Genomic DNA, 72,089 nt, shown 5'->3' with positions numbered 1-72,089 from the left:
TGGTTTTTTTATCTCTTTTTTCTCCATTGCTCATTTATTTTCTTTCATAAATTCTACATGAGTGAAATCATATAGTGCTTGTCTTTCTCTGACTGACTTATTTCACTTAGCATTATAACCTCTAGATCCATCTGTGTTGTTTCAAGTGGCAAGATTTCATTCTTTTTTATGGCTGAATAATATTCCATTATATATACATTCCACTTCTTTATCCATTCATCAATCAATGGACAGTTCCATAATTTGGGTATTGTAAATAATGTTGCAAAAAACCTAAGGGTGCATTTATCTTTTCAAACTAGTTTTTTTGTTGGGTTGTCTGGGTGGCTCAGTCAAGTTACCCATCTAACTTTGGCTCAGGTCATGATGCCAGGGGCCTGGGACCTAGCCTTGGGTCAGGTTCCTTGGTCAGCTGGGAGCCTGCTTCTCTCTCTCTCCCAGCTCATGCTCTCTTGTTATCTCTCCCTCTCTCAAATAAGTAAATAAATAAATAAATAAATAAATAAATCTTTTAAAAATTGTGTTTTCATATTCTTTGGGTGAATCCTCAGGAGTGGGAGTACTAGATCATATGACAATTCTATTTTTAATTGTTTAAGGAGCCTCCATGCTATTTTCCACTGTGGCCACACCAGTTTGCATTCTCACCAACAGTTCCCTTTTCTTCACATCCTTGCCAACACTTGTTATTTCTTGTGTTTTGATGTTAGCCATTCTGACAGTTATGACTTGATATATCACTGTATTTTTGATTTGCATTTCCCTGATGGTGAATGACATTAAGCATCTTTCCATGTGTCTGTTGGCCATCTTTATGTCTTCTTTGGAGAAATATCTGTTCATGTCTTTTGCTTATTTTTTGTTGGATTATTTGTGGGTTTTTTGGCATTAAGTTGTATAAGTTCTTTACATATTTTTGATACTAACCCATTATTAGATATGTCATTTGCAAATATCTTTTCTCATTCCTAGGTTGTCTTTAGTTTTATTCATTATTTTCTTCACTGTGCAGATTTTTATTTCGATGTAGTACCAATAGTTTATTTATGCTTTTCTTTCTTATGCTTCAGCATGGTGGAGTTTCAGAATATAGCTGAAATTTGGTGGGGTGAGTTCTGGGGCTGTCAACCAAGAAAGAAATCTTGAGATGTCTCTCGTGCAAAAAGCTAGATTTATTAAAGCGTGTGGACAGAACCCATAGGGAGAAAAAGCTGCCCAGGATTTGTGAGGTGTGGCTGATTATTTACCTGGGAGTTAGGGGAGGTAAGGAAAAAGGTGGTTTCAAAGGATTTTTGTATGTTAAAGAAGACTCATAGGATACCAGAGACCTTGCCATTGTGAAATTAAAGTTGTTTTTCCTTCTAGTAAGTCATTAACAGTAAAAGAGTTGGGAGCTTCCTGGAGGAACAAAAATTTCACTTCACCTGCTTCAAGTATTTGTCAATGGGCTGCAGATTTTAAGGAACTTTAATTGTATTTACATTTCCTTCTTGAAGCTAGGCCATTGATAGAAATGTTTTGTTGTTGTAAATAGCTAAGATTTTTGTAAATTTAGGGAGACTCATGTCTTGTAGGATTGTAATCTCTATAAGTTAATTTGTTTTCCCTTTAGGGCAGCCAGGAATGCCTGAGGACTGTCACATATATCCCATGGAGGGGTGGGCTGTGGACTGTCAGCTTCTGCCTGTCCTCAGTGAGTCTTCTGCTCCCTCATCAAGGAGACATATCTAGAAAAATTAACTGTGGCTAATGCCAGAGACATTACTGCCATTACTCTGTTTTAAGGTTTTTATATTTTCAGGTTTCACATTTAGTTCTTTAATCTATTTTGAGTTTATTCTTGTGTATAGTGTAAGAAAGTGGTCCAGTTTCATTCTTTTGCATATAGCTGCTCTCCAGTTTTCCCAGCACCATTTGCTGAGGAGACTGATTTTTCCTCACAACATATTCTTACCTCCTTTCTTGAGGATTAACTTCCAATAATCATGAGTTTATTTCTGAGTTCTCTATTTTGTTCTATTGATCTATGTGTCTATTTTTGTGCCAGTAACATACTGTCCTCATTGCTACAGCTTTGTAGTGTATCTTCATAGCTGGGATTGTGATACCTCCAGTTTTGCTCCTCTTTTTCATCATTGCTTTTGTAATCTGGGTCTCTTGTGGTACCATGCGCATTTTAGGTTACTTGGTCTAGTTCTGTGAAAATGCTGTTAGTATTTTGATAGGGATTGCCTTAAATCTGTAGAGTTCTTTGGGTTAGAATGGACTTTTAAACAATATTTGTTCTTCCCTTCCACAAGCATCAAATATCTTTCCATCTTTTGAGTCATTTTGAATTTCTTTCATCAGTGTTTTACAGTGTTCAGAACTCTCACCTCCTTGGTTAAGTTTATTCCTAGGTTTTTTATTATTTTGGTGCAATTGTAAATGGGACTGTTACTTTCTCTTTCTGCTACTTCATTATTTGTGTAAAAAAATGCAACAGATTACTGCATATTGATTTTGTATCCTGCATCTTTAGTGAATTCATTTATTAGTTCTAGTAATTTTTTGGTAGAGTCTTTAGGGCGTTATATATATAGAATGATGGCATCTGGAAATAGTGAAACTTTTACTTTTTCCTTACCAATCTGAATGTTTTTATTTCTTTTTGAGGTTTGATTTCTGTAACTAGGACTTTCAGTACTCTGTTGAATAAGAATGGGGAGAGTGGACATCGTGGTCTTGTTCATGATCTTAGGGGAAAAGTTCTCAGTTTTTCACCATTGAGTATGATGTTTGCTTTGGGTTTTTCATATATGGCCTTTATTATGTAAAGGAATGTACCCTTTAAACCTACTTTGTTGAAGGTGTTTATCATGAATGGATGTTGCACTTTGTCAAATGCTTTGTCTATACCTACTGAAAGGATTATGTGGTTTTTATCTGTTCTCCTGTTGTTATTTATCATGTTGATAGATTTATGAATATTGAACCAGTCTTTCAACCCAGGGATTAATCCCATTTGATCGTGGTGAATTTTTTTAATAATTATTTAATTATTGTTGGATTAGGATTGCTAATACTTTGTTGAGGATTTTTTCATCTATGTTTATCAGAGATGTTGACCTGTGGATTGATTAATCTCTCTCTCTCTTTCTCTTGCTCTCTCTTTTGTAGTGTTTTTATCTGTTTTTGGTATCAGGATAATGCTGGCCTCATCAAATGAATTTGGAAGTTCTCCTTCCTCTTTTCTTTCTTTGTTTTTTGTTTGTTTTGTTTTGTTTTGTTTTTTGTTTGGAATAGTTTGAGAGGAATAAATATCAACTTTTCTTTAAATATTTGGTACAATTCACCTGTAAAGCCATCTGGACTTTGGTGTGTTGAGTTTTTTGATTACTGATTCAGTTTCATTGATGGATATTTGTTCAAATTTTGCTCAGAAAAGGTGCATAATATGATTTCAGTCTTTCTGAATTGGTTGACTTGTTTTGTTGCCTAATGAGCAATCTCTTCTGCAGAATGTTCCATGTGCACTTGAAAAGAATGTATATTCTGCTGTTTTAGGATGGAATGTTCTGAATATGTCTGTTAGATCCATCTGATCCAATGTATCATTTAAAGCCACTGTCTTCTTGTTGACTTTCTCTTTGGACGATCTGTCCATTGGTGTGATTGTGGTGTTAAAGTCCCAACTATAATTGTTGCATTATTTATTACTTCCTTTATGTTTGTTAATAGTTGCTTTATGCATTTGGACACTCCCATGTTTGGAGCATAAATATTTACAACTGTTATGTGTTCTTGTTGGACTGTATGTAGAGTTCTTTTTGTTTCTGTTAACAGTCTTTGTTTAAAAGTCAATTTTTTCTGATGTAAGTATTGCTACCTCACTTTCTTTTCACTTTCATTTGCATGGTTAATGTTTTTCTATCCCTTCACTTTCAATCTGCCTGTGTCTTTAGGTCTGAGATTAGTCTCATGTAGGCAGCATATAGATGGGTCTTACATTTTTTTTGTCTGTTCTTTCACTCTATGTCTTTTGATTGGAGCATTTAGTTCATTTATGTTCAAAGTGATTACTGATAGGATGTACTTACTGTTATTTTGTTACTTGTTTTATGGTTGCTTTTAGTAGTTCTTCTCTATTCGTTTCTTCTCTTGCTATCTTCTCTCATGGTTTGTTGGCTTTTTTTAGTAATATATGTGGATTCCCTTGTCTTTATTTTTTTCCATATTTATTACTGGTTTTAGTTTTGTGTTTACCATTAGGTTTATAGGTAATATCTTAAGCCTGTAGCAGCCTATATTAAGCCAATGGTTGCTTAAGCTAGAACCCCCTCTAGAATCATTACATTTTTCCTCTCCTCCAGCCATGTTTTAGGTATATGGTGTCAGACTTTATATCCTTTTATTTTGCGAATCCCTTGACTGATTTTTATAGATATTTAATTTACTGCTTATGGAAGTTATCTTAGTTTTCAAGTTTAGCTTTTAAATTGTGGTAAACTATATGTGGCAAATGTACAATTTTAGCCATTTGTAAGTTCGTAGTTCGGGGGCATTAAATTTCTTCGTTATGTTATAATAACATCACCACCATGTGTTTCTGGTACTTTATCATTTTCCCAAGCTGAAACCAGACACCCATTAAATACTAATTGCCATTCCTTCTCCCTGAGGCCTAAGCAACCACTCTTCTACGTACGATCTGTGAATTTGATATGCTAAGTACATCTTGTAAGTGGGAACAGACAGTGCTTGTCCTTTTGTGACTGCCTTTATTTCACTTAGCAGAATCTATTATAGGTTAGTATGTTTTGGCGTGTGTCAAAATTTCCTTTATATTTCAGGGTTGAATAGTATTCCACTGTGTGTATACACCTCATTTTGTTTATACAGTTACCTGCCAGTAAGTGCTTTGTTTGCTTCTTCTTACTGGCTATTGTGAATACTGCCATGAAAATGAGTGTAGAAATATTTGTTTGAATTCCTGATTTCCATTACCTTGGGTATATACCCAGAAGTGAAATTGCCAGGTCATGTAATAATTCTTTAAGTGTTTGAGAACTACCATAACATTTTCTGTAGAGCGATATCGTTTGACATTCCCAACAGTAATGCACAGTTATTCCAGGTTTTCCACATTCTCTCCTACATTTATGTGTGTGTGTGTATGTTCTTTAATAGTTATTTGTGTAGGTCTGAAGTGGTGTTTCATTATGGTTTTAAAATCCATTTTCTAATGATTAGTGATATTGAGATCTTTTCATGTGCCCACAGGCATTTTATTCTGAGAAATGTCTATGCAAGTCCTTTGTTTTAATCTGGCTGTTTATTTTATTGTATTTTTATTTTTATTTATTTATTTTTCTTTAAAGTCTTTTTATTTATTTGATTGAGGGAGAGAGAGTGTGCACACAAGCTAGGGGAAGAGGCAGAGCAAGAAGCAGACTCACAACTGAGCAGGGAGCCTGAGGTAGGGCTCAATCCCAGGAGCCTGGGACCAGGACCTGAGCCAAGCCTAAGGCAGATGTTCAAACAACTGAGTTACCTCCCAGATGCCCCTCATTATGTTTTAAGATACAGAAATTCTTTATGTATTCTGGCTATCAATACCTTATCAAATATATTATTTGCAAATATTTTCTCCACTTTTGTGTGTTGTTGTTTCACATTGTTGGTGGTGTTGCTTGATGCACAAAAGTTCTTAATATTGATAGAGTACAAGTTATCTATTTCTTTTTGCCTGTGTTTTTGGAATCATTGCCAAATCCAACTCATGGTTTTTCTTCTATGTGTTCTTGTAAAAGTTTTATACTTTTAGCTAGATTTTAGGTCTTGATCCATATTGAGTTAATTTTTGCATATGATATGCATTAAGGGTTCAATTTCATTCCTCCTATATGGATATCCAGTTTCACAGCACCATTTTTTGAACCACCCATCTCCTCCATGACTACTCTTGACATCTTTGTTGAAAATCATTGAATATATATGCAAAGCTTTATTTCTAGGCTTGAATTTTATTTCATTACTATGTCTGCTTTTTTGTCAATATCACACTCTTTTGATTACCATAACTTTGTAGTAAGTTTTAGAACCAGGAAGTTTTCCATTGTTGTTGTTGATGTTGTTGTTGTTGTTTTCCTGCCAATACTATTTTCTCTGTTTGGGTTCCTTGACATTCCATGTGAATTTTTGGATGGATTTTTCTATTTCTCAAAGAACTTATTTTTATTTTTTTGGATTTTTATAGGGTTTTCACTGAATCTATAGATGAGATTAGGTAGCATTAACATCTTAATGACATGAACTATATCAGTTCATGAAAGTCTTTCTATTTATTTGTGTCTTTCAGATTATCTTTCAGCAACATTTTATAGTTTTGCACTGTAGAAGACTTTTGCCTCCTTACTTATGTTTATTCTTAAATATTTATTTCTTTTAATATTGTTGTAAAAGGAATCATTTTCCTAATCCTCTCTGGGTTGTTCACTGGTAAGAGAGAAATTCAACGTATTTTCATGAAAAAAGTAACCTTTCAAAAATTGGGTAGAGAAGGAATGTACCTCAACACAAAGGGCCATATATGACAGATCCACATGTAACATCACACTCAACAGGCAAAGGTTGAAAGCTTTCCCATCACAATCAGGAATAAGATGAGAATGCCCACTCTCACCCCTCCTTCTCCTAAAAGCTTTGGAAAAAAAAATCCCCGTGATATTTTTAGCAATTTCTACATACAGATCAGGCCATCAGTGAAGTGAGATCATTTTACTTACTTACTTAAATTTTACTTAAAATTACTAGCTGTGACAGTGTTTCTGATGGTAGCAACTACCTCACTTTAATCATCATCTTTGAAGAAAGGCCTTCACTGGTCATCTTCTTCCTAGTAGAATTCTCCCTGAATACCTTGTTTGCCTTATTATTAGCACTGAAAAGATTATGATTCGTATGCTGAATTGTACCTTTATTTATTGTCTGATTCAATTATGAGAATATAAGGTCCTTGGAGGAAGGAACTTTTGCATAATGTTTGCCTATTTCATTAATTGCTGTGTCCTCACACATAGCAGGGTTCTTGGCAGTAAATAAGTGTTCCAAGCGTAAAATTTATAATTTTAAAATAAAAAAAGGGTAATTATTATGTGTAAATCAGTGAATAAGTATCCAGAACATCTAACCACACTGCAAGGTAACATAAATTGACTATTAAGTAGAAGGAAGGAAAAACTTGCTATGACAAGTGGGGAAACACATGATAAATTAATCTTCCTTAACACAACATGGCAGGGCTAAAATCTTATTCTTGACTGGTTGTAGTTTTACAATGGTTCTCATGGTATATTTCTTTTTATGTAACATCTTGCTGACCCTAACTATGTGATTTGACCTAATACCTTCTTCCTATAGATATTTTTAAAGTTTTTGTGGAAATTCCCAGCGAATTTAATTAAGCAAGAATTAGTCTTGGACACTTCCCAATTCTAGAACTTAATGAGGAGTTTGGTTAGAAGGCATAAAATGTTCAGTGATCTTTGCTTGTGTTGGGAAGAAGATACTATGCTCCTAAAACTGATATATATATATATATATATATATATATATATATATATATATATATATATATATTTAGGGGGCTTCTGTTAGGCTTACAGCATTTTCTAAAGAAAAGCACAAGAATGTCTCATAAAATATCAAGTCAGCTAATCTGAGCAAACTGACAGGACAGAATGAAGTTGGCTAATGAGTTGAATGGTATTTTTCTATTTAGACATTAGTAGGAAAGAAGTTACTTGAGAAAAGTCTTCTTCGGAAATGTCTGGTTGCTATTTCCTTATGTAAGGATAGGAATTCCTTGTCTTTTTGATGAATTCTCCTAATTTGCTAAATTTTTTATTTCTGTGTGGACCCTGGACATCCTAGGAAGTAATTTACAGTACAAATAAAAGTAATTTTATGAATAACCAGAAGACTCCACAGAGAGAACGGACAGGCAATTGAGTGAAATAAAATATGTCCTCAAGTAATAATGCAGCTTTTTATCCTCTCTTGTCAGACTGGATGATAGAAGAATTCCAGGTTCCTGTGAATGAGTAAAAAGTGTTCCTTCAGATTGTGGACTTTCCTTCCTAAGGTAAGAATAACAGTAAATAGTGGAAACCAGGCTTTGCAATTGTGTGAGTATCTTTATTATGTAAAAGATTACTTTAGATAAAGCAAACTTGGATTGCAATTCTAGCTTTATCACTTAAAAATGAATGACTTTGGAAAAATTAACTAGATGTTCTGAGCCTCCGTTTTTCAACTATGAAATGAGGATTATAGTTTCTGTTACTGTAATAAAAATGTGATTCCTTAAGTTGTGAGCCTGTGAATGGAATCCCCTGTAGTTGTTGTGAGCAGTGGGATGATCAGATCAGAATCAGATTTAAAAAGGATCACTTGGACTGCATCAGGGCCACAAATTGATGGAAACCAGAATGAAAGAGAAGGGATGTTGCGGGAGGCTAGTGCAGTGGACAGGAAGTGGTGCAGGGAGGGGAATGATCAAGTTAGTGATCTATATTAGAGGGAGTTAATAATATTTATTAAAGGTATCAGTAAGCTATAGAAGAGCAAGAATGGCATGAAGGACATGGTGATATTTCTTGTCTGAGCAATGATATGGAAGGTGGTACTATTTAATTAGATGGGAAACCTCTTTCTTGATGAAAATTAAAAATTTAGTTTCAAAAGTACTGAATTAATATCCAATTGGAAAAGTTCACAGTTGGAGATGATATATATATAAAGTTTAAAAAATAAGGGAGAGACACAACATGGGAGTGCTTTTCCATTTATTGGTCAGGAAAAGAGGGCATATCCAATCAAAGATCCTATGAAAGAAGTCTCAGGGAAGATGCAATCCAGGGACACAACCTTCCATTCCTTGTTTGATCCACTCACTTCAAGTATGTCAATTACCTTAAAGGGCCTCAAGTATTTAACTTTTATGATTTTATAAACTGTGCACCTTTGCATGGAAATCCCTTTCCTTCTTTTCTTGTCCTTTCAATTTCCTTTGCAACTCAGTTAAAGCTTTCCTCTGGGAGGAAGGCTTTCCTCTGGAAAGCTTTCTCTGACTGCTGTTTGCTTGTGACCTTCACACTGTGCAACTATTTTTATAGTATCACTTATTACATTGGTGATTATTACGTATGTTATCACTGAGTGTTGGAAACCATGGCTTATTCAACTTGGAAATCACAATGTCTGTGACACATGTGACATAAACAGGTACTCCTGCCACAAACTTTTCATTGAATGAGTCAATAAAAAAATAATCTTATAATGCATTTAAAAGTTTCCCCCCTTCTTTTGTAGATCACTTGCTTCTAAAATGAGAAGTCAGTTCCTAATGCAGAGTAGATGGCACCAAATAGCAGTGTAACTTACTTTGTCCTCTTGGGCCTCACCCAGGATCCAAAGGAACAGAAGATCCTTTTTGTTATTTTCTTGCTCTTCTACATTTTGACTGTGGTGGGAAACCTGCTCATTGTGGTGACTGTAACTGTCAGTAAGTCCCTGGACTCACCTATGTACTTTTTTCTTGCTAGCTTATCATTTATGGATGTCATTTATTCATCTTCTATTTCTCCCAGATTGATTTCAGACTTGTTGTTTGCAGAAAATACCATATCCTTCCAATCTTGTATGACTCAGCTATTAACAGGACACTTTTTTGGTGGCTCAGAGGTCTTTCTTCTGTTGGTGATGGCCTATGACCGCTATGTGGCCATCTGCAAGCCCTTGCATTACTTGGTGATCATGAGGCAGTGGGTGTGTGTTGTGCTGCTGGTAGTGTCCTGGGTGGGAGGTTTTTTGCATTCAATAACTCAAGTTATCACTATTTATAGGCTCCCATTTTGTGGTCCCAATGTCATGGATCATTTTTTGTGTGACATGTACCCCTTATTGAAACTGGTCTGTACTGACACGTATGTCATTGGCCTTTTAGTGTTAGCCAATGGAGGACTGATCTGCAGTATTGTGTTTGTGCTCTTGCTCATATCTTATGGTGTCATCTTGAACTCTCTAAAACACCTTAGCCCAGAAAGGAGATGGAAAGCCCTCCAGACCTGTGGTTCCCACATCACTGTGGTGGTCTTCTTCTTTGTTCCATGTATTTTCATGTATGTAAGACCTGCTAAGACCTTCCCCATTGACAAATCATTGAGTGTGTTTTATACAGTCATAACCCCCATGCTGAACCCACTGATTTACACTCTGAGAAATTCTGAGATGACAAATGCTATGAAAAAGCTCTGGAGAAGAAATATCGTGTCTTTTAGTCGATAAGTGTATTATCCAACATGAAGAGAATTATTTTACATTGGATCCCATTTTCTAAATATGCAGAAGTTTTCTTAAAATGATCCAGAGTCTCTTTGTTTCAAATTAATTAAGTTAATTAAAGAATGAACAGGATGATTGTGCTATAATAACATTTCCCTTCTTGCTAGAATGAAAGGTCTACAGTATCTTGTTGATCACTTTATTTAGAAAGGTGTAATGCTTTTATCTCAAGAAGTTAATAATGGGTATCGAATTAGTGGGGAAATTTTTATATGATTACAATAATTTTTAATTAAGTTATGTTTTAAATTTTGTTTTCTGAGATGTGTATTATTTTTCATTAGATTCTTGTCATTTAAGGTAATCTTTTTATTATACCCTTTATATTATTTAATGATGTATAGACTGTCTTGTATATTAAATTTCTGCTGCCTTAGATATAAAATAAGTGTTTTCATAGGAAAAATTGAAGTGTAATGGATAACAATAAGGAGTACAAGAGCAGATCTTACACAATTGGAAACAATGTTGAATAAATTACCTATTTCTCTCTCAGTGTGGTCTCTACTCCTCTTCCCCAGAGTTAGTCTTGATCTGTTAAAGACTCATGAGGTAAAATCTTTGCAAATGCACTTTGATTTAAATATATGTATGTATTTTTTTTCTCTGTGTATTTAAATGTTTGTCTTTATCATGCAACTTCTTTTTAAAAAATAAACCTTTAAGTTGGCATGGTTTTCCTTATTTCTAATTTTTTAACTGAAGTATAGTTATCACACATTACAGTAGTTTCAGGAATAGAACATTGTGAGTCAACAATCATGTACATTAAGAGATGCTTTTTGTGATAAGTGTAGTTTTGATGTGTTACCATAGAAAGATGCTACATTGTTTTTGACTGTGTTTCCTATGCTATCCTTTTCCTTCTTGTGACATATTTATTTTATCACTGAAACTTTGTGCCTTTAATCCCCTTCACCTATTTTTGCTATCCCTTCATCCCCCTCTGTTCTGGCAATGACCAGTTTGTTCTCTGTATGTATGAGTACATTTCTGGGTTTTGTTTGTTTCACTGGTTTTTTTCTTTTTTGAATTCCACATATAAGTGAAATCTCTTGCAACATTTTGAAGATACTCCATACTCGTCCATAAGATCTCTTAGTTTTTCTTGTACTCCATATTACTCATTTATAAACATTTACTAAAATAAATAAATGTATTCATTTCTGTTCATGTTTTTACTAACCTTTTCCTACAAAAATTTTTTTGCAATAAGTATATGTTTGTGAACATGTGCAAGGATGAGTTCCTAGGAGTGGGATTGTTGATATATGTATTTGAAACAATGGTCAGATAGTTAAATGTGAGTATTCATAGTTATTGTCAAACTGTCATGCTTGAGATTGTAGTAGTAGCTAAACTGCTTCTCACAGTCTGTGAGAGTATTTGTGTCCACATTCTCAACAAACGGTACCTGATAAATATTCATGGCAGAAAATAATCTCATTAATATGTAATCTTTTTCATGTTATAGAGTTTATCTTTAATATGATTTATATTCCCTTTTCTGTGATTCACCTATTAATGCTCTTTTACATATTTCATTCAATCATTGATCTTTTCCATAGTGATTTTTGTGATTGGTTAAATTCTGAGGAAAGGATCCCTTTATTGTTGTGTATGCAGCAATTATTTTCTGGCTTGTGATGTGTTTTTAACTTTTGTATAGTTTGTAGAATCCTTTTGGCATGCAAAAAATGTTCTTAAGATTTAATATTCAATGTTGTTTAGGGTTGTTATCTTTAAAAGATTTTCCCACTTCACTTATACCAAAATATTCTTAAACTGTTTTTCAGGAGTTAATTTTTTTAATTTTCTTTTTTAAAAATTTCTTTTCAGTGTTCCAGAATTCAGCAGTTAATTTTTAAAGCATTTTTGAGGTTGTATATCTTACATTGAAACTTCAGACCCATCTGATATTTTTTGATATAGGAGTTGAAGAAGTATGGAGGAATAGTCAGTTTTCTTAATTTCAGGGTTTTTTTTTTTTCTTAACATTTGCATACTTTTCTTTTTGCCATTGACCTGAATCCTGAGTATTATATTCTAAAGTCTTATTTTTATTTGGATCCAGATCAGGACTCCTGTTTCATTCATCTCTTCATGTACCCACTGATACACAATATTATTGCTTTCATATATAACATATTTGTGTTACACATAGGTTTGCAGATGACCACATGGATGCTCAGCAAAGACTTAAGTCATGCACTTCCTAAAAGAGATGTTTTTTCTTACAGAAAAATGCCAAGCAGCATTTCAGGGGTCATAGATGAAGAACAGCAGAGATCTAGAAGGCATAACTCACACAGGCAGAAAATGGAAGCAGTACTGAAGGTCATGAAGGATGATTTGTTGAATGAAAAGACCTGCTCATGGATAACACTTCTCAGTACTGGAAAACTTTAACTCTTCCTAAATTAATCTTCTTTAATTGAATCCTGTTAAAAATAATAACTGACTTTTGTTTTATATCTGAACAATTTTAACTTATATATAACACATTTGTTTTATATATGTTATCACATACATCATGAGATGAGCAGTCTCTCATTACTATTCCTTTTCAGATTAATGCCTGTTCTTCCATATTACCTTTTGAAAACAAGTATAAAATAAAATAATAAGTTTATATTGAAATATGATAAATAAGTTTAACATTAAAATAACTTGATAAGTTAAAAGAAGTTTAGAATAGTTTAGTCACAAAACAAGTCATGTATTATTCTTAGGAGATTCACTTTAGGGTTAATTTAGGAAGTTTTTTTTAAAGGTTTATTGATTTTGAGAGAGAGAGAGTTGAGCTAGCACAAATCGGGGGAGGGGCAGACAGAAAGGGAGAAGCCGGCTCTCCACTGAGCAGGGAACCTGATGTGGGGCTCAGTTCCAGGACCCTGGAATCATGACCTGAGCTGAAGGCAGATGCCTAACTGACTGAGCTACCCAGACACCCCTAATTTAGGAAGCTTTCTAGTAATAAGAACTGTTATCCATGAGTGGGTCTTTTCATTCAACAAGTCATCTTTCATGACCTTGGGTATTGCTTCCATTTTCTGCCTGTGTAACTCATCCCATCTAGATATCTGCTGTTCTTCATCCATGACCCTTAAAATGCTGTTTGGCACCTTTGTTGTAAGAAAAACCATCTCTTTCAGGAAGTGTGTGACTGAAGTCTTTGCTGAGCATCTGTGTAGCCATCTGTAAAGCTCTGTACTATGAAATCATCACAAGTGACAGGGATATGGCTTCCTCTTTCAGTTGGCATGTGCTAGAGGCTTTGTCCTTGCAACCGTTCAGGTCCTCTTCACGGTGTGGCTGTCTGTGTGTGGCTCCACTGTCATAGACCACTCGTGCATGACATAAACCTTTGGCTGAAACTCATCTGCATGGGCACTCTTACCCTTTGTGTCTCTGTTGCTGTTAAAAGTGGGTTCATCTGCCTGTGAAAATGTTCCTCTTGTTGGTCTCCTAGTTGGTTATCATATGCTCATGGAGGACATGTAGCTTGGAGGGGAGACACAGAGCTGCACCCACCTGTGTCTCTCACATCAGTGTGGTGGTCGTAATATTGCATCCTGAATATTTGTATATTTACACCCAATCACCACCTTTTCCACTGATCAAGTAGTGACTGTGTTGTATAGCATGGTAATTCCCTCATTAAACTTAAACCTGCACACTCAGAAATCTGGAGGTGAAAAATACCATGAGGAAGTTCTGGGGTAGAAAAGGTAACTTTGAGAGATATCCACCACTTTATAAAATAAATTTGTATATTAAATAGAATAGAGAAAAGAAGGTAATTGGTACAGAGGCACATGATCATTATTTGTCCAAAGTATGTTTATTTTGACATATAGGTACTTTGAGGAAAGGCCCAGGGAGGAAATCATTGACCATTATAAAAATATCCTATTTACGTTTATGTATTAACCAGTTGATGGTCAAAATTCAGTGTGCTGGGAGTATTAGTTAGAATTCTTATGCAAAGCAGATCGTCAGGACAAAGATTTGGAGATCTTGATTTACCAGTTTTGTTGTTAGATGGCATACCTACTTTTTATACAGGTGTATGTTTAAAGCCAATGATATGTGCATATATTCTAGCCATTGTGCTGTAGTTTATGCTGACAGCTTGCACCTATTAATGCAGTCAACTTAGTTTTTATTTTTATTTTTTTATTTCTTATTTTTTTAAAGATTTTATTTGTTTATTTATTTATTTGACAGACAGAGATCACAAGTAGGCAGAGAGGCAGGAAGAGAGAGAGGGAGAAGCAGACTCCCTGCCAAGGAGAGAGCCCGATGTGGGGCTTGAGCCCAGGACCCTGGGATCATGACCTGAGCTGAAGGCAGAGGCTTTAAGCCACTGAGCCACCCAGGCTCCCCTCAACTTAGGTTTTAGGTGTAGTTTCTAACTTGTAGTAGTGTCCAAATAACAAAAAATTAAAGTTTTAATCATTTGTATGTGCATAGTTTCAGTGGCATTGAGTCAATTCACATTGTTATGATGATTAAGTAAATTAATTGACATTTGTAATGCAGGCACCAGCACCTTCCACCACCAGAGCTTTTTCATCTTCCCAAAGTGAAATTCCACACTCATTAAACACTAATTTCACATTCCTTCTCTTTGGGCCTTAGTCAAGCACAGTTCTAGTTTTTTGTTTGTTTGTTTGTTTCTTTTTTTTTAAATTTCTGTATCATTGATTTCTACTCTAATCTTTATTTTTATTCTTCTCCTGCTGTATTTAAGCTTTATTTGCTGTTGTTTCTAGCTCTTTTAGTTGTAAGGTTATGTTGTGTATTTGAGACTTCTCTTGCTCCTTGTAGAAGGCCTGTATTGCTACATACTTCCCTGTTAGGACCACCTTTGCTGCATCCCAAAGATTTTGAACTGCTGTGTTTTCAGTTTCATTTGCTTCCATGTATTTGTTGAATTATTCTTTAATTTCCTGGTTATCCTATTTGTTCTCCAGTAGGATGTTCTTTAACTTCCATGTATTTGTGGTCTTTCCAAATTTCTTCTTGTGGTTGACTTCTGTTTTCCCAGCATTGTGGTCTGAAAATATGCACGGTATGACCTCCGTCCTATTGTTATCAGTTGAGGCCTGATTTGTGACCCAGTATGTGATTTATTCTGGAGAATGATCCTTATGCACTTGAGAAGAATGTGTATTCTTCTGCTTTAAGATGGAATGCTCTGAATATATCTGTGATATCCATCTGGTCCTGTGTGTCATTCAAGGCCTCTTTGTTTCCTGGTTGATCTGCTTAGATGATCCTTCTGTTGCTGTGAATAGGGTGTTAATGTCCCCTGCTACTACTGTATAATCATCAATGAGTTTCTTTAATTTTGTTATTAATTGGCTTACATATTTGGCTGTTTCTAAGTTGGAGGCATAAATATTTAGAATCATTACATCTTCTTATTGGATACACCCCTTTAGTATGATGTACTGTCATTGTTCTCTTGTTACAGATTTTGGTTTAAAAATCTATTTGTCTGATATAAGGATGGCTACTTCAGCTTTCTTTTGATGTCCATTAGCATGTAAATAGTTCTCTGCCTCTTCACTTTGAATTTGGAGGTGTCTTTAGGTCTAAGATGAGTCTCTTGTAAACAGTATATATATGGGTCTTGTTTTTTGTTTGTTTGTTTTGTTTTGTTTTTAATCCATCTGACACCTTATGTCTTTTGTTTAGAGCATTTACTCCATTTACATTCAGAGTAATTATTGATAGGTATGTATTATGCCATTTTATTTCTTATTTTGTCATTGTTTATGGAAATTTCTTCTGTTTCTTTAGCTTTGTTTAGTTTTTGTCTCTTTTGGTCTTTCTTTCCCAGTGTCTCCTTTAATATTTCTGACATGCTGGTTTAGTGGTCATTAACTGCTTTGGTGTTTGTCTGGGAAACTCTTTATCTCTTCTTCTATTTTGAATGATTACCTTGCTGGATAGGGTATTCGTGGCTGCAGATTTTCCCCATTCAGCATGTTGAATATATCATTTCCTTCTCTTCTGTCTTGCCAACATTCTGTGGAGAGCACTGCTGTTAACTTATCGCCCCTCCAATTGTCAGTTAGGGACTTCTTTAGTCTCATTGCTTTTAGGATTATTCTTTATCTCAATATTTTGCAAATATAACTGCAATATCTTGGTGTTGGCCTGCTTTTGTTTAGATGGAGGTTCTCTGTGTCTTCTGACTTTGGCTGTCTGTTTCTGTCCCTAGATTAGGGAACTTTTCAGCTATAATCTTCTCAAATAAACCTTCTGTTACCTTTCTTTCTCTTCTTCTTGGACTCATATGAGTCCCAGTCATCCAAACATTTTTCTTTTTCTTTCTTTTATTGTTTCATTACCTTCCATAATTCTGTCTTCTATATCATTTATTCATGTCTCAGCTTCTTCCATTCTTGTGGCCATTACATGCAGTTGTGAATCTCAGTTACTGCATTTTCCATTTCAGCCTGATGGTTAATTAGCTCTTTTATCTCTGTGGTAAGGGTCTCCCTGATGTCTTCTATGCTTTTCTCCAAGCCCAGCTAATATCCTTATGATTATTGCTTTAATGTCTGCATCAGGCCTGTTACTTATATCTGTTTTGATTAGATCCCTGGCTGTGACCTTTTCCTATTCTTTCTTTTGGGATGAATTTTCCCATCTTGGCATTTTGACTAGGTCTCTGCTTCTTCTGTGTCTTAGGAAAGTCTATTATGTTTCCTGTTCCTGAGAGTAATGGATTTAAGTAGAAGAGGTCAAATAACAGGCAGGGTCTAGTGCTTCAGGAAGTGTTTTTGATGTGTGCTGCATGTACTCTGCTACTGTGTTTTGGCTGCTCTGTTTCTCAGGTCAGTTGTATGTAAAGGTTCTATTTGCCTGCAGAGGGGACTGTTTGGTCCTTGGTCAGAGTGTGGTGAGTTTTAACTAGATAAAATCTGGTCTGCTTGTTAAAGGAGACCTGATGATATTTCCACTATAAGTGAAACATTGAAGAACTCTGTGGTCAGTAGACATGGTGAATGCAGGGGTTTCTGGTGGTCTTCTGGGGAAGGGACCTGCTGCACTAGTCCTTAGTTACACTTACCCAGGAAAAGTATTACCGGCAGAGTACAGAGGAGAGAGACTAGGTGTAAGCAGTTTAGGCAGCCAGTGCTGGCAATGTGCTGTTTACTGAAGCTGGTCAATGCTGAGGGGTGGGGGAGGGAAATGGCACTAGCAAGCTCTTTTCCCCAGGAAGGGGAGTCCATGCTTGCTGCTCTCACAAAAGCACATTAAGAGGAGCAAATAGGGGTGCCTGGGTGGCTCTTTGGGTTAAGCCTCTGCCTTTGGCTCAGGTCATGATCTCAGGGTCCTGGGATCAAGCTCCGCGTTGGGCTCTCTGCTTAGCAGGGAGCCTGCTCCCCCCCCCCGCCCCCGCCTCTCTACCTACTTGTGGTCTCTATCTGTCAAATAAATAAATAAAATCTTTTTTTTTTTAAAAAGAGGAGCAAATAATTTTCCCTCACGTATCCCAGTGTTTTCTAGCTCTCTCATTTCACACCATCTCTGTGTTGCTTGCCTGCCTTGAGCAGCACAGTTCACCTTTGCTCTAGCCCAGCCAAGCTTTCTGTCTTTTAAAACTCTACACTTTTAGGACCTGAGTGGTGGGAACCTTCATTTGTCTTCTGGAGGATGGTCTCACTGTGCTGGATTCTTGCAGGTTTAATTCAGAAGGGCAACTGTGACAGAATGCACGGGCAAGGGATTTGGAGAAATGCAGGCTAAAGGGCCAGTGTCCAGGTTAGCCACATCTAGCAGGTGTCTCTGTGCCTTTGCTTATGGGTGGAGAAAGGAAATGGAGCCTGCGGAGTGTAAGAGACTGTTAAGCCAGAGCGGCTCCATCTCAGTTGAACAGCTAATTTGTTGTTTGTGTAGTAAAATGTGGTCGACCAGTCCCACATAACAGAGCCCAAATACAAGGGTGGGTCAGGTCAGGTAGAGAAAACAGAGCCCAAATACAATGGCGGGTCAGGTCAGGTGGAGATAACAAGAGCCCAAATTCAGGGATGTGTTGGGCCAGGTGGGACATCCAATCAGTGGAGCATGCACACTGTCTCCCTAACTACCAAGGAGTGTGGGCTCCACCTTTTGGGCGCCTTTTGGGCATCAATTCTGACCAATGTGATAGGCTAGTTCGAATAGCTACTATGGAGTGAATTGTAATTCAATTGGCTACCCATGTGTGACCTAACATGACTGTGCAGCTTTCTCTGTGTGTTGCAATCTCATTGACCACCTGTGTATGGCCAGGCTCAACCACATGGCCTTTGCTCTATAAAAGTTAGTCTGTGAGGCTGGGGGTGGTCCTCCTCTCTGTAAGAGGCGGTCCCGACCGGTCGGTTTGATTCTCGATGCTTGGTGCAAAATAAAGCTTTGCTTGACCTTTGCTTTGTTTCAGTCTCGCTCCTTTGATCACAGACCCATCACGGAGTCTTTTGTCCCCAGAGAGGCAATTCAACCTCTCAGAGATATGTACTAAAATGTAAAAATAATCTCTCTCCATGCCCTGTAGATGATCCTCAGAGTGTGCTGTCTGGCTGGGTTACCTGCCTGCCTCTTCTACAGGAGTAGGGCAACATCCTCAGATCTCTGTCCTAGCCAAGCCCAGGGACCTCTGAAACTCCAGTGTTGGAGGCCCATTGGTTGCAAAAACTTACCAAAAGCAGCCACTCTAATTTTCCGTTCCAATGGCTTTGAGGAAGTGTACTTCTTGTGTGTATTCCTGTGTGCTCCACTCTTTCTCACCATTCTCTGCAATCATCAATCCCTCCCCTCTGCAGCACTGCATGAATATGGGTATAGAAATACCTATATGAGACTGTGGTATCCATTATTTTGTGTATATACCCCAAAGTGGAATTGTGGTTCATATAATATTTTTTTTGCTAATTTTTTAGGGAGTATCATAGCAATTTCCATAGCAGCTATATCATTGTGCATTCCCAGAAACAATGGAGGGTTGTTTTGATCTCTCTGCTGTCTTACACGTGTTACGATTTTTACACTCTGTGGTCATAGCTCTCCTGTTGGGTGTGAAGTAGTGTTTTGAACACCATACTTTTGTAGTTAATTTTAGAACCAGGAAGTCCTCCAGTTGTTTGTTTGTTACACCAGGGTTATTTTGGCTGCTGGGCATGCCTTGAGTTTCCACTGAATTTTAGGATGGATTTTTCTATTTCTGGAAAAAACGTTTTTTCTTTTTTTTAAATTTTAGTAGGAATTGCTTTGAATCTATAGATCACTTTAGCTAACACTGAAAACCTAGTAGGATGAACATGTAAATTCATGAATGTCTTTCCTCCCTTTTATATAATTGTGTCTCCTAGAATATCTTTCAACAACACTGTGCAGTTTTTCAGTGTAGAAAAATTTTGGGTCCTTGTTTAAGCTTATTCTTAAGTATTTTGTTCTTTTTGATGTTCTAGTAAGAGAAATTGTTTTCTTAATTCTCTATGGATTATTAAATGGTAGCACAGAAATTTAATATGTTTTCATGTTAAAAAAATCAATACAAAACTTCTCAACAAATTTGGTATAGAAGGAATGTACTTCAATATAATAATGGCCATATATGAACAAGCCACAATTAACATCAAACTCGGCATGGAAAGGTTGAGAACTTTCCCACCATAGTCAGAAAAAAGATCAGAGTGTCCATGCTTACCACTCCATTTCACAATAGCACTGGAATAAAAATCCTTGTGAAATTTTTAACCTTTCTACATATAGGTCATGCCATCAATGAAGTGAGAACACATTACTTAGAATGTTTACTTAATTTTGCTACCTAAAATAGTGTTTCTGATGGTAGCTACTAGCTTCATATCTCAGCTTAAATATTACCTTTGAAGAAAGACCCTCCTTGGTCACCTTTTTCTGCTTTTCCTGTTACCTTGTTTGCTGTATTATTAGCCATCGTGAAGATTATATTTAGTTTAGCAAATTGTCCCCATATTTGCTGTCTAACTCTATTATAAGAATATAAGGTCCATGCAGGAAGGAACTTTTGCATAATTTTCCCCACTATTTCTTTAATTACTGTGTCCCCATTCATAGCATGGTTTCTGGCAGTAGATCAGAGCTCCGAATTAAAGAAATTAATAGTTTAATAGTTATTTTATATATAAACATATATCTAAAACATCTAACCACACTTTAAGACAGATAAATTTACTATTAAATGAAAGGAAAGAAAAGCTTGCTATGACAAGTGGGGAAATACATGAATTTTTTTTTCCCTAATGCAGCATGACTGGGCTAAAATTTTATTCTTGACTAGCGATGGTCTTACAATGGTTCTAAAGCTATTTTTTTTTTTTTATGTTACGTCTTTCTGACCTTAATTATGTGATTTGGCCTCCGAGTATCTTTATAGAGATATTTTTTTAAAGTTTTTTTGTGGAAATTCCCAGTGAATTTAATTAAGGAAGGATCAGTCTTGGACACTTTCCAATTCTAGGACTTAATGAGGAATGTGGCTAGAAGGGATAATATGTCCAGTGTTCCTTGCTCATGTTGGGAAGAATATGCTATGCTCCTAAAAACAGATACACAGTTTTGAGGAGGTTTCTGTTAGGTTTAAAGCATTATCTAATGAAAAACACAAGAATGTTTCTTAAAAATACCAGGTCAGCCAATCTGAGCAAGCAAAGGACATAATGAAGTTGAATAAAGAGTGGAATGATATTTTCCTATTCAGAAATTAGCAGGAAAGAAATTACTTGAGATAAATCACTGTTGGAAATGTCTGGTTGCTCTCGTTTTCTGTAAAGATAGGATTTCCTTGTCTTTAAGATAATTATCCTAATGTGCTAAATTTTTGTTTTTCTCTGTGGAACCTGGAATTCTTAGGAAGTGATCTACAATATAAATAAAAACAACCTTCTGAATAACCAGAGGACTCCACGGAGAGAATGGACAGAGAATTGAATGAAATAAAATATGTCCTCAAATAACAATCCAGCTTTCTGTCCACTCTTGTCAAACTGGATGACAGAAGAATTCTAGGTTCCTGTGAATGAATAAAAAGTGTTCCTTGAGCATGGACTTGTCTTCCTAAGGTAAGACTAACAATAAATAGTGGAAACTAGGCTTTACAATTGTGCGAGTATCTCTATTATGTAAAAGTTAGATCACTTTGAGATAAAGCAAAGTTGAGTTCCATTTCTAGTTTTGTCACTTCAAAATGGGTGAACTTGGGAAAAATAGATGTTCAGAGTCTCAGTTTGTTCAAGTGTGGAATGGGGATTATAGTTTCTATTACTGTAAATATGAAATGTGATTCATTAAAATGTGAGTGAATGAGTAGAATCCACTGTAGATGTTGTGAGCAGTGGACTGATCAAATCAGTATCAGATTTAAAAAGGGTCACTTGGGCTGTGTTAGGAAAAAGAAATGGTGGAGGCCAGAATGAAAGGGAAGAGACAGTGCAGATGTCTAGTGGGGTGGGGAGGGAAGGGAAATAACCAACTTTGTGATTTATTTCAAATGGGGCTAATAAGATTCGCTAAAGGTCTCAATATGGGATATGAGAGCAAGAAAGGCATGAAAGGCACAGGGATATTTCTTGTCTGGGAAGTGATTTGGAAGGTGGAACCATTTAGTCAGATGGCAAACACCTACATTTGTGGCTAAAATTAAAAATTTAGTTTTATAATTTCTGAATTAATATCCAACTGGAGATGTTCAGAGTTGGAGATGCTGCATATATGAAGTTTAAAAATTTAAGGAGAGACGCAACATTGGAAAGGTTCCATGTTTATTGTTCAAGGAAAGAGGGCATATCCAACCAAAGACCCTAAGAAAGAAGTCTCAGTGAGGGAAGAAACAATCCAGAGCAGTGACTTTCCATTCTTAATTTGCTCCACTCAATTGAAGTGTATCAGTTACTTTAAAGGGATCTTGAGTATTTCACTTTTGTGACTTTATAAACTGTGCACTCTTGCATGGAATCCCTTGCCCTCTTGTCCTTCCACTTCTCCTTTAGATCTCAGGAAGGGGTGCTTCCTCTGGGAAGCCTTCTTTGTTTGCTGTTTGATTAATATATTCCTACCACTGACCTTTGCATTGTGTGACTACCTTTATATTGGCACTTATTTCATTGAATACTATTATGTATGTTATCACAGAGTGTAGAAAACCGTGACTTGTTCAACTTGGAAATCACAATGTCTGTGACACAAATAGGTACTCCTGCCACAATCTTTCACACAATCTTTTAATTGAATGAATCAATAAAAGGTTAACCTTATAATGCATTTAAAGGCTTTCTCTCCTGTTTTGTAGATCACCTGGTTTTAATAGAAGTCACTCCCATCCAGACTAGATGGACCCAAGAAACAATGTAACTTACTTTGTCCTCTTGGGCCTCACCCGAGATCCAAAGGAACAGAAGGTCCTTTTTGTTATGTTCTTGCTCTTCTATATTTTGACTGTGGTGGGCAATGTGCTCATTGTGGTGACTATAGCTGTCAGTAAGACCCTGGGCTCGCCTATGTACTTGTTTCTTGCTAACTTGTCTTTTATGGATGTCACTTATTCCTCTTGCATTTGCCCCAGATTGATTTCAGATTTGTTGTTTGCAGAAAATACCATATCCTTCCAATCTTGTATGACTCAGCTATTTACAGAGCACTTTTTTGGTGGCTCAGAGGTCTTTCTTCTGCTAGTGATGGCTTATGACCGTTATGTGGCCATCTGTAAGCCCTTGCATTATTTGGTGATCATGAGGCAGTGGGTGTGTGTTGTGCTGCTGGTAGTGTCCTGGGTGGGAGGTTTTCTGCATTCAATTATTCAAGTCAGCACTATTTATGGGCTCCCATTCTGTGGTCCCAATATCATTGACCACTTTTCCTGTGACATGTACCCCTTAATGAAATTGGTTTGTACTGACACGTATGTCATTGGCCTGTTAGTGGTGGCCAATGGGGGGATGATGTGCACTATTGTGTTTGTGTTTTTGCTCATCTCTTATGGTGTTATTTTGTACTCTCTAAAGAACTTTGGTTCAGAAGGGAGGCGGAAAGCCCTCCAGACCTGTGGTTCCCACATCCTTGTGGTGGTCTTATTCTTTGTTCCATGTATTTTCATGTATGTAAGACCTGTTAAAACCTTCCCCAGTGACAAGTCATTGGGAGTGTTTTTTACAGTCATAACGCCCATGCTGAACCCACTGATCTACACTCTGAGAAATTCTGAGATGACAAATGCTATGAAGAAGCTCTGGAGTAGAAATGTTATATCTTTTAGTTGATAAGTGTATTATCTACCACAAGGAGAATTCCTTTACATTGGATCCATTTTCTGAGAACGCAGAAGTATTCTTAAAATGATTCCGAGTTCCATTTTTTTTCCAAAGAAATTGTCAATTATAATTAAAGATGAACTAGATGATTGTGTTATAAGAACAGTTTCCCTTCCTACTAGAATGTAAGGTTCATAATACCTGTAAGACTTCATTTAAAGGTGTGATGCCTTTATAGCAGGGATTCAACAATAGATAAAAATTAGTGAGGAAATTTTTATATGGTTTTACTAAGCTTTGATAAGTCTGTATTTTCAAGTTTTTTCTGATAGCTAGCATTATTTTCATTATATTCGTGTCATTTATGGTAATTCTTTTTGGGGCACCAAGGTGGCTCAGTTGGTTAAATCTTCTGCTTCTTGGTTTGGATTCAGGTTATGATCTCAGAGTCATGATCCCTGGGTAAGGCTCCCTGCTCAGTGTGGAGTCTGCTTGTCCCTTCCCTCTGCTCCTTACACTGCTTTCTCTCTGATTTTCTCAAATAAAGAATTAAAGAAGATCTTAAAATAATAAAGTAATTCTTTTTATTATATTATTTGTGATATTTAATGATGCATGGAATGTTTTGTTCATTAAATTTCTGTTGCCTTAGGTATAATATAAAAAGTGTAACACTTCTGTTTTTATAAGGAAGATTGAAGTGTAATAGATAAAAATTAATAAAAAAGCAAACCTTACACAATGGGATAAAATGCTTAAAAAAGTTTTGGTAGTTTATATGTCTCTAGAAATGCATCCATTTCTTCCATATTACCTAGTTTTTTGGCATCTAATTTCTCATAATATGATCTTATAATTGTTTGGATTTCTTTGTTATGGTGTGATCTCTCCTCTTTCATTCATGATTTTATTTATTTCAGTCCTTTCTCTTTTCTTTTTGATAAATCTGGCCAAGGATTTATCAATCTTATCAATTCTTTCAGAGAACCATCTTCTAGTTTTGTTGATTTGTTCTACTGTTCTTTTGGTTTCTATTTCATTGAATCCTGCTCTAATCTTTCTTGTTTCTCTTTTCCTGCTGGGTTTAGGCTTTCTTTTCTGTTCTTTCTCCAGCTCCTTAGGTGTTAAGGTTAGGTTGCGTATTTGAGACTGTTCTTGTTTCTTGAGAAAGGTATGTATTCTTATATACTTCCCTCTTAGGGCTGTCTTTGTGGCATCCCAAGGTTTTGAACAGTTGTGTTTTCATTTTCATTTGTTTCCATGACTTTTCTTTTATGATTCTTTAGTTTCCTGGTTAACCCATTCATTTTTTAGTAGGATGCTCTTTAGTTTTCATGTATTTGAGTTCTTTCTACATTTCCTCTTGTGATTGAGTTCTAGTTTCAAAGCATTGTGGTCTGAAAATAATGCAGGGAACGTTCACGGACTTGTGGTACTGGTTGAGACCTGATTTGTGACCCAGGATGTGATGTATTCTGGAGAATGTTCCATGTGCACTTGAGGAGTATGTGGATTTTTTTGATTTAGGGTGGAATGTTCTGAATATATCTTTGAAGTCCATCTGGTCCATTGTGTTATTCAAAATCTTGTTTCCTTGTCGATTTTCTGTTTAGATGATCTGTCCATTTCAATGAAGGAGATGTTAAAGTCCCCCACTATTATTGTAGTATCAATTTGTTTCTTTACTTTTGTTATTAACTTATTTCTATAATTGGCTGCTCCTTTGTTAGGGGCATAAATATTTACAGATGTTAGACTATCTTGTTGGATAGACCCTTTAATTATGATAGTGTTCTCCCTCATCTCTTATTACAGTCTTTGGTTTAAAATGTAATTTTTCTGATGTTAGGATTATCACCTCAGCTTTCTTTTGATGTCCATTAGCATGGTAAATGGTTCTCCACCCCCTCACCTTAAATCCAAAGGTATCTTTTGGGTCAAAAATGAGTCTCTTGCAGACAACATATCTGTGGGTATTGCTTTTTTATCCAATCTGATATCATACCCTATATCCTTTGATTGCGGCATTTAGCCCATTTACATTCAGAGTAACGGTTGAATGATATGAATTTAGTGCCATTGTATTACCTGTAACATGACCATTTCTGTATATTGTCTCTGTTCCTTTCTGGCTACTTTTGGGCCCTCCCTTTACTCAGAGGGTCCCTTTTAATATTTCCTGTAGGGCTGGTTTGGTAATCACAAATTCTTTCAGTTTTTGTTTGTCCTGGAAGCTTTTTATCACTCCTCTTTTGAATGACATCCTAGCTGGATAAAGTATTCTTGGTTACATATATTTCTTGTTTAGCACCCTGGATATATCATGCCCGTCCTTTGTGACCTGTAAGGATTCTGGAGAGTTATGCTTCCAGTCTAATATTTCTACCCTTGTATGTTACAGACCTCTTGTCCTGAGCTACTTGCAGGATTTTCTCCTTGTCTCTGAGATTTGCAAGTTTCACTATTATATGTCAGGTGTTGACCTGTTTTTATTGATTTTGAGTGGGTTCCTCCATGCCTCCTGGACTTGGATGCCTGTTTCTGTCCCCAGATTAGGGCAGTTCTCCACTATAATTTGCTGCAATGTACCTTCTGCCCCCCTCCCTCTTATCTCTTTTTCTCAGACCCCAATTATTCTAAAATTGTTTCTTTTGTGGTGTCCCTTTTCCCTAGGATTCTCCCTTCATGATCTAGTAGTTATTTATCTCTCTTTTTTCTGAACTTCTTTATTCTCCATCATTTTGTCTTCTGTATCACTAATTCTCTCTTCTGCCTCATTCATCCTAGCAATTAGAGCCTTCATTTTTTTTAAAATTACATCTCATTAATAGCCTTTTTGATTTCAACTTGGTTAGGTTTTAGTTCTTCAATTTCTCCAGAAGGGGATGCTCTAGTGTCTTCCTTTTTTTTTTTTTTCCCCAATCCTAGCTAGTATCTTTATAATTGTTTTTCTGAATTCTAGTTCTGATATCTTACTTAGGTACATAGTGATATGGACCCTGGCAGTCAGTTCTTCCTCTCGTTCTTTTTTGAGGTGAAATTTTCTATCTTGTCATTCTGTCCAGAGAAGAATAGATAAATGAGAGAACAAAGTATTAAAATGGAAACAACCCCAGAGAAATATGCATTAAACAAATCTGAAGAGACCCAAAATCGAACCAAAATAAAAAAAAAAGAAAGAAAGATGAACACAATAGAACAATACACCGAATCCTGTGTGTACTTTGGTCTGTTAGAAAACTCCCAAAATTATAAAGAAAGAAAAATGTATATATATATGTATAAAAATAAGATTAAATATAAAAAAATAGAATATAACTGTAGAAAAGAAAATTAAAAGACAAGAAAAGAAAAGAACAAAGGAAAGGATATAAACAGACAGGTAAACACAACAGAGCAATACTATATCCTGAGTGCATTTCAGTTAATTTGTTAGAAGAAAGTACATATCGAAATTGTAAAGAAAGAAGAACAGGGGTGCCTGGGTGGCTCAGTGGGTTAAAGTCTCTGCCTTCGGCTCAGGTCATGATCTCAGGGTCCTGGGATCGAGCCCCACATTGGTCTCTCTGCTCGGCAGGGAGCCTGCTTCCTCCTCTCTCTCTGCCTGCCTCTCTGCCTACTTGTGATCTCTGTCTGTCAAATAAATAACTAAAATCTTAAAAAAAAAAGAGGAACATATAAACAAAAATAAAATTAAATACAATGAAGGGATAGACTATATGTGTAAAAATTAAAATTAAAAAAGATAAATGAGTTGATAAAATAGGAAAGTAGTTGAAAAAGGAAAGAGAATACAATAAAAAAAAATAAAGTTGAAAGGGTGAAGAATTAGTGTGAAAAAGCCATTAATTCTAGGTGCTATTTCCCCCTGCCCTGGAGTTTTGCAGTTATCATTGATCAGTAAACTGGGTATTGGCTGGATGTTCTTGAGGATCTTTTGTGGGAGGGGTCTGTTGCTTTGATTGTCAAGTGTATTTGCCCCTGGAGGAATTGTACTGCCCTTGCCAGGGGGCCAGGATAAGTAACCTGTTCCAGTTTGCTCTATGTGGCTTTTGTTCCTTGAAGCCTTTCCATGCTGCTTTGGAAGATGAGCATGAAAATGGGTCTCCCTAGGGTATCTCTGGAGCTGAGAGCTTGGGACCCCACTCCTCAGTGCACCCTCAGAGAAAAGCAGTCAATCACTCCTGTCTTTCTGGTCTCTGGCCACCCTCTGAACTCTCCAGCCTGTGACCAGGGTTTTATCACAGGCACATGGCCCTGTTTTGAGTCTCAAACTCTCCAGACTCCTGCAGTGGCTCTTGCACCACTCCTCCTGGGAAGGGGAGTCTTGCCGGTTCTGCTCTTTGTTGGTCCCCTGTTTGGAGAGAAGTTGCCTGACTGTGCCATGGTTCATGGGTTATGGCAACTCTGAGCTGAGAGCCCACTCCTATTCCTTGGAACTCTGCCATACTCAGGCACCCCTGGTCTTCCTGTGACCCTGAGGGTCTTGAGACCACATTGTCCCAGCTAGGGTTTCACCCCAGGTTAGCCACCCGGTCAACATCCCTCATTGGAGCAGACTTCTAGAAGTTCTGATTTTGCACTCTGCTGCTATATCACCTGCTGATAGCTGGCTGACAGAGGCTCCCTCCCCTTGCAGCCTATCTCCCCTTACATCACCTTGGGGTCACTTCTCTGCATCTCCTAAACCTTGCAGAAAGTGGTCACTCTTCTATTTGTAGAGTTGGAGCTATTGTTTTCTTAGATCTCTGGTTGAGTTCACACGTTTTCAGGATGATTTCATAGCTATCTAGTTGAATTCCTGCTACCGGATGAAACTAAGGTCTCCTATTCCTTTGCCATAAATTGCATACTTCTCTCTCAGCATGGTCTCTAGTCCCTTTCCTGAATTAGCCACTTAATCTGTTTAAGACTCCTAAGGTAACAACTTTACAAATGCACTTGTATTTAAATATATGTATGTGAATTTTTCTGTGGGTATATAAATGTTTGCCTTTATTATGCTACTTCTTTTTTTAAAATAAACTTTTAAGTTAAGATAGTTTTGTTTATTTTTAAGTTTTTAATTAAAGTGACTGTCATACAGCATGAGAGTAGTTTCAGGTATACAATATAGAGAGTCAACAATCACGTACAATAAGAGATGTTCATTGTGATAGGTCTAAGATGAGTCTCCTGCAGACAACATATCTATGGGTCTTGCATTTTTATCCAGTGTGATGTGGATAAATCTAGTTTTGATGTGTTACTCTACAGTGTTGATAAATTGCTTTTGACTGTTTCATTCTTTTTTTAAATATTAAATTAAAGTTCATTTTTTTCAGTGTTCCTCAATTCATTGTTTATGCACCACACCAAGTGCTCCATGCAATACGTGCCCTCCATAATATCCACCACCAGGCTTACCCATCCCTCCACCCCATCCCCTCTAATACCCTCAGTTTGTTTCTCAGAGTCCATAGTCTCTCATGGTTTGTCTCCCCTATTTATTTATTTATTTATTTGAGAGAGAGAGAGCAAGCAGGGGGAAGGGGCAGAGGCAGGGGGGAAGCAGGCTCCCTGCTGAGCAGGGACCCCAATGCAGGGCTTGATCCCAGTACCCTGGGATCATGATCTGAGCTGAGGGCAGATGCTAAACTGACTGAGCCACCCAGGTGTCCCTGTCCTTTTGCATTCTTGTGACATATTATTTTGTCATTGAAACTGAATCTTTCATTCCCTTCACCTATTTTGTGTATCTCTCCATCCACCTCCACTCTAGCAACCATCTGGTTGTTCTCTGTATGTATGAGCCCATTTCTGGTTTCTGTTTGCTTGCTTTTTTAAAATTTCACATATAAGTGAAATCTTTTGCAGCATTTTGAAGATCTTCCATACCAGTCCATATAGATCTCTTAGTTTTTCTTTTACTCCATATTACTCACTTATAAACTTTTAATAAATTAAATGTATTCATTTCTGTTCATGGTATTACTAACCTTTTTCCACAAAAAAAAAATTTGCAGTAATTATATGTTTGTGAACATGTGCAAGTATGAGTTCCTAGGAGTTGAATTGTTGATATATGTATTTGAAACACTGGTCAGATAGTTAAATGTCAGTATTTATAGTTACTGTCAAACTGTCATCCTTGGATTGTAGTAGTAGCTAAACTGCTTCTTGAAGTCTGTCAGAGTATTTGTTCCACATTCTTAACAAACCATACCTGATAAGTATTCATAGCTTAAGACAATGGTTAAATTGTAATCTTTTTCATATTATTGAGCTTATCTATGATTTTTATTTCTTTTTCTCTGAATCATCTATTAATACTTCTATATTTTTCATTCAATCATTGATCTTTTCTGGATAGTGGTATGTTTTTAATTTTTGTATAGTATGTAGAATGCTTTTGGCATAGAAAATATTTCTCATTCATTTAACTTTTTTCTTTTTTCTTTTAAGGGCTTTTCATTCATACCAAAATATTCTTCAACTGTATTTTAGTACTTAATTTTTAAAACATTTTTGAGGGGTGCCTGGGTGGCTCAGTGGGTCAAAGCTTCTGTCTTTGGCTCAGGTCATGATCGTAGGGTCCTGGGGTAGAGCCTGCATTGGGCTCTCTGCTCAGCAAGGGAGTCTGCTTCCCTTCCTCTCTCTCTGCCTGCCTCTCTGCCTACTTCTGAACTCTCTCTCTGTCAAATAAACACAATCTTAAAAAAAAAAAAAAAAACCAAAACAACACATTTTTGAGGTTAGGACATCTGGCTGGCTCAGTCATTAATCATCTGCCTTTGGCTCAGGTCATGATCTCCAGGGTCCTGGGATTGAGCCCTGCATGGGGCTCCTTGCCCAGCGGGGAGCCTGCTTCTTCCTCTCCCACTCCCCCTGCTGTGTTCCCTCTCTCTCTGTCTCTTTCTCTGTCAAGTAAATAAATAAACTCTTTAAAAAATAAAACATTTTTGAGGTTGTCTATCATACATTAAAACTTTTGCTTCCTAAGCATTTTATTTGATATAGGAGCTAAAGAGGGATATAATTTTAATTACTGTTCTAAAATTTAGGTTTTTTTAATAGTTGTATAATTTTCTTTGTACCATTAACTTAAAATCCTGACTATTATATTTTAACTACCCATATATATTTGGATCTGATTCAGGACTCAATTCTGTTTCATTGGTCTCTTTATTCATGTTCCAATTGATATGTAATATAATTGCTTTGATATATAACATATTTTGATATGTGATAAGAATAATAGTCCCTCATTACTCTCATTTTTCAGAATTATGCATGGTCTTTCATATTTACATTTCCAAATCAAGTGTAAAATGAAATAGTTAGTTTACATTTAAATAAGATAAATAAATTTAACATTTAAAATAAGCTTGCAGGGGCTCCTTGGTTGCTCAGTGGGTTAAAGCCTCTGCCTTCGTCTCAGGTCATGATCTCAGGGTCCTGGGATGGAGCCTGGCATCAGGCTCTCTGCTCAGCAGGGAGCTTGCTTAACCCCTCTCTCTCTCTGTCTGCTTGTCTGCCTACTTGTGATCTCTGTCTGTCAAATAAATAAAACAGATAAATAAATATCTTTAAAAAATAAATAAAAAAATAATATAAGCTTACAATTAAGTTTAATAAGTTTATCAGGGTTTAGTTGTTAAAAGAAAAACCAATTACTATTTTTAAGGAGATTCAATTTAGGAAGATTAATTTAGGAAGAGCTTATACCTTTTGCCTACTAAGAACTCTTATCTAAGAAAGGTGTTTTCATTCAATAGTACATTTTTCATGACCTTGGGCATTGCTTCCATTTTCTGCCTGTTTGACACATCCCTTCTATATATCTGCTGTTATTAGTCCATGACGCTGCCCCCACCCCACCCACGACGAAATGCTACTTGGCACTTTGCTGTAAGAAAAACCATCTCTTTCAGGAAGTGTGTGACTTATGGTTTTGCTGAGCATCTGTGTAGCCATCTGTAAAGCTCTTTACGATGAAACCATCACAAGTGGCAAGGATATGGCTTCCTCTTTCAGTTGGCATGTACTAGAGGCTTTCTCCTTGCAACCATTTAGGTCCTCTTCACAGTGTGGCTGCCTGTGTGTGGCTCCATTGTCATAGACCATTTGTGCATGACGTAAACCTTTGGCTGAAACTCATCTGCATGGGCACTCATACCTGTGGTATTTCTGTTGCTGTCAAAAGTGGGTTCATCTGCCTGTGAAAATATTCCTCTTGATGGTCTCCTAGTTGGTCACCATATGCTCACGGAGGACCTGTAGCTTGGAGGGGAGACACAAATCCATGCCTGTGTCTCTCATGTCACTATTGTGGTCTTAGTATTGTGTCCTGCATATTTATGTATTTGCACCCATTCACCACCTTCTCCATTGATCAAGCTGTGACTGTGTTGTATAGCATGGTGATTCCCTTGTGAAACTTAAACCTGCACTGAGAAATTTGGAGGTGAAAAATGCCATGAGGAAGTTCTGAGGTAGAAGATGTAACTTTGAGAGATATCCACCAGTTCCTAAAATAAATTTGTCTATTAAATGGAATGAGAAAAGAAGATAATTTGTACAGAAGCACATGAATAGTATTTATCCAAAGTATGTTTATTTTGACATATAGGCACTGGGAAGACAGATCCAGAGGGGGATTATTTGTCATTATAAAAATATCCTTTTTAGATTTACCTCTTGTCCAGTTGATGGTCAAAGTTCAATGTCCTGTGAGGATTAGTTAGAGTTCTTGCACAAAGCAGATTGTCAGGACACATAGCTCTGGAGATTTGAATTTACTTGTTTAGTTGTTGGGTTTTATATGTACTATCTAAACAGGTGAATGTAAAGCCAATGATGTGTGCATATACTCTAGCCATTGTGCTATAGATTATGTTGACATCATTCTCCTGTTAATGAAGGCAACTTATTTTTTAAATGTAGTTTTTAACTTGTAGTAAAATACAAATAACAAAAATCACATTTTTAACCATTTGTAAATGTACAGTCCAGTGGCATTGAGTCAATTCAATGATGATGTCAATTCAGTGATGGCATGATGGTTAATTAAGTTAGTTGACGTTTGTAGTGTGGGCACCAGCACCATCCATCTCCAGAGCTTTTTCATTTTCCCAAACTGAAATTCCACACTCATTAAACATTAATTCCCCATTCCCTCTCTCTGGGCCTTAGGTAGCCACCATTCTGTTTTCTTATTGCTTATGAATTTGGCTACTTTAAGTACCTGTGTGTATGGAATCATATAATATCTGTCTTTTTGTGACTGTCTCATTTCAGTTGGCAGAGTGAATTGTGGGATATGTATGCTTTAACACATGTCAGAATTTCCTTTATTTTTAAGAGTGAATAATAATCCATTCTGTGAATATACCTCATTCTGTTCATACATTTACCACACTTTGAACACACTTCAGCTGCTTCTACTTTCTGGCTATTGTGAAAAATACTGCCATGAAAATGTGTATAGAAATACCTATTTGAGACTGTGATGTCCATTATTTTGTGTATATATCACAAAGTGGAATTGTGGCTCATATAATATTTTTCTGCTTATTTTTTTAGGAAGTACCATAGCGTTTTCCATAGCAGCTACATCATTGTGCATTCCCACCAGCAATGGAGAGTTGTTCTGATCTCTCCACTATCTTACATGTGTTACAATTTTAACGTTTTGTGGTCATAGCTCTCCTGTTGGGTGTGAAGTAGTATTGTCTTATGGTTTTGAAATGTGTTTCCCTAATGATTAGTGACATTGAGCATCTTTTCATGTGCTTATATGACATCTCATATCTTTGGAGAAATGCCCGTTGAAGTCCTTTGCTCATTTTTAATGAGGATATTTTTTCCTTTCTTTCTTTGTTTCTTTGTTTCTTTCTTTCTTTATTATTATTAGTATTATTTTTTTGGCATGTGTGATTTTGAGATGTGTGCATTTGTTATGTATTCTGGATACCAGCAGATTATCAAATAAATCAATTTCAAATATCTTCTCTCATTTGTGGGATGCCTTTTCTCTCTGTTGATAGTGTGTTTTGATGTAGAAAGTTTCTTAAATTTGGTAAAGTGTAATTCATGTTGTTTTTTCTTTTCTTGTCCGTGGTTTTGGTGTCCTACCCAAGAAATCATTACCAAATCCAAAATTATGAAGTTTTCTTCTAAGAGTTTCATAGTTCTATGTGGCAGTTTAGGTCTCTGATCCATTTTGATTCAATTTTTGTGTATGGTGTATGTGATTAAGGGTTGAACTTCATTGTTTTGCATGTGGATATCCAGTTTCACCGTTCTATTATTTGAATCATCTGTCCTTTCCCAATGAATGCTCTGTCATTGTTGAAAATCATTTGAACCTGCAGGCAAAGGTTTATCTCTAGGATCTTTATTTTATTCCATTGTTGTGTCTGCCTTTATGCTGATATCACAAAGTTTTGATTACCGTACTTTATAGTTAGTTTTAGAACCAGGAAGTCCTCTAATTGTTTGTTTGTTACCTCAGGGTTATTTGGCTGCTGGGCATGCCTTGATTTTCCATCTGAATTTTAGGATGGATTTTTCTATTTCTGGAAGAAAACTTTTTTTTTTTTTTAGTAGGAATTGCTTTGAATCTGTAGATCACTTTAGCTAACACTGACAACTTAGTAGCATGAACCATATAAATTCATGAATGTCTTTCCTCCCTTTTATCTGTGTCTTCCAGAGTATCTGTCAACTACACTGTACAGTTTTTCAGCATAGAAGAATTTTGGGTCCTTGTTTAAGCTTATTCTTAGGTATTTTGTTCTTTTCAATGTTCTAGTAAAATAAATTGTTTTCTTTTTTTTAAAGATTTTATTTATTTATTTGACAGACAGAGATCACAAGTAGGCAGAGAGGCAGGCAGAGAGAGGAGAAAGCAGGCTCCCCGCTGAGCAGAGAGTGCCATGAGGGGCTCGATCCCAGGACCCTAAGATCTTGACCTGAGATGAAGGCAGAGGCTTTAACACACTAAGCCACACAGGCGCCCCAAGAAATTGTTTTCTTAATCCTGTATGGATTATTAATTGGTAGCACAGAAATTCAATATGTTTTCATGATTTATAAACTCTTTCATAGAAGGAATGTAACTCAATATAATAATGGTCATATATGATAGATGCACAACTAACACCATACTCAGCAGGAAACATTGAAAGCTTTTCCACTATAATCAAGAAAAAGATCAGAGTGTCCATGCTCACCACTGTATTTCACAATACCAGTGGAATAAAAATACCTGTGAAATTTTTAGCCTTTTCTACATATAGGTCATGCCATCAGTGAAATGAGAACAAATTAATTAGAATGTTTACCTAATTTTACTACCTATAACAGTGTTTCTGTGGTAGCCTCTCTCTATCCTTTACAACTCAGCTTTAACATGATCTTTGAAGAAAGGCCTTCTCTGATCACCTTCTCCATAGAAGAATTCTCCCTGAGTACTTTCTTTGCTCTCTTATTAGCAGTGGTGATGATTGTAATTAGTTTATCAAATTGTTACTTTATTTATTGACTTTATTATGAGAATATAGGGTTCCTTCAGGAAAGACCTTGTTCATGATTTTTTCCCCCTTTCATTAATTGCTGCATCCTCATTCATAACACATTTCTTGTTAACATAGGTACTCCAGAAAAAAATACTAAAAAAATTAGAAAAAACCTGAAAAACAAGAACAAAAACAAAACCTTGCATAGACATTACATTTAAATTTGTGAATATTTCATATATGTAACCACCCTTCTCGGCAGAATAGATTCAGTATTAAGTAAAATGAAAGAAAACTAACTATGGGGTCACCTGGGTGGCTCAGTGGGTTAAAGCCTCTGCCTTTGGCTCAGGACATGGTCCCAGAATCCTGAGATTGAGACCCACATTGGGATCTCTGCTCAGCAGGGAGACTGCTCTCTCCCCCGCTCCCCCTGCCTGCCTCTCTGCCTATGCTTCCTCTGTGAAACCTTCTTTGATTGCTGTTTGGTTGATATATTCTTCCCCTTGACCTTTGCATTGTGTGATTACCTTTATATTGGCGCTTATTTCATTGAATATTATTTTGTATGCTATCACTGAGTGTGGGAAACCATCACTTGTTCAACTTGGAAATCACAATGTGACACAAATAGGTACTCCTGACACAATCTTTTACACAATCTTTTAACTGAATGAATCAACAAAAGACTAATCTTACATCGCATTTAAAGGCTTTCTCCGCTGTTTTGTAGATCACCTGGTTCTACTACGAGAAGTCACTCCTATCCAGACTAGATGGACCTAAGAAACAGTGTAACTTTCTTTGTCCTCTTGGGATTCACCTGAGATCCAAAGGAACAGAAGGTCCTTTTTTTTATGCTCTTGCTCTTCTGTATTTTGACTGTGGTGGGCAACGTGCTCATTGTGGTGACTATAGCTGTCAGTAAGACTCTTGGGTCACCTATGTGCTTGTTTCTTGCTAAGCTGTCTTTTATGGATGTCACTTACTGCTCTTGCATTTGTCCCAGATTGATTTCAGGTTTGTTGTTTGCAGAAAATACCATATCCTTCCAATCTTGTATGACTCAGCTATTTACAGAGCACTTTTTTGGTGGCTCAGAGGTCTTCTGCTAGTGATGGCCTTGACGTTATGTGGCCATCCGTAAGCCCTTGCATTATTTGGTGATCATGAAGCAGTGGGTGTGTGTTGTGCTGCTGCTAGTGTCCTGGGTGGGAGGTTTTCTGCATTCAGTTATTCAAGTTAGCACTATTTGTGGGAGCCCATTTTGTGGTCCTAATATCATTGACCATTTTTCCTGTGACATGTACCCCTTAATGAAATTGGTTTGTACTGACACATATGTCACTGACCTGTTAGTGATGGCCAATGGAGGGATGATCTGCACTATTGTGTTTGCGTTCTTGCTCATCTCTTATGGTGTCATCTTGCACTCTCTAAAGAACTTTAGCTCAGAAGGGATGCAGAAAGCCCTCCAGACCTATGGTTCCCACATTCTTGTGGTGGTTTTTTCCCTTGTTCCATGTATTTTCATGTATGTAAGACCTACTAAGACGTTCCCCATTGACAAATCATTGAGTGTGTTTTACACAGTCATAACCCCCATGCTGAACCCACTGATCTACACTCTGAGAAATTCTGAGATGATACATGCTGTGAAGTAAGTGCATCATTGCTCATGAATGAAGCAATTTAACATTCGTGTCAATCTCCTCAAATGGTAAAGTCCATTTTACTATAAACGCATTTGCTGTCATAGTCAACAAATAATGTGCAGTGAAAGAGTCAAATACTTATAGAGTTATACTAATTCATAATTAATTGCTATGTTTAATTTTGTTACTTTTCGTCTCATTCATAATTCTATTTCTGGTCAGTATCTTGTCTTTTATCTTCATTTTTTTCATTGTTAAAATCTTTCTGTTATATAAGCTATCTTCTCTATTTAATTTCTCTTCATATGAAGTTTTTTGTGTAACATTTTACTTTTTAAGATATACCTGAGCAAAAAATAGATAAAATAAATATTAAAAAATAGAATCCTTACAAAGAGGAAATGGTTTGGAATAAACATCCTATCTGTCCCTCAGCAGAGTCTCCCTGTTCTTCCATATGCATCATTGTACTAAGATTGCTATTGTTCCTAAGATTGTTCAATTAATAATCTCTGCTTATAAAAATCATATTTTCATGTATGTGTTTGTCTTTGTGTCTAACTTTTGTATTTACTACTTGGCCTGCTGAAGATCCTTCCATACCAGTATACAGATGGAACTCATTCTTAGGTTCCTCCTATTGCCTAAAACTTCTTAATAAAGATATAGCTAATTAGTGCTTCTGGTACTTGTCATTTTTTCCTGACTCTTTTTCTATGGCAAATAGCTTTGCAATGAAATCTTTTAGAAATTTTCTAATTACGAGTTTTTAGCAGTGCAATTGTTTGATCAATTAGTAGATATATTTAAAATTGTTGATGTTCATAGTTATTGCCCACGTGCCATCCATAAGCTTGTACCAAACCATGCTACTTCCCTCAGTTTAGAGTGTGTGCACATTCTCAACAACAAGTTCTTGATGAATATTTGTAGTATTTGAGATTCTGATTGTTAAAAACATTGTATTTCACTTGTTTACTGCAATTGAAATTCAGTAAATATAATTGAATTTGATTCACATGTTTAAAATTATTTGTATTCATCTTTTATGAATGATCTATTATTGACTTTTACATGTTTTGTTTGATTGCTGCTCTTTTCCATATGAAGTTTTATGACTTAATCATGCACTAAAGACATTATCCCGTTCACCATTCTATAAGCATTTTTCTAGTCTATGATTTAATTTGGATGTTCTTATTTTGTGCAGAATATCTTTAGCCATGTAGAAATATTTTTACATATACATAATCAGATCTATTTTTTTTTAAGATTTTATTTATTTATTTGACAGACAGCACAGGTAGGCATAAAGGAAGGCAGAGAGTGGGGGGAAAGCAGGCTCCCTGCCCGAGCAGAGAGCCCGATGCGGGACTTGATCCCAGGACCCCGGGATCACGACCTGAGCCAAAGGCAGCAGCTTAACCCACTGAGCCACCCAGATGCCCATAATCAGATCTATTAATACTTTCTTTGACCTTGGTATCTTTCTCAGAAAGACTTCCCTATTTCAATATTAAACATATTCTTCCACATGATTTTCAACATTTGTTTGTTTTGTGGTTTTACATTTTATGCTAAATTTTTGATCCATCTACACTTTGATGTAAGTACTCAATTCGGGATTAAATTTTATTTATTTTTCTAGGTGGGCATTTGTAGAGATATATACTTATTTTTTCCTGCCATTTAAGACATTATGGAATTACACTTAATTTGTAAGACACTTAGATATCTGATAAGCTTAGTACTCCTTCTTACAATTCCTTATCAGAGCCACATTTATTCTTTAAACATATTTATGTTTGAAAATAAAATTTTAATAGGCCACTCTAGTGAAAGTTATGTTTAGTTTGTGTTTTCAGTATGAGTTGATTTAGGAATAGTTACTAGCTTTAGAGAATTAAGAATTCTCATCCAAAAACTGCATAGTTCTTTTCACCTAACAAGCTTTCTTTGGTGTTCATATAGACCCAGTATGTTTCTTTGTAAATTTAGTCTTTTTGAGTAAATGTATTTTATGTTGTTTTGCAATAGAATCTTATCTTCTACTTTCCAAGTGTCTGTTGTTTCAATGTAGAAAATCTGCCTTTTCCCACTCTTATATAAGATGTAATCTTCACAGTACACCATTCATCCTTTTTAGTCTAAGTTCTGTACATTTTGACACATACAGCTATGTAATGACATCACAACCAATGTAAAAATGTTTCATCACCCAAAATAATTCCCCATGCATCATTGTACTCCCCTTCTACCCTAGCCTCTAACCCTATGCTGACAAATGCTGATCCCTTTCTATTCCTATTATTCTATCTTTTCCAGAATGTTGCATAAATTGAATCATACAGTATAAAATTCTTTTTTATTCTAGCTTTTTGAGGTATAATTGACTAATTGAAATTGTATATATTTAAGATGCAATATGTGAAGGAGGAGTCAAGATGGTGGAGAAGTAGCAGGCTGAGACGACATCGGGTAGCAGGAGATCAGCTAGATAGCTTATCTAACCATTGTGAACACCTACAAATCCAACGGGAAATCGAAGAGAAGAAGAGCAACAATTCTAGAAACAGAAAATCGATCACTTTCTGAAAGGTAGGACCTGTGGAGAAATGAATCCAAAGCGACGGGAAGATAGAGCCCGGGGGGAGGGGCCGGCTCCCGGCAAGCGGTGGAGCAACGGAGCACAAAATCGGGACTTTTAAAAGTCTGCCCCACTGGGAGACATCGCTCCAGAGACTAAACCAGGGGAAACCCAGGCGGGGTCAGCATAACCCCAGGTCCCGCGGGGTCACAGAATGACCGGGGGTGTCTGAGTGCCGCAGAGCTCGCAGGTAGTAGAGCGGGGAAGCCCCCTACAGCAACAAAGATGAGGAAGTGAGCTCTCAGCCTGGGGTTACCTTGTGCCAGTCCCAGGTTGGGTGGGCTTGGAGTGCGGCTGGAGGCCACGGAGATGGAAGCGACAGGGCACTTTTCTCCAGGTTCCAGCAATTGACTGCTTTCCTCAAGGTGCGACCGCAGGCCAGGGAGGTGGGGCGGTTGGGCGCTTTTCTCTAAGGGCACACTGAGGGGCGGAACCCCAAGCTCTCGGCTCCTCCGGGCCAGAGATTGGGGGGCCACCATCTTCATTCCCGGCCTCCGGAACTCTATGGAATGAGCTCAGGGAACAAAAGCTCCCTAAAGCAAACCCTAGCGGATTACTTAGTCTGGCCCCTGGCAAAGGTGGTGCAATTGCGACTGCTGCAAAGACACTTGAGAATCACTACAACAGGCCCCTCCCCCAGAATATCAACAAGAAACCCAGCCAAGACCAACTTCGCTCACCAAGAACAGCGGAAATCCACAGCAGGAGAAAGCAAATCTTATCTGGACAAAATGACAAGGCAGAAAAACTCACCTCAAAAAAAAAAAAAGAACGAGAGGCTGTACCGAAGGCTGGAGACCTAATCAATATGGACATTGGTAACATGACAGATCTAGAGTTCAGAATGACAATTCTCAAGGTTCTATCCGGGCTTGAAAAAGGCATAGAAGATATTAGAGAGACCCTCTCCGGAGAGATAAAAGCCCTTTCTGGAGAAATAAAAGAAATAAAATCTAACCAAGATGAAATCAAAAAAGCTGTTAATGAGGTACAATCAAAAATGGAAGCTCTCACTGCTAGGATGAAAGAGGCAGAAGAAAGAATTAGTGACATAGAAGACCAAATGACAGAGAATAAAGAAGCTGAGCAAAAGAGAGACAAAGAAATACTGGACCATGAGGAGAGAATTCGAGAGATAAGCGACACCATAAGACGACACAACATTAGAATAATTGGGATTCCAGAAGAAGAAGAAAGAGAGAGGGGAGCAGAAGGTATATTGGAGACAATTATTGGAGAGAATTTCCCCAATATGGCAAAGGGAACAAACATCAAAGTCCAGGAGATGCTAAGAACGCCCCTCAAAATCAAGAAAAATAGGTCCACACCTCGTCACCTGTTAGTAAAATTTACAAGTCTTAGTGACAAAGAGAAAATCCTGAAAGCAGTCCAGGAAAAGAAGTCTGTTACATACAAGGGTAAAAACATTAGATAGGCAGCAGACCTATTCACAGAGTCCTGGCAGACCAGAAAGAAGTGGCATGATATATCCAGAGCACTAAGTGAGAAACACATGCAGCCAAGAATACTATATCCAGCTAGGCTATCATTGAAAATAGAAGGAGACATAAAGAGCTTCCAGGACAAACAAAAGCTGAAAGAATTTGCAAACACCAAACCAGCTCTACAGGAAATATTGAAAGGGGTCCTCTAAGCAAAGAGAGACCCTAAAAGTAGTAGATCAGAAAGAAACAGAGACAATATACAGTAACAGTCACCTTACAGGCAATACAATGGCACTAAATTCATATCTCTCAATAGTTACCCTGAATGTTAATGGGCTAAATGCCCCCATCAAAAGACACAGGGTATCAGAATGGATAAAAAACCAAAACCCATCCATATGTTGCCTACAAGAAACTCATTTTAGACCCGAAGACACCTCCAGATTTAAAGTGAGGGGTGGAAAACCATGTACCATGCTAATGGACATCAGAAGAAAGCTGGGGTGGCACTCCTTATATCAGATCAATTAGATTTTAAGCCAAAGACTATAATAAGAGATGAGGAAGGTCAATATATCATACTCAAAGGGTCTGTCCAACAAGAAGATCTAACAATCTTAAATATCTATGCTTCTAACAAGGGAGCAGCCAACTATATAAACCAATTAATAACAAAATCAAAGAAATACATCAACAGTAATACAATAATAGCAGGGGACTTTAACACTCCCCTCACTGAAATGGACAGATCATCTAAGCAAAAGATCAACAAGGAAATAAGGCCTTAAATGACACACTGGACCAGATGGACATCACAGATCTATTCAGAACATTCCATCACAAAGCAACAGAATATACATTCTTCTCTAGTACACATGGAACATTCTCCAGAATAGACCACATCCTGGGTCATAAATCAGGTCTCAACTGGTATCAAAAGATCGGGATCATTCCCTGCATATTTTCAGACCACAATGCTCTGAAGCTAGAACTCAATCACAAGAGGAAATTTGGAAAGAACCCAAATACATGGAGACTAAACAGCATCCTTCTAAAAAATGAATAGGTCAACCAGGAAATTAGAGAAGAATTGAAAAAATTCATGGAAACAAATGATAATGAAAACATAATGGTTCAAAATCTGTGGGACACAACAAAGGCAGTCCTGAGAGGAAAATATATAGCGGTACAAGCCTTTCTCAAGAAACAAGAAAGGTCTCAAATACACAACCTAACCCTACACCTGAAGGAGCTGGAGAAAGAACACCAAAGAAAGCCTAAACCCAGCAGGAGAAGAGAAATCATAAAGATCAGAGCAGAAATCAATGAAATAGAATCTAAGAAAATAATAGAACAAATCAACGAAACGAGGAGCTGGTTCTTTGAAAGAATTAATAAGATTGACAAACCCCTGGCCAGACTTATCAAAAAGAAAAGAGAAAGGATCCAAATAAATAAAGTCATGAATGAAAGAGGAGAGATCACAACCAACACCAAAGAAATACAAACAATTATAAGAACGTACTACGAGCAACTCTACACCAACAAATTTGACAATCTGGAAGAAATGGATACATTTCTAGAGACATATAAACTACCACAACTGAACCAGGAAGAAATAGATAACCTGAACAGACCTATAACCAGTAAGGAGATTGAAACAGTCATCAAAAATCTCCAAACAAACAAAATTCCAGGACCAGACAACTTCCCAGGGGAATTCTACCAACATTTAAAGAAGAATTAATTCCTATTCTCCTGAAACTGTTCCAAAAAATAGAAATGGAAGGAAAACTTCAAAACTCATTCTATGAGGCCAGCATCACCTTGATCCCAAAACCAGACAAGGATCCCACCAAAAAAAGAGAATTACAGACCCATATCCTTGATGAACACAGATGCGAAAATTCTCACTAAAATACTGGCCAATAGGATCCAACAGTACATTAAAAGGATTATTCACCACGACCAAGTGGGATTTATTCCAGGGCTGCATGGTTGGTTCAACATCCACAAATCCATCAATGTGATACAATACATTAATAAAAGAAAGAATAAGAACCATATGATACTCTCAATAGATGCTGAAAAAACGTTTGACAATGTGCAGCATCCCTTCCTGATTGAAACTCTTCAAAGTGTAGGGATAGAAGGCACATACCTCAATATTATCAAAGCCATCTATGAAAAACCCACCGCAAATATCATTCTCAATGAAGAAAAATTGAAAGCTTTTCCGCTAAGGTCAGGAACACGGCAGGGATGTCTGTTATCACCACTGCTTATCAACATAGTACTAGAAGTCCTAGCCTCAGCAATCAGACAACAAAAAGAAATTAAAGGCATCCAAATTGGCAAAGAAGAAGTCAAACTATCACTCTTTGCAGATGATATGATACTATATTTGGAAAACCCAAAAGGTTCCACTCCAAAACTGGTAGAACTTATACAGGAATTCAGTAAAGTGTCAGCATATAAAGTCAATGCACAGATATCAGTCGCATTTCTTTACACTAATAACAGGACAGAAGAAAGAGAAATTGAGGAGTCAGTCCCATTTACAATTGCACCCAAAACCATAAGATACCTAGGAATAAATCTAACCAAAGAGGCAAAGAATCTGTACTCAGAAAACTATAAAGTCCTCATGAAAGAAATTGAGGAAGACACAAAGAAATGGAAAAATATTCCATGCTCATGGATTGGAAGAACAAATATTGTGAAAATGTCTATTCTTCCTAAAGCAATCTACACATTTAATGTAATCCCTATCAAAATCCCATCCATTCCTTTTCAAAGAAATAGAACAAATAATCCTAAAATTTATATGGAACCAGAAAAGACCTCGAATAGCCACAGGAATATTGGAAAAGAAAGCCAAAGTCAGTGGCATCACAATTCCAGACTTCAAGCTCTATTACAAAGCTGTCATCATCAAGACAGTATGGTACTGGCACAAAAACAGACATATAGATCAATGGAACAGAAGAGAGAGCCCAGAAATAGACCCTCAACTCTACGGTCAACTAATCTTTGACAAAGGAAAGAATATCCAACGGAAAAAAGACAGCCTCTTCAACAAATGGTGCTCTGAAAATTGGACAGCCACATGTAGAATAATGAAATTGGACTATTTCCTTACACCACACATGAAAATAGACTCAAAATGGATGAAGGACCTCAATGTGAGAAAGGAATCTATCAAAATTCTTGAGGAGAACACAGGCAGCAACCTCTTTGACCTCAACCGCAGCAACTTCTTCCTAGGAACATCGCCAAAGGCAACAGAAGCAAGGGCAAAAATGAACTCTTGGGATTTCATCAAGATCAAAAGCTTTTGCACAGCAAAGGAGACAGTTAACAAAACCAAAAGACAACTGACAGAATGGGAGAAGATATTTGCAAACGACATAGCAGATAAAGGGCTAGTATCCAAAATCTATAAAGAGCTTATCAAACTCAACACCCAAAGAACAAATAATCCAGTCAAGAAATGGGCAGAGGACATGAACAGACGTTTCTGCAAAGAAGACATCCAGATGGCCAATAGACACATGAAAAAATGCTCCACATCACTCGACATCAGGGAAATACAAATCAAAACCACAATGAGATACCACCTCACACCAGTCAGAATGGCTAAAATGAACAAGTCAAGAAATGACAGATGCTGGCGAAGATGCGGAGAGAGGGGAATCCTCCTACACTGCTGGTGGGAATGCAAGCTGGTGCAACCACTCTGGAAAACAGTGTGGAGGTTCCTCAAAAAACTGAAAATAGAGCTACCCTATGACCCAACAATTGCATTACTGGGTATATATCGTAAAGATACAAACGTGGTGCTCCGAAGGGGCACGTGCCCACAAATGTTTATAGCAGCAATGTCCACAATAGCCAAACTGTGGAAAGAGCTTAGATGTCCATCAACGGATGAATGGATAAAGAAGAGGTGGTATATATACACAATGGAATACTATGCAGCCATCAAAAGACATGAAATCTTGCCTTTTGCGATGACGTGGATGGAACTAAAGGGTATCATGCTTAGCGAAATAAGTCAATCGGAGAAAGACAACTATCATATCATCTCTTTGATATGAGGAAGTGGAGATGCAATGCAGGGGTGTTGGGGGGAGGTAGGAAAAGAAAAAATGAAGAGATGGGATTGGGAGGGAGACAAACCATAAAAGACTCAATCTCAAAAAACAGACTGAGGGTTGCTGGGGGGAGGGGTATGGGAGAGGGTCGTGGGGAAATGGACATTGGGGAGGGTATGTGCTATGATGAGAGCTGTGAAATGTGTAAACCTGGCGATTCACAGACCTGTACCCCTGGGGATAAAAATACATTATATGTTTACTAAAATTAAAAAAAAAAGATGCAATATGTGATGATTTGATATAGGTATTCATTGCGAAGTGGTTACCATTACCAAGCTAATGAGAACATCTATTACCTCACATATTTTTTTTTTCTTCATGAAGGCCACTTTACAATGTACTCTTAGCAAATTTCAAGTAAATAATACAGTATTATTAAGTAGAGCCACCATGCTGTATATTACAACCTTAGAACTTATTCATCTTTAAAAAATTTATTTATTGAGATAGTGAACACGAGAGAGAGATAGCGTGAACAGAGGGGAGGTAGGGGCAGAGTGAGAGGGAGATGCAGACTTCACCCTAAGCAGGGAGCCTGATGACAGGCTCGATCCCAGGACCCTGGGATTCTGAACTGAGCCAAAGGCAGAGGCTTAACTGACTGAGCCATCCAGGTGCCCCAGAACTTATTCATCTTATAACTGAATGTTTATAGTTTTTGAACATTTCCCCAACCTCCAGTACCTGGTAATCATCATTCTCTTCCCTGCTTCTATGAATTTGACTTTTTTTAAAAACTACCCCATATAACTGAGTTCATGTAGTATTTGCCTTTCTGTATCTGGCTTATTTCACTTAACATTCACCTTCAACCATGTCTTAAAAAGAAGAATTTTCTTTTTTTATAGCCAAATAATATTCCATTATTTATACATGCCCCATTTTTTTGTCCATTCATCCATCAATAGAGAGGTGGGGTTTTTTGTTTTGTTTTGTTTTGTTCCTTTTTTGGTATCTTGACTATTGTCCAATGTGGGGCTCGATACCAGAACCTTGAGACTGTGACCTGAGCCGAATGCAGAGGCTTAACCCACTGAACCACCGAGGCACCCCTATTGTGAATAATACTTCAATGAACATTGGGTGCAGATATCGCTTCAAAATACTGATATTTCCCCCGACTCCCTTCTCCTCTCCATCTCCCCATGTCCTCCATGTTATTTGTTATGCTCCACAAATAAGTGAATCCATATGAGACTTGACTCTCTCTGCTTGACTTATTTCACTCAGCATAATCTCTTCCAGTTCCATCCATCTTGCTACAAAAGTTGGGTATTCATCCTTTCTGATGGAGGCATAATACTCCATAGTGTATATGGACCACATCTTCTCTCTCCATTCATCCGTTGAAGGGCATCTTGGTTCTTTCCAAGTTTGGTGACCGTGGCCATTGCTGCTATGAACACTGGGGTACATATGGCCCTTCTTTTCACCACATCTGTATCTTTGGGGTAAATACCCAGTAGTGTAATTGCAGGGTCATAGGGAAGCTCTATTTTTAATTTTTAAGGAATCTCCAAACTGTTTTCCAAAGTGGCTGTACCAACTTGCATTCCCATCAACAGTGTAAGAGGGTTCCCCTTTCTCCACATCCTCTCCAACACACATTATTTACTGTCTTGTTAATTTTGGCCATTCTAACTGGTGTAAGGTGGTATCTCAATGTGGTTTTGGTTTGAATCTCCCTGATGGCTTGTGATGGTGAACATTTTTTCATGTGTCTGGTAGCCATTTGCATGTCTTCATTGGAGAAGTGTCTGTTCATGTCTTCTGCCCATTTTTTGGCATGATTATCTGTTTTGTGCATGTTGAGTTTGAGGAGTTCTTTATAGGTCCTGGATATCAGCCTTTTGTCTGTACTGTCACTTGCGAATATCTTCTCCCATTCTGTAGGTTGTAGGTTGTCTGATTATTGATCTTGTGATGCTCTTGTTTCCAGGTGTAAGGCTTATGTTGGATGAATAAAATGAGTCAGGGAGTATTTTAATTTCTCCTTATTCTTGAACATATTTATGTAAGATTGGTACTACACTTTGATTAATTTTTATATAGGACAATTGATAAATTTGTATGGGAGTGAAATTTTTGCTTTGGGAAGGGAAAGATTTTAATTTATTAATTTATTAATTTATTTAACAGTATTAGATCATTTCAGTTCAAAAATATTATTATTATTATTATTTTTTAAGTAATCTCTATAACCAACATGAGGCTTGAACTCATGACCCTAAGATCAAGAGTCACATGTTCCACTGATGAGCTAGCCAGGCACCCCAGTTTATTTCAGTTTTTAATTATTTTTCTGTGTCTCTTTAGAAAGTTGTATCTTTCATAACAGAGCTCCACTTTCTTAGATGGCGTAAATTCATTTATGTTGCTCTTTTGTTATCATTTTCAGATCAGTAGAATGGAGGGATGGAGCCCTCTTCATTCTTTTTTTTTTTTTTTCTTCATTCTTGATTCTTATCCTTTGTTCTTTCTCTTGGTTTTTCTTAATCCATTTTGCTAGGAACATATCAGTTTTATGAACCTTTGAAAGAACAACTTCCTGGATTTGGATATTTTCTCTATTCTATGTTGTATTCCAGTTTCTATTCAATTAATTTCTCTTTCCATGGTTTCTATATTTTATTTAGTATTTCCATTCTACCCAGTGTTCTCTGGGTTTATTTTGGTTTTCCTTTGCTCAGGTTCTTAAGATAGAGGCTTGACTTCATGTAATGTCTCTTGGTTCCTAATATTTCTATTTACAGCTATCCATTTCTTTCTAAGCACTCCTTTAACTGCACCCAGGACACACATGCACACGCACGCACACACACACACACACATACACACACACCCCTTTCATTATCTTTCTGTTGAAACTTCATTTTAAAAACTATTCACTGAGATGTCTGGGTGGGTCAGTCAGTTAAGCATCTGCCTTTGGTTCAGGTCATGATCTCAGGGTCCTGGGATCTAGTCCCTCACTGGGCTTCTTGTTCAGTGAGGATTCTGCTTCTACCTCTACCTGCTGCTCCCTCTGCTTGTGCATGCTCTCTCTCTTTCTGGCAAATAAATAAATAAATAAAATCTTAAAAAATAAAAATAAATAAAAACTATTCACTGATATTTCTTCTTTAATTCATGGTAATTTAAATTTATGTTGCTTAATTTGTAAATAATTGGGAAACAGTGTTAGGTTTATGTTGAATTTCATTATATATATTCTGTATGATTTAAGTCCTTTAAAATGCATTGCAATTTGTTTTTCGGCCAAGTGTAGTGTGTATTTTGGCGAGCATTCTCTGAGCACTCTGAGATAAGTGGAAAACTCCCACAGTGTTTTCTCCCTCCCCACTCCCATACTAACACAAGTTCTATCAACTTGTCTGTGTGCCCCTATGTGACAAACTCAAGACTCTTCCCCTTAGGGGAGAATCTTGCTTTATCCACATTTGAGACAACTTTCAAATGGGTCATACACAGTTTACTTTTGTGATGCCCTGGAAGTCAGTTTAGGTGTCTGTGTGCAAAGACATAGCTTAAGTGTAACCAGAACAGCTATGCCTATTTTGAAAATCATGCTTGAAAGAAGAGAGTCTTTACATATTTTATTTCTGTCCACACTGGACATTTCTCTTTTGGTGATTCAATCTCAAGTTGTTCTTTTGTGATTTCTCCCCAAGAGGAAAAGTCCTGTTGTAAAGAGTTATTATCCTGGTGGCATCTCTGGAGATGCAGGTCTACCCTCACAATTATGATGAAGGTCCCAATGAATTTAATTAGGGAAGATTCAGTCTTGGAGATGTACCAGTTCAATGACTCAACAATCTGTGTTGTAGTTCAAATACAGATAATGTGTTTACACACCATTTTCTTGATTTAGGAGTGTTTGGATCAGTGTTCAATGACCAGCTTTATCAGGAATTGAAAGGAAGGACTCAAACCATAACAAAGTATGTATATGAAATTATTCTCCATACAGGGAATCCAGAGTTTAACTATGCTTTGTGAAGACAGACCAGTATAACTGACCACACAACCACATAAACTTTTCTAACAATTCACAAATTTCTCTCCTGCAAAGTTGAATTTTTTAAAAAGATTTTTAAAAAATTTGTTTGAGAGAGAGCTAGTGGGTGAGTGAGACAGAGAACTCACAAGGAGGGGGACGGCAGAGGCAGAGGGAGGAAAAAAAAAAAAAAACCTCCCCTCCCCTATGTAGGACTTCATCCCAGGACCATGGGATAATGACTTGAATGGAAAGAAGACACATGACTGACTGAGCCGCCCAGGTGCTCACTTGACCTTCTTCTTCTTCTTCTTTTTCTTTTAACTTCAAAATGTTGGTTTAACATTCATTTGTTATTGAAACAAATCTGCTATCAATGAAGATTTTGGGTCTCTTTGTTCACAGCCAGTATTCAGACTTGTTTAGATTTCAGGGTCTTTGTGTTCATTTGAAAATCCCAGAAATTTAAGAGGTAACCTTTTTCTGAAAGACTGAAATGAATAAGACTTTCTGCAAACATAGGAAGCATTGTGCCCATGGAAACAGTTCAATATCCTGTGATGATGCTTGTATTTTCTTGGTCTGTGTGCACAAAAATGGTATCAGGGCACAAAAGAGAAGGGAGAAGGGACTGCAACCTTGAATTGAAAGGTGTTTCAGCATGCAGGTAACCCAGGAAGTGTAATTAGATGTGATATTCCAAAGTAGACTTTATATTTTACATCTTGGTGTTGCTGGGATTCAGTCTTTTAAAAGTTCTGCCATGTGAATCTGATAATCAGCTATATTAGGGATCAACTATATTCTAATATGGCTATTAGAATATATGGGAATTAGCTAGCTCAGTTCTGTAATACTCTTTTTGGTTATTTTTACGTATAAAGATACAGAATAAATGTACTTTCCTAACAGTATTTTTAGAAACTAGTTTCAGGCTTAGGGATATTTTAATGGGCCAGATATTTCTAACTCTACAGATGGTTTCAATTGATATGTTTTCTGGGCATTGTTTGCTGATCTGTGGAAATTTAGAGGATGCTGTAGCATCCACAAACTTGAATGAGTGATTTTGAAGAATCCAAGGTCACACTTTCATAAACAAGCTCTTACTTCAGGTCCTATGTTTCTGTTATGGATGAGTTTCAACATCATCGCATATGACTGTTGACTATTCCTATAAATGCTTCTCTATATGACTTACCAACTTGCCATTGGTTTCTTTCTCTTCTATATTTTATTTGCTTAAAGCTCTGTGTGTATTTTGGTATTAACTCTGTGTATGTCCTCCAAAATGCAAGTCTTTCCCCCTGTCTACTTTTATCTATTGATTTCATGGTATGTTTTTAAAGTCCTTGAGATGTTTTGATATCATAAAATATATCAATTTCATTTATGAATTAAGAGAATTCTAGAAGTTAGAAAGTCATCTTTTATGTTAGCTGGGAAGTAAATAAAAATCTTGCTGCAGTTTTTCATTAAAACAATGCATTTAAAAATTTTTATATGAAGAATTCACTACATGTACATTTTTACTAGCTTCCAGTTAGAAAGTTGGTTGTGACCCTCCATTTATTTATTACCGTGTCATTTTCCCACAATGTCTTTAGTGACTTATCTCTGCCTGAGTCAGTGAGACTGGTGAGGTTAGGGAGAATATTTTCATCCACCTTGTATTCTTGTAATTTCTGAAAGTACTGAGACATAAGAAACTATAATGTCTATTAGGTAAATGAATAAACAGATTGTGTTAGATTTCAGGAAGTCACCAGTAATCATCACATTTACAGCTAATTTTGTCTTGAACTGTGAATTAAGGAGATACAAAAGAACATATGGAACACAGGAACAATGTGACTGAGTTTGTCCTCTTGGGGCTCACCCAGAGCCTCCAAGGTCAGAAAATACTATTTGTTGTGTTCTTGATCATCTACATCCTGACGATGGTGGGCAACCTACTCATTGTGGTGACTGTGGTGGTCAGCCCATCCCTGGATACCCCTATGTACTTCTTCCTTGGCTACTTATCATTTATGGATGCTGTTTATTCTACTACAATTACTCCCAATATGATTATAGACTTACTCTATGAGAAGAAAACCATTTCCTTACAAGCTTGCATGTCCCAGCTCTTTATAGAGCACTTATTTGGTGGTGCTGAGATTTTGCTCCTGGTGGTCATGGCCTATGACCGCTATGTGGCCATCTGCAAACCTTTGCATTATTTGACAATCATGAATCAACGGGTGTGTGTTCTGTTGTTGCTGTTGGCCTGGGTTGGAGGTTTTCTGCATGCTGTTGTTCAACTTCTCTTTGCTTACAACCTTCCCTTCTGTGGTCCCAATGTCATCGACCACTTTATGTGTGACATGTATCCGTTATTAAAACTTGCCTGCACTGACACCTATGTTATAGGCCTCATTGTAGTTGCCAATGATGGGGCAATCTGTGTGGTCATATTTACAGTCTTACTCATTTCCTATGGGGTCATTCTGCAATCTCTGAAGACCCATAGTCAGGAAGGGAGGCGGAAAGCCTTATCCACTTGTGGCTCTCATATTACAGTCGTGGTCCTCTTCTTTGTCCCTTGCATTTTTACATATGTGAGACCTCCTTCTCCTTTACCCATTGATAAATCCTTGACTGTATTTTACACAGTTATCACCCCTATGTTAAACCCTCTGATCTATACTCTGAGAAATGGAGAGATGAAAAATGCTATGAAAAAGCTGTGGAACAGAAGAAAATGATGCTGAAGAGAAAATGTCAACTTTTTTCAATGAAGAGTTACTCCATCCAGGAAAGGATTATTTATTTGTAATGAATTTCTCCTCAGGTTTAATGAACTTGAGTATGATGAAAGCATTTAAGGTGTAAATATTATAATGACCAAATAAGATTGCTAAGATTTTCATAAATTGTTAGTTAAGTAGGTCTGTAGCTTTTGGGCATATAATTTTTTTTTTAGATTTTTATTTATTTATTTGACAGAGAGAGATCACAAGTAGGCAGCGAGAGAGAGAGAGAGAGAGAGGAGGAGGAAGCAGGCTCCCCGCTGAGCAGAGAGTCAGATGTGGGGCTCCATCCCAGGACCCCGGGATCATGACCCGAGCCGAAGGCAGAGGCCTAACCCACTGAGCCACCCAGGCGCCCATGGGCATAAAATGTTTTATTGAAACTATAGGTTTGTGTTCTATATGATGAGTTATGTTATAATTAATACTGTACCTTTATTTTCATTACTGGAAAATTTTCACTTTCTTCTCTTTTGCCCAATTGTTCTTTTTCAGAAGTAATTGTGCTCATTATATATTTCAGAGAAACATTTTAAGAAATGGGACATAAACACTTGGTTCACTCTTCCCATACAAAGAAAACTCATACTTAATACTTGAAGTATATATCTGATTTTTATAACTGCAAGATGTTTAAGTATATAATTTTGTTCATATTACTTAGCTAATAGGATTGAAAAGGAATTCTGCTTCCAAATTATAATATTAATGATAAAGAAGTTAAGGCAAGAAAAATACCCGAACAAAAGACCTAGATATGATAAGTAAGATTTACTTATTTTTCTAATTGAGGAATCCTTTTATTTCTTCATGTGGAGCAGCTTTGTTTTGTGTTATATTTTCATTGAGATGGTCCATTAAGCTTCCCTTATAGTTTAGAACATTTGATAATATCTCTGCCATTTTAAAGTATCTCCATCTCTACTTTTGCTTATAGCACTTCATCAACTTCTTTAGGGACCTCGACCCTTCTTTTCATATGTGGAATTAACATAATCCATACTTCATGAGCTTCAAGTATGCAATATAGAACCTAACACCAGATATTTTGGGTGATATCATTCATAAGAAAGATGTTGACAGAGGTGCCTGGGTGGCTCAGTGGGTTAAAACCTCTGCCTTTGGCTAAGGTCATGATCCTGTGGTCCTGGGATTGAGCCCCGCATCGGGTTCTCCACTCAGCAGGGAGCCTGCTTCCTCCTCTCTCTCTACCTGTCTCTCTGCCTACTTGTGATCTGTCCGTCAAATAAATAAATAAAAATCTTTTAAAAAAAAGATGTTCACAATATGGCATGCCACTTTTATCTCTTCTCTTAATGGAATGCAATTATTGAGTTATAAAGAAGTCATAATTTATATTGATTTCTTTAACAGAGATGTCTTTCATAAGTCTCCCTCTCTCTGAATGAGGTTTGAAAGAAAATGTTATCTGGATCTAATAGTGTAGGAAGCATGTGATCAAAGAAACTCATGTTTCTGCATCCTTTATTTAGTCTGGATTCATGGGGTGACCTGGCCATGGGGAATAGAGCCTTTTCACTGGTAAGTCACAGTGTATGAGAATCTTTATATCCCAACTTATATCAATATTATTACATGGAGATTTCTTTGTCACCTTAAAGTCTTCCCAAATAGGACACTATCATTAAATAATAATAAACAGAAGTTATATCATTAAGTCATCTACTTTTGGATGTCGCTATGGACTGAATATTTGTGTTCCCTCCAAAATTCATTAAATTCTTTATAATACATGATATTTGGAGATGGGGTGTTTGGGAGCTGATTAGGTCATGAAGGTAGAGCTCTCATGAATGTGACTACTGTCTCTTTAAAAAGAGACACCAGTCAACAAAACAAAGAGGCAACCCATGGAATGGGAGAAGATATTTACAAATGACACTACAGACAAAGGGCTGATATCCAAGATCCAAGATGGGGCTGATGCCCCATCAAAAAATGGGCAGATGACATAAATAGACAATTCTCCAAAGAAGACATACAAATGGCTAACATACACATGAAAAAATGTTCATCATTAACCATCAGGGAGATTCAACTTAAAACCACATCGAGATATCACCTTATACCAGTTAGAATGGCCAAAATTTACAAGGCAGTAAGCAACAAGTGTTGGAGAGGATGTGGAGAAAGGGGAACCCTCTTACACTGCTGGTGGGAATGCAAGTTGGTGCAGCCATATTGGAAAACAGTGTGGAGATTCCTCAAAAAACTAAAAATAGAGCTACCCTATGATCCTGCAACCGCACTATTGGATATTTACCCCAAAGATACAGATGCAGTGAATAGAAGGGCCGTCTGTACCCCAGTGTTCATAGGAGTAATGGTCACAGTTGCCAAACTGTGGAAAGAGCCAAGAAGCCCTTCAACAGATGAATGGATAAAGAAGATATGGTCCGTATATACAATGGAGTATTATGCCTCCATCAGAAAGGATGAATACCCAACTTTTCTATCAACATGGACAGGACTGGAAAAGATTATGCCAAGTGAAATAAGTCAAGCAGAAAGAGTCAATTATCATATGGTTTCACTTACTTATGGAGCATAAAGAATAAGACGAAGGACATTGGGAGGAGAGAAGGGAGCTGGGGGAAATCGGGGTGGGGGGAGATGAACATGAGAGACTGTGGACTCTGAGAAACAAACTGAGGGTTTTGGAGGGGAGAGGGATGGGGAGTTGGGTGAGCCTGGTTGTGGGTATTATGGAGAGCACATATTGTGTGGAGCACTGGGTGTGGCGCATAAACAATGAATTCTGGAACACTGAAAAGAAATAAAGCAAAATGAAAAAAAAAAGAGAGAAAAGCTATAGTAATTTCAACTTAAGCATATGCTATGAATGATAAAACAAATTCACTGTTAAAGAACTGTATCATTCATTCTTATTCTAAATAAAAGCAACATGAATTACCTAAGAGAGAGAGAGCGAGAAAGAGAGAGAGACCAGAGAACCCACTTACTTTTTCTCCAATGCGGGGACACAGTGAAGACAGTTATCTATGAACTAGGATGCAAGCTCTCACTGGATATGGAATTTGCAAGTGTCTTGATCTTGGACTTCCCAGACCGCAGAACTGTGAGAAATAAATGACTTTTGTTGAAGCCAATCAGTCTGTGGTATTCTGTTAAAGTGGCCCAAATGGACTTAGACATTTAGTTAATTTCCAAATTTGTACCGTTATTTCAAGTGATGAGATAAAAATCTTGATTAATTATTTCTGTTAATTATTCTATAAGTTCCTTTAAGCCACGAAAAGTTACTTAACTGTCTTATACTCAGTATTTGCACAATGTGTGACATAGAATCAACTCCATGAAGTTTGCTCAGTTACTTGCATTCTTGAATTCTTGATCTCTTGAAGAGTTTTTACTGATGAATTTTCATGAACTCTTTCTACATTAAATATGTGCATTTGCTACAACAGTCTTCTTTGATATTTGCTCAAAACATTTACCTTATTTATGTTGTAATTATGGGTGTTTTTCTATAATGATGTTCCCATATTCTTTTACTTTTGATTTCTTCTATCCCATCACTCTTGGAAAATTTCATTTACTTTCATTTGGTAAATTTATAAATTTTATCATCTTTTTAAAAAATAAATATAACCCTCAAAAATTTTTCCTTTCATGTTATCTAGGATTTATTTTTGCTTGTAATAAGGACAAATCTAAGCCTGTTTTCCTTAAACAGGAAAAATAATCTTCCAAGGTTATTATTAATTTTAGTAATAATTTAAAATTTTCTATTTAATATGTCAAATTTTATATAATTAGTGTGTTGGATTTGTGGCCCATTTACCCTCCTCCTGTGCTGCTCCCTCCTCCTCCTCCTCCTCCTGCTCCTCTTCCCTTTCCTCCTTTTCCTTTGGTGTATTTCCCTACCACTAACATTCTATGTCAGTAGTCAAGGATTTTAAGGTATATTTTATTTTGTAGGAATAATCTCCCTTAATTACTCAGCCTTTCCAAGTCTCTTGCAATTTCTAAATATTTATTTTTCCTGATAAACCTTAGGATTATTTTGTGAAGTTTGAAACCTTCCCCTAAATCTATATTTAGAATTTCATGACCCTCCACATTTATTTTGAGGAAAATGGCATGTTTTCATATCTTGTTTTCCCATCCAGAATGAGACATATATTGTGAAGTCTTGATCGGTGTCTCAGTAAATTTGTAAAGATTTGTAAACATTTCCATAGAATGTACATAAATCTTGACTTTTGTTTTTATTAATTAAATAGTAGCTTGTCTTATTTACATTTGATTCACATTTTCTTTTTTTTTAATTTAAATTCAATTAGTCAACATAAAGTGCATCATTAGTTTCAGATGTATTTATCAGTTGCATATAACACCCAGTGCTTTTCACATCACATGCCCTCCTTAATGCCCATCACACAGTTACCACATCCCCCCACTGACCTTCCCTTCCATAACCCTCAGTTTGTCCACATTTCCAATAAGCTGATCAAAAGGGCTCAGTGTCTTTTGCTGGCATGAATTATAGCACAATACTCCAAGGCATGTGTGTATGTTTGCATGCAAGGGTTCATAGGCCTACATTTGACAAGACACAAGAAGGTATTCAACCACAGAGATCTCTATCTGACCTCATGTAGCTCTGTATAATCACAGGTTATATATAAGTACATTGTTCAATGATCTGTAGGTATATATCCAATTTCATATATGTGTCTATATGTGAACACAGAGAAGTCTGTTACCAACAACATATGGATAAGTATCTGACTACCCATATGAATGCTTACGTGTATATATAAGTGTTTGATATGATCACACACAGTGTATCTGACTATATACAGGACTATATCTTGCCATACACAAGTATTTGTCTAACTACATGTGAATTTTGGGAGGACTTGACTGAACCATTCTGTTCCAGGTGGCGTGGACTGAGGTTCCTCTCTGGTATTCAGCTGATTAGGGGCTTTTAGGGTGTGTTAGGATGACTTTACTCATGTGACCTGTGCCTTGGCAGAGATGGTTAGAAGGTTGGAATCTTCTGGCTCCTTCTCCTTCTCCATGTAGACTGTCTCTCCAGTGAGTATATCAGACTTGTGAAATGGCAGTTCAGGGCTCCCAGAAGGATGAAACAGAAGGGATTAGGCCAGTGAAGATCTCATCCCATCCTGACATGATCTTGAAGTTCAGGATTTCAAGTTCTAAATCCGGACTACTCCGGCACCAAAGGAAAAGGCAACCTGTGGAATGAGATAAAATATTTGCAAGTCATATACCTCAAAGGCATTAATATTCAAAATGTATGAGGAATTTATACAACTCAATAGCAAATGCAAATCAAAACAAAAGTTGATTAAAAAATGAGCAATGGGCCTAAATAGACATTTTCCAAAGAAGACATACAAATGGCCAAAAAGAACATGGAAGGTTGCTCAACATTACTAGTCATAAGGGAAATGCAAATTAAAACCACAATGAGATACCATATTACATCAGTCAAAATGGCTAAAATTAACTAGACAGGGAACAAAAATTGTTGACAAGTATGTGGAGAAAGGGCAACCCTCTGACCTTCTGTTCTGAGGCAACCTTCTGGGAAATAGAAACAAAACAAAAAAAAAGATAAATAATAATAATAAATCCCAGAAGAACAGATCAACAAAAGTAGGAGCCAGTTCTTTGAAAGAATTAATAAGATTGATAAAACCTTGGCCAGACTTATCAAGGAGAAAGGAGAAAGGACCCAAATAAATACAACCATGAATGAAAGAGGAGAAATCACAACCAACACTAAAGAAATACAGTTATAAGAACATGTTATGAGTAGAGATCAGAGATCTGCTCTGATCTTTCCTATTTCTCTTCTCCTGCTGCATTTAGGCTTTCTTTTCTGTTCTTTCTCCAGCTCTTTAGGTGTAAGGTTAGGTTGTGTATTTGAGATCTTTGTTGTTTCTTGAGAAAGGTTTGTATTGCTATATACTTAACACTGAGGACCGTCTTTGCTGTATCCCAAAGATTTTGAACAGTCGTGTTTTCATTTTCATTTGTTTCCATGAAATTTTTTAATTCTTCTTTAATTTCCTGGTTGACCCATTCCTTAATAGGATGCTCTTTAACTTCTGAGTTCTTTCCAACTTTCCTCTTGTGATTGAGTTCTAGTTTCAAAGCATTGTGGTCTAAAAATATGCAGGGAATGATCCCAATCCTTTGGTACTGTTTGAAACCTGATTTGTGACCCAGGATGTAATCTACTCTGGAGAATGTTCTACGTATTCTGTTGCTTTGGGATGGGATGTTCTGAATATATATGTCCATCTTGTCCAGTGTGTCATTTAAAACATTTATTTCCTTGTTGACTTTTTTTTTTTTAGATGATCTGTCCTTTTCAGTGAGGGGTGTTTTAAAATCCACTACTCTTATTGTATTATTGTTGATGTGTTTCTTTGATTTGGTTATTAGTTGGTTTATATAATTGGCTGATCACATATTAGGGGCATAGATATTTAAAATTGTTAGGTATTCTTGTTGTACAGATGCTTTAAGTATGATATGGTGTCCTTCCTTGTCTCTTATTATAGTCTTTATTTTAAAATATAATTTAGCTGATATAGGGATTGTCACCTCAGCATTCTTTTGATGTCCATTAGAATGGTAAATTGTTTTCCACTGCCTCACTTAAAATCTGGAGGTGTCTTTGGGTCTGAAATCAGTTTCTTGCAGACGGCATATCCATAGGTCTTGTTTGTTTGTTTTTTGTTTTTTGTTTTTTGTTTTTTTGTTTGTTTGTTTTCCATTCTGATACCCTGTGTCTTTTGATTGGGGCATTTAGCCCATTTACATACAGAGTAACTATTAAAAGATATGAATTTAATGCCACTGTATTTCCAGTAAGGTGAGTGTTACTGTATACTGTCTTTGTTCTTTCTGGTCTATGTTACTTTTAGGCTGTCTCTTTGCTTAGAGAACCCCTTTCAATATTTCCTGTAGGGCTGGTTTGGTGTTTACAAATTATTTTATTATTTGTTTGTCTTGGAAGCTTTTTATCTCTCCATCTAATTTCAGTGACAGCTGCATATTTTTCTTATTTAGTGCTCTAAATGTATCATACCAGACCTTTCTGACCTGCCAGGTCTCTGTGGATGGATCTGTTGCCAATCTAGTATTAATACTGTTGTATTTTACAGACCTCTTCTCCTGAGCTGTTTTCAGGATTTTCTCTTTGTCACAGTACGTTGTAAGTTTTACTAGAAGATGTGCTGACCTATTTTTATTGATTTTGTGGAAGTTTCTCTGTGCCTTCTGGATTTTTATGCCTGCTTCCTTCCCCAAATTAAGGAAGTTCTCTGTTATTATTTGCTCCATTACACCTTCTGCCTCTGTCTCTCTTCTTCTTCTGGGATCCCAATTATTCTAATCTTGTTTTGTCTTATGGTATTACTTCTCTCTAGGATTCTCCCGTAGTGACCCAGTAGTTGTTTATCTCTCTTTTTCTCAGCCTTTTGTTCTTTTTTTTTTTTTCTTTTTGAGGTGAAGTTTACCATTTCATCATTTTGTCCAGAGAGGAATAGATGAATGAGAGAACAAAATGCTTTAAAGAGTAAGAATGACCCAAGAAATAATATACAGTATACCAATCAGAAGAGCCCTGCAACTGTGGGAAAAAGAAAGGAAAAAATAAATATAATCAGACTGGTGAATATAACAGAGCCACACACTAGATTTTGGGTGTATCTTGGTCTGCTAGAAATAACTGTCTCCCCAAATTTGAAAGATAGAAACCTTGTATATATATACACAAATAAGGGTAAATATGATAAAGGGATAGAATATGACTATAAAGATGAAAATTTTAAAAAGATTTTAAAAAATGAATTGATGAGTTAAGAAGTTTGTTGAAGAAAGAAGGAAAAAAAAGAAAAAAGAAAAAAAAAGAGAGAATGTGATCTGGCGGGAGACTAGAAGAAAACCATACACTAGATTTGGAGTACACTTTGGTCTGTTAGAAGACTCTCTATTTTAAAGAAAGAAAAAAAAAAAACTTTTATACAAAAATATATACTTCCATATTTATGTTTTTGTATAAATATAAGTATAAATCTATGCTTATATAGTTATATATAAAACATAGGTTTAAATACAATGAAGGGATAGAATATGAGTGTAAAAATGAAAATTAGAAAAAAGATTTAAAAAAGGGACTGATAAGATGTTGGTTAAAATAGGAAATAAGAAAAATTAAAGAAAAAAATAGAAACAGAAAAAAATAAAGTTAAGGAAATTTACTTCGAAAAGCTTAAGAATTATAAGAAAAAAAGTCATGAATTCTCTGTGCTATATTCCCCTATAGCACATTGCTGGAGTTTAGCAGTTCTCATTGATCAGTAAACTTGGACTTGGCTGCATGTTCTTGGTGATCTTATGGATGAGCAGCCTGTTGCCATGATTCTCAAGTGTCTCCAGGGGCCACACTAAGTATTCTCCTTCTCCGTGGGTGTGCTCTCTGTAGCTTTTTTTCCCTAAAAGCTTTCGTACAGCTTTGGGTGACAAGAATGAAAATGGCATCCTCCCAATCTCTGGCCCTGAAGGCACTGAGAACTGGGGTGCATCACTCCTCAGTTAGCCTGCAGAGAAAAGCAGTTAATCCCTCCTGTCTCTCTGGTCTCCAGCTGCAATCCATGCTCATAAGGCCTATAATCAAGCATTTCTATCTCTGGCACATGACCCCATTTAGAGTCTCCAAACCCAGCAGATTCCTACAGTGCACTCCTGTGCCATTCCTCTGGGGGAGGAAGGGGAGCTCCCTGGATTGCCTGGTTTTTGGGTGTCTGCTCAAAGAGTAGTGGTCCAACTGTGCTGTGGATCATGGTGTATGGCAGCCCCAAGATGAAAACCCACTCCTAGGCTCCATCTTTGCAGCCAGCTTCTGGGCTCCAAAACTTGGGAGGTCTGCCACACTCAGGCACCCCCAGTTGTTCTGTGACCCTGAGGGTTGTGAGACCACATGTCCCAGAGAGGGTTCCATCCCATGTTTAGCGACTGGAACGACATACCTCAGTGGAGCAGACTTGTAAAAGTTCCAATTTTGTGCTCCAGTGCTTCATCACTTGCTGGCAGCTGGCTCACAGAGGCTCCCTCCCCCGCTGCAGTGTATCTTCCCAAATATCGCCTTGGATTCACTTCTCTGCACATCCTACCTTCAACTGCATCCTTTCCAACACAGAACTACAGAACTGGGACTATGTATCTTTTTATGAATTGCAACTTCAACCTCAGTAACTTCCCTCATCCTAAGGCCTTCTGCCTCTGAACTTCAGGACCTCTTAGTAGAGATGCTAACAGCTAGAGATAGGACTTCCTTGGCTGAGGACATGATTGATAAGTGAAATTGAGACTGGTTATCCTTTCACTTTGGCTTCAATGTGATTTGCCTTACATAAATTGTTTTGCCATAAGAAACTCACAGTTTATAATTTAACATTTTTTTTTCTGTTCAAATTAGAGGTTTCTCACATATTTGGGTTTCTGCCATTCTTTCCTGGCAAGAGACTAGCCTTTTTTTCTTTAGTCATGGTTCTAGGGGAGAACACTGTGCAGAGGAGGATACTTTATTTGAATCTATTCCAAATATTCTAATCTAATCTGTAATGACCTTACAATTTCTTTCATTGAAAAACAGTAGTGATGTGGAAAGCCATAGGCTGTGTCTGCACATATAAATGGAAGGGTTATTTTCCTGATCCAATGGCCCAAGAGATTTCTGAGAATTCAAATGTCTGCCCAGTCTGGAGTTTCTCTTTACCTCCTAAATGTTTCCTTCCTATATTTTCGTGTGTATAGACATCCCTCATTGCTTGTGCAAACATCTTCAGGGGCCTATTTCACTGAGATGAAGCTGGGGAAAGGTAGAAACATGCCTTCTATTAGAGAAGAAGTGGCCTTAGGGATACATTTTGAATGACTGAACAGGTGAAAAGTTTTCCTACTATCTGAGAGATTGCTCAGTCATTGATTTTCCCAGAAGTTAAATTCTAGCAATTGTCTTATTAGGAACAATGTCCAGGGACATGAATGCTATCCTAATGATATAAGTAAATGACCTTTTGGTTGCCTAACTGTATGGACCAAGGAGAGATACATTGAAATAACTCATTTGAGATAAAAAAAAAAAAGTAGGACAAATAATTGGCTTGGCCAGGTTAATTTTTATGAATTAGGCTAGTTTTTACATAGTCATCTGAAGAAACTACACTTACTTTGTAGAATTTTCCTTATATTTATTGTGTGACTTTATGAGAAATAAGGTCCATATGGGAAGGTCTTTTATGTGTTTTCACCCCCCTATTTTCTTAACTGTTGTGTCCTTATAGTATGGTTCTTGGCATTAAATAGGTGCTCTACTATAAAACAGTAATTAATAATTGAATAGTTATTACATCTATATTGGTAAATAATTATTTAATATATCTATTCACACTTCAAGGTCGATAATAAAATGAATGTTAAATGAAACAAAAGAAAAACTTGTTATGGCAAGTGGGGAAATACATGATGATTCAATCATCATTTGACTAAAATGCTTTGGGTGGTATTTTATTCTTGACTGGCAATAGCCTCATAATTGATCCAAACCTATATTTTCCCTTCATGTTACATCCTTTAGACCTTAATAATGTGATTTGGTCTAGGAGTGCTAGTACACATATTTGGGTGTCTGCCACTCTTTTTCAGCAAGAACATAGTATTTTTTTCTCTAGTCATTGTTCTAGGGGAGAATACTGTCCAGAACAGTTTATTTTATTAGAATTTGTTCTAAATGTTCTATTAAGCTAATCTGTAATGGACTTACATTCTCTTTCAGTGAAGCCAATAGTGATGTGGAAATCCATAGGCTATGTCCGCACATATAACTGGAAGGTTTATTTTCCTGATACAATGGCCCGAGAGATTTCTGAGAATTCAAATGTCTGCTCAGGTTAGAGGTTCTGTTCATCCCCTAGCTATTTCCTTGATAATTTTCCTGTGTACAGACATCCTCATTGCCTGTACAAACATGTTGAAGGGTCCAATTTTCTGGGATGATGCTGAGGAAAAGTAAAACATCCCTTCCATTGGGTAGGAAAAGGCCTTGTGATATGTTTTCTATTTAATTTAATTTTTATTTTTATTACTTATTTGAACTCAATTAATTAACATAGTGTGCATTCTTAGTTTCAGAGGTAGAGTTCAGTGATTCATCATTGCATATAACACCCAGTGCTCATTACATCAGGTGCCCTCCTTAATGCCCATGACCCAGTTACCCCATCCCCCCACCCATTTCCCCTCCAACAACCCTCAGTTTGTTTCTTACAGTTAACAGTCTCTTATGGTTTGTCTCTGTCTCTGATTTCATCTTATTTTATTTTTCCTTCCTTTCCCCTCTGATCCTCTGTTTTGTTTCTTAGATTTGACATATGAGTGAAATCATATGGTAATTATCTTTCTATGACTGACTCATTTTGCTTAGCATAATACCCTCTAGTTCCATCTACATCATGGCAAATGGCAAGATTTCATTTGTTTGATGGCTGCATAATATTCCATTTATTTATATACCACATCTTCAATACCCATTCATCTATCAATATAAATCTGGAGTTTTTCCATGCTTTGTCTATGGTGGACATTGCTGCTATAAAGCTGGGGTGCATGTGCCCCTTTGGATCCCTATGTTTGTATCCTTTGGGCAATAACCTAGTAGCACATGTCAGAAACAACAAACGTTAGTGAGGATATGCAGAAAAGGGAATTTGCTTACCAAGCTGGTGGGAATGCAAGCTGGTACAGGCACTCTGGAAAACAGCATGGAGTTTCCTCAAAAAGTTAAAAATAGAGCTACTCTATGACCCAGAAATTGCACTACTAGGGATACATTTTGAATGACCGAACCGGTAAAGATTTGTACTATCTGAGAGATTACTCAGTCATGGTCTTTCAGGAAATTAAATTCCAGCATTTGTCTTAATAGGCAAAGAGAAGGTTAATGTCCAGGGACATGAATAGTATCCTAATACTGTAAGTAAAGGACATTGTGGTTGCCTAACTTTACTGAGTTTTATTTTTAATATTTTTAGGACAAATAATATATTTGGCCATGTATTTCTACTAATTCTACTAATCTAATTTCTACTAATTAGGTTAGCTCTTAGTAGTCATCTGAGGAAGACTATACTTATTTTATTAAATTGTTCTCTTATTTTTTCTGTGACTATATGAGAAATAAAGTCCATGAAGGAAGGACTTTACATGTGTTTTATCCCCTGTTTATTTATTGTTGTGCCCTCACTCATAGCATGGTTCCTGGCATTAAATATGTGCTCTAATATAAAAACAATAATTAATAATTTAATACTTATTACATCTATATTGGTAAATAAATATTTAAGATATCTATTCACACCTTAATGTTGATAATAAAATGAGTGTTAAGTAAAATGAAAGGAGACCTTGCTATGACAAGTGGGGAAATGCATGATAAATTAATCTTCATTGGAATAAAATGGTTTGGCTGGTATTTTATTCAAGACTGGCAATAGTATCATAATTGTTCCAAACGTACTTTCTTCTTCATGCTACATCTGTTAGACCTTAATTATGTGATTTAGTCTAGTAGTACTATTACATATAGTTACTTTTTAAAAATATCTGTGGAAATTTCCAGTGAATTTAATTAAGCAAGAATCAGTCTTGGACACTTTCCAACTCTGACTTAATGACATATGTTGTCAGATGGGATGAAATGTCTCATGATCTCTTTCCCTATTGGGAAGAAGATGTTACCCACTTAAGGGGTAAGCTGATAAATTTTTAGGTTTTTGCTAGGCCAACGCACACCTCCCAAAAAAGCACAAGAACATCTCTTCTCAAATTTTGAACTCAACTGATGTGGTTATACCAATAGGATAGAATGAGAGAATGAACCAAGTGGAAGTTATTTTTCTATTTTGAAGTTAGTAGGGAACAAGTTACCCAAGAACAATCTCCTTGGAAATGACTGGTTGCTATCTTCTTATGTAAAATTAGATTAGTTGTCTTTTCGATAAATTATCCTAAGGTAGTAAAGTTTTATTTCTTGTGTGGACCATGGAATTCTTTTTACATAATCTACAGTGCAAACAAAAGCAATGTCCTGAATAATCAGAGGGGGAATGGACTGATAACCAAGTGAAATATAATGTACCCCATGAGCAAAATGGACTGATAGCCAAATGAAATAAAATATACTGTCAGGTAGTAATGCAGCTTTTTGCTTTCTCTTGTCATACTGGATAAAGGAAAAATTCCAGTCCCAGGAATGAGTAAAAAGTCTTCCTTCAGCCTGTGGACATACTGTCACAAGGTAAGACTAACAGTAAATATTGGGAACCAGGCTTCTAAGTGTGTGTCTTTTTTTTAATCATATAAAAGTTAAATTACTTCGAAATAAAGGAAACTTAGATTTCCATTCCAGTTTAATCACTTAAAAATGGGTGACTTGGGAAAAAGAAGTAGATGTTCTGATGCTCAGTTTGTTCAACTATGAAATGAAGATTACAGTTCTTCTTACTGTAAATATGAAATGTGATTCGTTAAGGTGTGAGTGTATGATTGGAATCCACTGTAGGCATTGAAAGCAGTGGAGTGATTCAAATCATCCTTAAAAACAGATCATTTGAGCTGCCTTATGAGAATAAATTGATGGAGGCCAGAATGAAAGGGAAGAGATGGGGCAGGAGGCCAGTTTAGTGGGCTGGAGAAATGGTAGTTGGAGGAAAATGATCAAATTTGTGAACTATTTTAAATGGGGTTTAATAAGATTTGTTAAAAGTATCAATATGTGAACATGAGAGCAAGAAAGACATGAACAGCATGGTGATATTTCTTGTCTGAGTAATGACTTGGAAGGTAGTCTCATTTAGTGAGATGGGAAACACCTGTATTTTTTGCTGAAAATTAAAAATTTAGTCTTAATAGTTCTGAATTAATACTGAATTGGAGATGTTCAGAGTTAGAAATATTGCATATGTGAAGTTTAAAAATTAAGGGAGAGACCCAACATTGGAAAGGTTCCACATTCTTGGTCAGGAAAAGGAGGCATATTCAGCCAGAGATCCCAAGAAAGAAGTCTCAGTGAGGGAAGACAATCCAGGGTGATGATCTTTCATTCCGAATTTGAGCCACTCAGTTTGAAACATGGCAGTTACCTTTAATCAGTCTCAAGGATTTCCCTTTGGTGACTTTATAAACTGTGTACCTCTTCATGTATTTCCCTTGTCCTCTTTTCTTGCCTTTCCACTTTTTCTTTCAAAGCTCAGTGGAAGCATTTCTTCCTCTGGGGAGACTTCTCTGATGCTTTTGTTTGGCATATTTCTACCTCTGAACTTTATGTTTTTAACTGTTTTTTTAATGACACTTATAACATTGGTGATTACTATGTATGTTATCACTGAATGTAGGAAACCATGGCTTATTCAATTTGGGAATCACCTCTATGAAACATTGGACAGAAACAGGTACTTCTATTGGTGGGCATTAGGGAGGACACATATTGCATGGAGCACTGGGTGTGGTGCATAAACAATGAACTCTGGAACACTGAAAAGAAATAAGATAAAATAAAATGAAAAACAAAAGAAAACAAAAACAACAACAAAACACAGGTACTCCCACCACATTCTTTAATTAAATGAATCAATAAAAGATGAAGCTTAAAATGTATTTAAAAGTTTTCTCCCTTGTTTTGTCGATCAGCCTGCTTCTAACATGAGAAGTCAGCTCCTATGCAGACTAGATGGAACCACCAAACAACGTAACTTACTTTGTCCTCTTGGGCCTCACCCAGGATCCAAAGGAACAGAAGATCCTTTTTGTTATGTTCTTACTCTTCTATATTTTGACTGTGGTTGGCAATTTGCTCATTGTGGTAACTGTAAGTGTCAGTAAGACCCTGGGCTCCCCTATGTACTTTTTTCTTGCTAACTTACCCTTTATGGATGTCATTTATTCCTCTTGTATTTCCCCCAGATTGATTTCAGAGGTTTTCTTTGGGAAAAGTACCATATCCTTTCAATCTTGTATGACCCAGCTCTTTATAGATCACCTTTTTGGTGGCTCAGAGGTCTTTCTTCTGCTAGCGATGGCCTACGCCCGTTATATGGGCGGGAGGTTGGGGGAACCAGGTGGTGGGTATTAGGGAGGGCACAGATTGCATGGAGCACTGGGTGTGGTGAAAAAACAATGAATACTCTTATGCTGAAAATAAACAAAAAATTTAATAAAAAAAAAAGAAGAACATTAGTTCAGAAGGGAGGTGGAAAGCCCTCCAGACTTGTGGTTCCCACATCACTGGGGTGGTCTTCTTTGTTCCATGTATTTTCATGTATGCAAGACCTGCTAAGACCTTGCCTATTGACAAATCACTGACTGTGCTTTACCCTGTCATAACCCCCATGTTGAACCCACTTATCTACACTCTGAGAAATTCTGAGATGACAAATGCCATGAAGAAGCTCTGGAAGAGAAATGTCATATCAAATAGCAGATAAATGCATCATCAAGATCGTAGCTTATCATTAGAGCCAATCATCTCAAATGCTAAGATCCATTTTACTTTAAATGCCTTTATAGTCTGAGTGAATAATTTGTAATGAAGTAGTCAATGCAATTTTATAGTTACATGAATTGTTACTTATTTTTATTTTTTTCATTCTGATAAAATTAATAAACAGTGTTTTGCTCTTGTCATGTACACAATAGCATGTTTTAACAGTTCTATACATGGCAGTCATCATGAGTAAACTCTTACTCTCCATATGTGCTGGATATTGTTGAATTTTTATAGTTACCTTAATTTTAATTAATTGCTATATTTACTTTTTTACTTATATTCTCATTATTATTTTTTTATATTTCTTTGGGTTCCTTTTTTCCACATAAAGTGCTTTATTAGCTTCATGTGTGCAATATTGTAATTCAACAGTTCCATTCATCACCAAGTGCTCACAACAACAAGTGCACTCCTTTATCTCCATCACCTCTTTAACCCACCCCCCTTATTCCCTGGTAACCATCAGTTTGTTCTCAATAATTAAGAGTCTGTTTCTTTATGTCTTTCTCTCTCTTCTCCCTTCTCATTCATTTAGTTTCTTAAATTTCATAGGAGTGAAGTCATATGGTTTTTGTCTTTCTCTGACTGACTTATTTTGCTTGGAATTATACTCAGTAGCTCCATCCATGTTGTTGTAAATGGCAAGATTTCACTGTTTTTTTATGTTGGAGTAACACACACACACACACACACACACACACACACATACACACACACACACACGGAAGCTTCCATAATCTAGCTATTTTAAAGAAAGCTGGTACAAATGTCGGGATGGATTTATTCTTTTAAATTATTGTGTATTCTTTGGGAAAATGCCTACTAGTGCTATTGTTAGATTGTTGGCTAATTCTATTTTTATGTTTTTGAGGGACCACCATAATGTTTCCCAAATGGCTGTAGCAGTTGCTTTCCCAGCAACAGTACACGAGTATTCCTATTTCTCTACATCCTTGCCAACGTGTGTTTCTTGTGTTTTTGATATTAGCCACTCCAACAGGTGTGAGATGATATCTAATTTGTAGTTTTGACTTGCATTTCCCTGAAGGTAAGTGATGATGAACATCTTTTCATGCTAGCCATCTGTATTTTTTTTTAGAGAAACTTTCATTCATGTAGTTTGCCCATTTTAAAACTGGGCATTTGTGTTTTGAGGGGTGTTAGGTTTTATAAGTTCTTTATATATTTTGGATACTAGCCCTTTAGACTCCTGTTTTATCTTTGTTCTACTTACTGCACTAGTTAACATACTGAATGTTTTGTAGACTACTCTCTTTATTCTATTTTGTTTGCAAGATATATGGAATTCTTAGTGTATTTTACTTTTAAATAAAGAAATTATAATAGGTTGTAGTAAATATTAAAAATTGAATCCATACAAAGTGAGAAACATTGTAGAATAAACTTTTACCCACCCCTCACCAGAGTGTCTGTTCTAAGATTGTTCAGTTAGTAAATTTGGTAATAAAATATAGGTGTGTTTTTGTCTATATGTATAACTTCTGCATTTATGACTCAGTCTCCTGAAGATCTTTCCATACTAGTCTATATCGATGTAAATCATTCTCAGCTTACTCAAAGTGCTTTAATCTTCTTTCTGAAGATACAGCATAATTCATGTTTCTAGTCCTTGCCATGTTTTCCCCAATTTTATTTTGTTATAGCCAATAACTACAATAAAGTTCTTTTGAAATTGTTAAAGCATGAGTTTTTAGAAGTGAAATTTTGGATCAAATGTATTTAAATGTTGATGTTTGTAGTTACTGATGATATTTCAAAAAGTCAAGAATGGTGTTTTTTCCAACAGTTATTGAGCTGTTGACACTATTTTTTCTTAAATATATTAGTGTGATTATCTACATTGCAGGATTTTATTGCATGGGATTATTGTAGAATTTATGCTTTGAATTTATAAATTTATAAATTTATAAATAAATAAATAAATTAATTAATTAGAATTTATAAATTAAAATAGTCTATGGGTTCTGGTTTCGTGCAAAACTTCCTAGGTTTTGATATCAGTTTTTAAATGGAGACTTCTGAAACCACTCTTTAACAATCCCTACCCCCAGCCATTTCTCATCTCTCTGTTAGACTTACTGTTTTCTTTCATAACTATGGTAGTACTTTGACCAGCTAATATGATGTCCAATTCAGTTTTAAAATTTTGTTACACTACTTATTGTCCCAGTAGAATGTACATTCATTGCTAGATCCTTAGCAGTTATGTTAGACCTGGCAATGTAAATAATTCAATAAATGCTTTATGGAGAGAATTAGCAATCTGATTTTCTTAAATAATGCATTTTCTTAATCATTTTAATTAGCATTGAGGTGATATGACTAAAATTACACTAGCATTTATTATTTATTTTATTTTATTGGAATTTTTGTTAGCACATTATGTGTGTTTATTCTTTTATTCCTCATAGACACTATAGGGTGATACTATACTTGGACCCAGTTTACGGTTGTACAGATGGAGGTTCGTGGGGATTAAGTAGCTTTCCCATGACCACCACCCCGAGAGAGTATCAATGCCAAAATCAATCCCCAGACTTAAGCCTGTGTTACTTATCACATCTGTACAGCAGCACCTTGGGTGGAATTCTCCCACAAAGGTGTCTCAGGTTGGTGTTTCCTTGATGGTTTGTTTTTCTTTTTTTCTTGTCTGATTTTATTTATTTATTTATTACCATGTAATGTATTATTTGCTTCAGGGCTACAGGTCTGTGATTCATCAGTCTTACACAATTCACAGCACTCATCATAGCACATACCCTCCCTAATATCCAAATACCCACCACCTTTTCCCGTTCCGCCTCCCCCAGCAACCCTCAGTCTGTTTTTTGAGATTGAGTCTTTTATGGTTTGTCTCCCTCCTGATCCCATCTTCTTTCATTTTTTTCTTTTCCTACACCTCCAACCCCCCCACATCACATCTCCACTTCCTCATATCAGGGAGATCATATGATAGTTTCCTATCTCTGATTGACTTATTTCGCTAGGCATAATACCCTCTAGTTCCACCCACGTCATTGCAAATGGAAAGATTTAATTTCTATTGATGGCTTCATAGTATTCCATTGTGAATACATACCACTTCTTCTTTATCCATTCTTCTGTTGATGGACATCTAGGCTCTTTCCACAGTTTGGCTATTGTGGACATTGCTGCTATAAACATTTGGGGGCACGTGCCCCTTCGGAGCACCACGTTTGTATCTTTACGATATATACCCAGTAATGCAATTGCTGGGTCATAGGGTAGCTCTATTTTCAGTTTTTTGAGGAACCTCCACACTGTTTTCCAGAGTGGTTGCACCAGCTTGCATTCCCACCAGCAGTGTAGGAGGATTCCCCTCTCTCCGCATCTTTGCCAACATCTGTCATTTCTTGACTTGTTCATTTTAGCCATTCTGACTGGTGTGAGGTGGTATCTCATTGTGGTTTTGATTTGTATTTCCCTGATGTCGAGTGATGTGGAGCATTTTTTCATGTGTCTATTGGCCATCTGGATGTCTTCTTTGCAGAAACGTCTGTTCATGTCCTCTGCCCATTTCTTGACTGGATTATTTGTTCTTTGGGTGTTGAGTTTGATAAGCTCTTTATAGATTTTGGATACTAGCCCTTTATCTGCTATGTCGTTTGCAAATATCTTCTCCCATTCTGTCAGTTGTCTTTTGGTTTTGTTAACTGTTTCCTTTGCTGTGCAAAAGCTTTTGATCTTGATGAAATCCCAAGAGTTCATTTTTGCCCTTGCTTCTGTTGCCTTTCGCCATGTTCCTAGGAAGAAGTTGCTGCGGTTGAGGTCAAAGAGGTTGCTGCCTGTGTTCTCCTCAAGGATTTTGATAGATTCCTTTCTCACATTGAGGTCCTTCATCCATTTTGAGTCTATTTTTGGGTGTGGTGTAAGGAAATAGTCCAATTTCATTTTTCTGCATGTGGCTGTCCAATTTTCCCAGCACCATTTGTTGAAGAGGCTGTCTTTTTTCCATTGGACATTCCTTCCTGCTTTGTCAAAGATTAGTTGATCATAGAGTTGAGGGTCTATTTCTGGGCTCTCTATTCTGTTCCATTGGTCTATATGTCTGTTTTTTGTGCCAGTACCATACTGTCTTGATGATGACAGCTTTATAATAGAGCTTGAAGTCCTGAATTGTGATGCCACCGACTTTGGCTTTCTTTTCCAATACTCCTCTGGGTATTCAGGGTCTTTTCTGCTTCCATATAAATTTTAGGATTATTTGTTCTATTTCTTTGAAAAAAAATGGATGGGATTTTGATAGGGATTGCATTAAATGTGTAGATTGCTTTAGGTAGAATAGACATTTTCACAATATTTGTTCTTCCAATCCATGAGCATGGAACATTTTTCCATTTCTTTGTGTCTTCCTCAATTTCTTTCATGAGTACTTTATAGTTTTCTGAGTATAGATTCTTTGCCTCTTTGTTAGATTTATTCCTAGTTATCTTATGGTTTTGGGTGCAATTGTAAATGGGACTGACTCCTCAATTTCTCTTTCTTCTGTCTTGTTGTTAGTGTAAAGAAATGCAACTGATTTCTGTGCATTGACTTTATAT

At 36.7% G+C, this 72,089-nt stretch overlaps 3 protein-coding genes and 1 pseudogene across 4 annotated transcripts; all 4 read left to right on the top strand.

Moving 5' to 3' along the window:
* Positions 1-9,399: 9,399 nt before the first annotated feature.
* Positions 9,400-10,329, top strand: LOC308350271 (olfactory receptor 4A47-like; the record flags this gene model as incomplete). The annotated part of the gene is made up of 1 exon (XM_080815408.1): positions 9,400-10,329. One exon carries the CDS (start codon positions 9,400-9,402, stop codon positions 10,327-10,329), a length of 930 nt encoding a protein of 309 aa, XP_080671534.1.
* A 12,428-nt stretch (positions 10,330-22,757) lies between these two features.
* Positions 22,758-23,684, top strand: LOC308350277 (olfactory receptor 4A47-like; the record flags this gene model as incomplete). Its single annotated transcript, XM_080815413.1, has 1 exon — positions 22,758-23,684. One exon carries the CDS (start codon positions 22,758-22,760, stop codon positions 23,682-23,684), a length of 927 nt encoding a protein of 308 aa, XP_080671539.1.
* Positions 23,685-35,952: 12,268 nt separating this feature from the next.
* Positions 35,953-67,444, top strand: LOC308350279 (olfactory receptor 4A47-like; annotated as a pseudogene). Its single transcript has 2 exons — positions 35,953-36,819; positions 67,388-67,444. The product of its transcript is annotated as an olfactory receptor 4A47-like (transcript).
* Positions 50,913-51,827, top strand: LOC308350289 (olfactory receptor 4A15-like; the record flags this gene model as incomplete). The annotated part of the gene is made up of 1 exon (XM_080815424.1): positions 50,913-51,827. One exon carries the CDS (start codon positions 50,913-50,915, stop codon positions 51,825-51,827), a length of 915 nt encoding a protein of 304 aa, XP_080671550.1.
* Positions 67,445-72,089: the final 4,645 nt, after the last annotated feature.

The sequence above is a fragment of the Martes martes genome (genome assembly GCF_963455335.1).
Source record: "Martes martes genome assembly, chromosome: 10".
Taxonomy (NCBI): domain Eukaryota; kingdom Metazoa; phylum Chordata; class Mammalia; order Carnivora; family Mustelidae; genus Martes; species Martes martes.
The sequence above is the reverse complement of the archived record's forward strand: the minus strand, read 5'-3'. Positions and strand labels throughout refer to the sequence as shown.